We start from the raw sequence: 72089 nt of genomic DNA on the forward strand, positions 1-72089 counted from the left end.
TATTACTTTTCGCGACCAAAGTGTTTTGGCGACAAAATAAATTAGTCGCGGTAATTAAATATTTCGCGACCAAATATTTAGTCGGCAAAATCCAACTTTTGCCGACCAACCATAATTTTGGTCGCGAATTACTTTTGCCGACCCTCAATTGGCGACCAAAGTAGCGACCAAAAAATTTGGTCGCGGATAACTTTTGCCGACCAAAAATAGACTTTTAGCGACCAATTTTTTTGTTGCCAAAAGTGTTAATTCTTGTAGTGAGTGTGCTAACGAAATATCAATTGCCAAAAGTTGGAGAGGTTTTTTGGTAATTTCTTTTATCTCTCATCGGCCAACACAAAAGTCTTAAATGTTACTATTTCAATCAATCAAAAATAAAAAATGTTAGAAATTTTAAATAAATTATCAGCCACCCTTTCAGTATGAGTGAATGTAGTGATTTTTCTAAATTAGTTTAAGAAACTTATACATCTCAATATTAAGTTTTTTCAAAAATAATTCTACTAGAAACATAGTATTAATGAATTATCAAGAGGTCAAAATTGAATTATTTAATATTTTTAAAATTTTGAGTGAAAAAATTTATTTAACATCTGATATGTGGAAGTCAAAGCAATGATTAGAATATCAATGCATTATTAAATAATTCAATTTTTTCACTCAAAATTTTAAAAATATTAAATAATTCAATTTTGACCTCTTGATAATTAGAATATCAATGCATTATTACACATTATATAGATAATGGTTAGAAATAGATCGAACGAATAATTTCATTTAAATTAATTAAACTTCCATATAATGGTCATTCACTTGGGATAACAACAAAAAATGAATTATCTAAGTGAGTTTTACAAAATAAAATTTACAATTAGTTTAGATAATGCAATGCATTATAATCAAACCATATCTCTTCTTAAATTAACTTTACCATTACCTCTTAGTGGTACTTTATTTCATATTTGTTGTTGTGCTTATGTTTTAAATTTGATCGTTAAAGAAGTTATGAGTCAGTATGATGATTCTATAACAACAATAAAAAATACGATTATTACAATTAATAGTTCTATTAAACGGCTTGATGTGTAGAAAATTATGTCAACAAGAACAAATGAATGCAGAAAATTACCTTCATACGTAGAAATCAAGTGAAAGTTAACATACAATATGTTATATGTAACTTTAAAACAAAGAAGAGCTGTAGATTTATGTTTTCAATTGATGACAATTAGAGGAATTACCTGAACAAGATGATTGGGCCCACGTAGCCTTATATAAATATTTTTTAAAAAATTTTGATCAATCAACAAATTTTTTTTCATATATATATACACCTACATTTATATATGTTTTACATCAATTAACAAAAATAATGATGGTTTTCACAAATTAGTTTTCATGAAATATATTATGATATTATTGTTTCAATGAAAGAAAAATTTATTACATATTTTGATCCATTACCACACATTTTTGGTTTAGCTATATCGTAATGGATCCTAAGTGTAAAGATATTGGTTTACAAATTTTTTTACAACTTATTTTCGATTACGAAGATCAATTTGCCTCCATTATTAAAACACTCAAACAATTATTGTTTGAGGAATATAAGAATGTTGTAGTTGTAATTAGACCACCTGCGCACACTACAACAAGCTCATCTTGTGGTGGAGGATTTGACATTTGATTACAGATAAAAAATAGAAGAATATCTCAAAATGCAAGCACTTATAGTTCTAAGTGACAATGTTATTTAGATCAACCTTGTGTGGATGAAAGTGAAGAAGATTTTGATATCTTAGATTGATGGAAAAGCTTGAACATGTATGGCCTGTACTTGCACAGATGACCTGTCATATACTAACTGTTTCTTTTTCTATAGTGGCTTCTAAAATAGTTTTTAAAATAAGTGAACGACTGTTGAGCGAATGCTGTTGTAGACTTACACCCAAAATGGTTGATACACTGATGATAACAAGAAATTATTTGTATGCAAGCGGAAGAAAATAAAATGTCAACGAGAAAATAAGGATTCAAGCTGATTTGGATGCTATCACAATGGGCTATCTGGATAGATTGTCCAACTTCAATGATTGATGAATAATTTTTCTTTTTAGTATGTAATTTCATAATATTTTTATTCTTTGAGGTAGAGTATAATGCAAATGATTGGAAAACTTGTAAGTGCCAACCTAATTGTAATGTACTTGACCTATAATGATATAATTTCTCCACCGTCTATCATAAATTTGTAATATTTAATTTCATTTTTCAAAACTATTATTTACAATTTATTATTTTTTTGTTTCCATTGTGTACTTAAGTTGGTAAAAAATAAAAAAATAAATCAAGCTTGGGCCTGGGCCCGGCCTAAAGCCCGAGGACCCCTAGGCTAGCCCAGCTTGAATTTGGTTGGAGCTTGATCGGATCTGCGCTGGGCCAATTTTATACCCCTGATGCTAAATAATAACTATTGTCAAAAGTTAGAGAGATTATTTTGATGATTTTGAAATAATTTTTCATACCATTTTTATTGTGTCATTTGGCCCTTTATTTCTAAAAAACCCGCACAAATATAATTTTCACAAAAGTTGGGGTAATTCTGTTTCCGCACACTAAATCATCTTAGTACACACATTTAATGAACACAATCTCAATGCACACGCTATAAAAATATAAATTCTTATTACACATCTTTATATTCCAAAATTACCCTCATTTTCAATTTTAAAACCCAAAGGTTATGTTTGGTTTCAATGTTTGAATCAACTTTTTGATTTTTTTTTTGAGAAAATTATAAATTAATTTGACAAAAATAAATACCAAAAAAATATTTTTTAATTTTTAAATTTTTTTGCCTATAGAAAGATAAAACCATATTGAAATGAGAAGTTTTTATTTATTTGTTTTCGAAAAACAAATGCTAAAACTATATTAAACATAGTCTTTTTTTTTTTTTTTCCTTTTCATTCACCTACTACTCGTTTATTGTTGTTGTCGTCACTTTTAACCCTCCATAACCACCATCACCTCCACTTTTGGCTTATCGTCCTCCATCCTAGACTTCCACAGTCAACCTTGAGTGATTTGCGGTGGAAGACTTGTGGGAGTGTATGATTTTTGGCGGAAAGTGATCGCTGGCAAAGAGAGAAAGAGGCAATGGGAAGGGATGACGGATGAGAGAGGTGGTGCTGATAATAGAAAATGAATTTGATATTTCAGAATTAGGGTTTGGGTAGAAGAAGATGATGATATTATAGTTTTTTATTTTAAGACAAAATTATATTGATAAAATTTTTCATTAAATATGTAAACTGAAAAAAATTAATGTGAAAAAATAGGATTACCCCAAAAGTTGGCCACTTCACTTGGTTAACCAATAACAATAACAACACGCAAAGGACCATACTGACTTGCTAACAATTGCCGTCCACTCATTTCCTTGAAGGCTAGAATCCACAAAGACAAAAGTATTACTGACTACTTTTGTGGACAAAGAAAAATAATAAGATAAAAAAGAAAGAAATTGGGTGTTTGGCCCTACTATTATATTATTAATTATTTTTAAATTATGCATAATTGTCTCAAGTTTTGTTTTAAAAAAATAAAATTAAGTAATTGTCCTTCTATATCTATGATGACATATAATAAAAGAAATTTATTTCTCATAACTAATGTGAATTATAATCACTAGCCTGCAAAGAAGAAAAAAAGACAATAATATCAATTATTTGATCACATTATTTGAAATTTTAATATCGATTATTCAATTATAAATATTTTAAACATATTTTAGATTGTCTTACATTTAAACATAAATCAATCAATGTGGATAAAAAAAAAAAACACTTATATATATATATATATATTTTTCATATTATTTTTCAATTTCTATGCCCAAAAAAATTGATATTTCAGGTCATACATTTTTTCCTTATAAATTTTTGTTAGTATTAATGTTCACCCCCTCAACATTGAAATCCTAACTCCATTAAATCTGATTCGCATATTGTTTTTATTTTTGTAATTTTATACATAAATATTTTTATTTTTTTCACTATGTAGAAGTATTGATGTGGATAGGCCAATTACTCCTCCAATAGCTGAAAGGTAAGGTAGCCTCCGTTTGGGAAGTGGGTTGACTTTTTAACTTTTTTGACTATATGAGCCTGGGCTTAAATGCTTAGTTTGGGAAGGGCTTTTGGCTTTTTGGCTTTTTTGATTTTTTTGTGAGAGAAGAGTGTGATGATTATGGGGTTCGATGGGATGTTTTGTCTGTTGTGGCTCATGAGCCTATTCTGCCTTTTATGGCTCATTGAGCCAAAAAAAGCCCAATGAGCCCTTGCCAAACCAACCCGTAGTTGGTCTTCCTTCAACTTGTCAAATACATTATTATATCAGCAATTCTTGAACTAAAAACCTACAATATTGTAACCAAACTCTGAATGCATATATCATCATATAATTTCTCCACCGTCTATCATAAATTTGTAATATTACATTTCATTTTTTAAAATTATTATTTATATTTTATAATTTTTTGTTTCCATCGTGTACTTAAGTTGGTAAAAAATAAAAAAATAAATCAAGCTTGCGCCTGAACGGCCTAAAACCCGAGAAGCCCTAGGCTAGCCCGGCCTGAATTTGGCTGGAGCCTGATCGGATTTGCATTGGGCCAATTTTACACCCCTCGTGCTAATAAATGACTATTGTCAAAAGTAAGAGAGATTATTTTGATGATTTTGAAATAATTTTTCATACCATTTGTATTGTGTCATTTGTCCCTTTATTTCTTAAAAACCCACACAAATATAATTTTCACAAAAGTTGGGATAATTCTATTTCCACACAATAATTCATTTCAGTACACACACTTAATGAACAACTTCTCATGCACACATTATAAAAATATAAATTATTAGTACATATCTCTATATTCTAATATTACCCTCATTTTCAATTTTAAAACCCAAAGGTTATGTTTGGTTTTAATGTTTGAATCAATTTTTTGAATTTTTTTTGAGAAAATAATAAATTAATTTGACAAAAATAAATAACAATTTTTTTTTTAATTTTTTAATTTTTTTGCCCCTAGAAAGATAAAACCATATTGAAATGAGAAGTTTTTATTTATTTGTTTTTGAAAACAAATCTAAAACTAGATTAAACATAGCCTTTTTTTTTCTTTTTTTTTTTTCATTCACTCATTCCTCCTTTATTGCTGTTGTGGTCACTTTTAACCCTCCATCGCCACCACCACCTCCACTTCTAGCTCATCTGCCTCCATCTTAGACCTCCGCAGTCAATCTTAAGTGATTCGTGGTAGAAGACTTGTGGGAATATATGGTTTATGACGAAAAGTGATCGTTGGCGAAAAGGAAAGAGACGATGGAAGGGAATGACAGATGAAAGAGGTGGCGTTAACGATAGAAAATGATTTTCATGTTTTAAAATTAGGGTTTGGATAGAAGAAGGTGAGGATATTATATATTTTTATTTTGGAATAAAATTATATTGATAAAATTTTTCATTAAATATGTAAACTAAAAAGAATTAGTGTGTAAAAATAGAATTGTCCAAAAGTTGGCCACTTCACTTCGTTAACCAATAACAATAACAGCACGCGCAGGACTATGCTGACCTGCTGGCAATTGCCGTCCACTCATTTCCTTGAAGTCTAGAATCCACAAAGACAAAAGTATTATTGACTACTTTTGTGGACAAAAAAAAATAATATTATTAATTATTTTTAAATTATACATAATTGTCTCAAGTTTTGTTTAAAATAAAATAAAATAAAGTGGAGTGTCATCTACGTTTAAAAAATAAAATTAAGTAATTGTCCTTCTATATCTATGTAGACAAGAGGGTCAAATTATAAAATATATATATAATAAAAGAAATTTATTTCTCATGACTAGTGTGAATTATAATCACTTGTTTGCAAAGAAAAAAAAAAAGACGAATAATATCAATTATTTGATCATATTATTTGAAAATTTAATATCAATTCTATTATAAATATTTTAAACATATTTTAGATTGCCTTACATTTCTTGTCCTTTATAAATCAATCAATGTGGATTAAAAAAAAAAAGCACTTATATATATATATATATATATATATATTTTTTTTTTTCATATTATTTTTCAATTTCTTTGCCCAGAAAAATTGATATTTCAGTTCTTACATTTTTTCCTTATAAATTTTTGATAGTGTTAGAAATTGGACGCCCATGTGACATGACCCATGACCTTTTTGAACATTATTCATGTAAGTTTTAAATTTGAATTCAAAACCTATTTGGATAACCCACTCTTGATATTTATATCTATCATATCAATTGATATGAATAAATTGATATATATATATATATATATATATATATATATATATATATATATATATATTTATGGTTATATATCTGATTATATATTTGAATAATATATTGATATCAGATACGTTATCTGTTTTTACCCATAACCTTTTTCCCAGACTCTCTCTCTAACTCTCTCTCATATGAGAACAATCTAGCCTCTGCACTGTGATTTGTGTGGGTGATACTTTGTAGTATCACTCCACTGCTGGGAATTTGTTGTTCGCATTTATTGAAGCACATGATTTACCCACAAGATTCTTTGCTTTTATCACCTAAGGTATGATCTGAAATTTTTATCCGTTGTGTTATACTTGTTTTATATTGGTATCAGAGCTTTAATGGGTATTTTCGTGCTTATTTTTATGCATTAAAATAGGTGTATAATTTATATAAATATATACACGATATATGCATAAAAATTAATAATTTTTCGAACTATCTCCGATCGACCTGGAATTTATATATATTGTAGTATATTTAATGTAGAGCATATCTGCAAAGTTTCATGAAAATCTAATGGTTAGATTTCAAGAAAAATGGAGACCCATTTTATATTTTCGAAACTTTACATGCATGATGGTTTTACATGCTTTAATTTCAGTCTAAAAATCTTACATATTTGGAATCCTTGTTTCAAGACCTTCGAAACCATATATTATTTGTTAGATTTGAATTTACAGTTAAGGAGATACATCAAACCCTAATTTGGGTTCGTTTTATTTTTTGGTGGCTTGAGGAGGAAGATGAAGTGCAGAATTTATTCACTTCCACTCTCATTAGAGAGAGTGTAATACACCTCATCTTTTATATTCATTAAATATCTTTTTTGAGACCACAAATGTTTTTATTTTGAAAAATGGAGTCTGAAAATACCAAAATTGGACCAGAAAACACCCTGAAAAGCGGCGCGTGAGCCTCACGCGCCATATGATGCCTTCAGCAATTGCCACGCGCTTCCACGCGCTGCCATGTGCGCGACTTGCGCCCTTTCACGCGCGCGTTAAACCGTGCCGCTTTGAGCGATGCCATGTGCGAGCCGTGTGCCGAGCCGCGCGCCGAGCCGAGCCGTTTTCTGCGCCGGCTTGGTTGGTTTGAGGGCTGGGTGTAAGGCTCTGTTTGTTTTTTTTTTTAATCCAGAATTGCGTTAAATGGTCATAAGTAATTCGTTATAGTTTTGTTTGAAGCGTGGTTGGTACTGTTAGACTTATAATTATATTTTTTATCTTCTGTAAAATTTACAAAATTTTTTAAAAATAAAAAATATTTTTTTTGAAATAATAATTTATTATTTCTGCTTTAAAATGCTTTTGGTGTTGCGTGATTAAGTTTCTAGAGTTGAAATTTTTACTGTAGACCACTGTAATGGTTTGCTATTTATTGGTATGATTGTTGCATTTTCTCAGATTTTGAAATATTTATTTATGATTTCATGTGTGTTCATTAATTATTTAAAATTCCAAAAAATACTAGAAAATTTTAGAAAATTTCAGAAGTAATATACTTTATGTTATGGCATAATCTGAATATTAAATACAGCATATTGTTGTTTTTTGCTTAGAGTTTCTAATATGTTGTGATTCGAATAGCATGATTAATTTTTTATTTATTTAAATTCCATTAGTAATTGTAACATAGCATGTGTTGATTGTGAATCTACATTATGATGCTATTGTATGGAATTAGAATATTTTATCATACTTTTAGACATGCCATAGTCAGTGGAAGGTTGTTCGGTTGAGAGAAATCTTTTTAGATTTACTCCTGGAAACTAATATTCTGCGCATGAATTAAATTAAATTTTGGATAATTGTCACCTGTGGCGCAAGAGATGATTACGAGCATAGCGGATTTTCGATCTTGCGACTCATGTAATATTGTCACTATTTAATTTAGATTTTTGCGACAAAATTATATTATGCTAATCAAATTAATCTCAATGCGAATTTCTCTCTAAATTGACTTAGCTTATGGAAGTTAATTTAGTTGACCTAGACTTAGTAGAGATGTTCAAATGTGAACAATGCAATCCTATTCTTTAGATGAGCAAAAGTCTTGGAGACTTTAGGTCAGACCTTAATCGAGCCAAAGTAAGGAAACGTGACTCACAGTGGCCGTAGTTTTGTTGCCTTGTTTGGCACAATAAAAACTATTGTGCGCGCTATGGTTAGCGGCACGCTACGTAGTTTTAGTTGGCGAGTTTTGGAATTGTGAAATTAGTAAGCCCTCAATAGATCTGTATATGATCTTGACTATTGAGCTGAGCGGATTGACTTTGTAATTTGACCTGTAATGATGTTGTATAATTGGATGAAGTAACATTCAAGAGTCACGTCATCCAAGAAATGCGAATTTAAATGAATTAGTCATTAAGTGTAAGATGAGTAGCCAGTATGAGCAGTGTTTTGCTCTTTATCCAACTGTTGGGAGTGGATGGAGTAAAATTTCATGCATTATAATAGTGTGCATTGAAGTATCATTTGAAGTTAAAAGATTAGCGCTTAGTAGCAGTAAAATCTATTAGCATTGCCAACTTCTCTAAAGCCTGAACACTTACTGTTTCCCTAGTTAAGTGTGATACATGATGAGGTGCTTCTTTGTACGGTTCCTTAGCTAGGCTAATGTTTTTGAATAACGTTTACCACTAAGCGCAAACATTGCAGCATAGTAATGAAAAGGTCAAGGCTGACAAGGTTGTTATGACTAAGAATTTGACGCATGGCTCGTGAGAGCATTGTGTTGAATTAGACTCTTTATCCTAATTCGCGCTTAAGTTACGTCGGGAGCAGTCATAGATTGATAGCTTATTCTCTCCTTCTTGTGGATAGTAAAATTAATTGCAAGTAATTATGAAGCAAGAAATAGAAATAGCAAGAGGAGTATTGTCATCTTTCAACTAGATGCATTAAAGTGTATGGAAAATAAAATTGACTTGAAGGTGCAGGGGGTTATCACTTACTAGTTAAATTTGCGACTTAGGCGCACTTGATATCTCCATGACATCCTTTTATGATCTAGTGAATATGAATTAGTTGTGAGTCATTACCTAGTTGGGCCTAAACCCTTAAAACTTGTCTTCGAAAACGCACATTAGAATGATTGGAATTAATTTATGACATTGGACATAAACCGGTGGTTTGTTATACATAATCACATTAATGAGAAGATGACATGGATGGTTTGAGTAGGCTCACTCGCTTGTGACATCCTGCTCTAATATGAATGTATAACTTTGTTCGCAATAGTTGCACACAAGTAAGTAGGAAAGCCGCAGAAAGGCATTTGTAATGGCACATTTAGTCTACTATGATAGTTGTGACTAGATATGTGTAAGGATATGATAGCTAAGCCTCAATCTCGACACATTTATAGATTACGATACGCATCTGAGTCAAGATTATTTGATCTCCCACAAGTCAAAAGTTTTGAGATGATTTTTGACATTGCACATATGAGGTTGAGATCAATTAGATAACTGCTTTCGTGCTTTTAGTTTTGACCAAGGTGGCGAGTATCTATTTGAGTTATTTTAGAAAACTCTATAAAGAGAAATAGATGCTTAGAAAATTGATTATTCCTAGTACTCAACAACACAATGGTGTAGTAGAGATAAAGAATTAAGTATTGTTAATGTTAGGTGGATGATGGCGCAAAATGTTTCCCAATTGGGAATTGCACTTTAGTTTGTTGCCTACATCCTTAACTAAATGCCCTCCATATTAGATTTTACACTTCATTTAAGTAATGGGTTAGTGAAGAGCCATCTATGGGCGATCTGTAATCGTTAAGCAACTTATCTTTATTTTTACTTCTCATAAGGTTGCGAAGTTAAGACCTAGGGTTCTATGACACATTATTATATGCTGTCTTATAAACACATAGGGTGACGTGGCGCATTATTGTATGTTGTCATGTAAACCCTCTGGGTCATGTGCATATAGGTAAGCAGCTTTGTGGGAGTGTAACTAAGTCACATAAAGTTTTCTTAGTAAATGTGACGTGAATAGAGTTTTGGAACTCTATAAGATAGAGAATTCTAAGCATAGCGCTCTACGTAGCCTAGTTGAGAATGGAAATAAATTTTCAATATCCTAAGGACAGTGGGAGCGATGTGCCTACTAATGGATTACTCCATTAGAGAAGAATACTCTACATTCTTAGTTGCGTGGTAGCGAATGTGAAAATTTTCCACGTCATCACTGGGTGATTGAGAAGGAAACATTCATGATTGCTCCGCAAGATGATAAAGAGCCTAGGATAATGCCAAAGGCTCTAGTCCCTTATTTTCAGAAAGTGGATCAATATTGCACAGTTTAAGACAAAGTCTTTGAGAATTAACCATTTCTATAATTTGGTTGACTTTCCATTATGACGTGAAACTGTTCTAAAGTTATGCGTAATTTGGATAGTCATTGTTGAGGTATAAGGCTCGCTAGATACTGAAAAGTCACACCATTGAGAAAAGTATATACCATGAGAAGACTTCCTCCTGGGGAGTGAGGTTATTTCGACTTAGGCTATGATTGACATAAGTTCAGAACATTGATTTGTGGACATTGTGACCCAACTTCTCGTTGGAGAAATTGGATAAGTAGATTCGTAGGGAATTACCTTCTGCTTTTATGATGAAAAGGTAGGAGCGCAAAAAGGTTTCTAGTTCCAATAAATCTTTTACAGCCTAAAACAATTATCCAAATAGTGGTTTTAGATTTCGTCAAGCCATGATAGGCCAACGATGATCGATGAAGACCACTGAGGCATGATCAATGGTCCAAAAGAAGTTTTTCCTTACTTAGTCATTATAAGCCAAGAATTTATAAGGTTGTCGCCACCTAGGGTGGGCAATCCTCTGTTTTAGATATGATGGACATAGGTGATATAATTTATATGCTCGGATGTATGATCCTTAGGGATTGTTTTGAGAGAATTCCTGGTTTGTCTTTGAAGACTTACATAAGGAATATCCTAGAATGATTCTAGATGTAAAATTGCAAACCCATTGACTTACTTATCGGTAAAAGTCAAGAGCCTTAGCTATTGAGTGAATCCTTGGATTGTCTTTGGGAGAAACAGATGACCTATATTCCTTGATCTTTTTTTTGTTATGGGAGCCTAAAGTACGCTATGTGGGCGTATTCGGCATGATAAGTGTTATCTTTGGTAAATGGTCAATTGAGTTGTGTAGACATTGACCTTTGCTAATTAGACTATGGATAGAATGCTTTACTAGTAGTATATAAATTTTCCCCTTGTAAGATTCAATGTGCTAGTTGGGCGCATCCAGAATGAACGCAAATTGGTCACCAAAATATTTTTAGAGAGGTTATTGCACAAGAGGTAGTGATCTTGAATCACTTCATGTGAGGCACACATGGTGGATTCCGTTGTATATACTTATCGCAAGAGGTGCTGATAAGGCTTATGTTTGGAATCTAGAATTGCACAAGCTATGGTCATATTTTTTAAAATCGATCACTTATTTGTTGTGAGATGGTGGGATGTTGACACTATTATGGTTTGTGTCATAATGATTAGCAGATGATGATGTCAGCAGGCAAGATTGGCTCACTCACACGAGCAATCGCCCTTGGCGCTTGAGAGCGAGCAAGGATGAGACTAGTGGTTTATTTTTATTTGGAGCCAAGAGAGGCTTAAATTATCCACTATGTATGTCGCCGTGGTTACAACTAAGATGAGGTCGTGTTAAGGACAAAACATGAATGTTAGTACCCACTTTCCATGTTGTGCCTGTTATGATTAGCCAGATGCGAGATCTCATTTGGCGCCTAGGAGGCGAGCAAATAGAGAATTCGGGTTAGGCGCTAGAAAGCGACTAGACTAAGATCTGTACGGTGTATCGAGTATGATGCCACTCTTTTGGAAGAGTTACTCCACCGTAACATATATTCATACTATATGTGCTTGGCGACCGAGTAATGAGGTGAGAGAATGGATCCCTATTTCCTTACTGTGTGAGTCTTACGTGTCATTATTGATATGACTTTCATTTATGTACCCTTTTGTGACCTTTGACTATGTTATAAGGTAATGGGTTGATGTTCTGCTACTTTGGTATGTTGCTTGCGGTCATGTATGATTCGGCTTTAAGGGACATCACTGGGAAAGCGGTCAATTCTAAACTAAATGGCATGAGGGCAAAGGGAAGATCATCTAGTATTACACCACTGTTGTATATTCATTGCCGGCAACTCACACCGCTCTGTATGAGAGGCGGATTGTGTGTGAATATATTGCAAGAATTGAGAGGGTCAAACATGCCCTTTTGAGGGATTAAAGATGATTTTTAGATCAGTGTAATTAGATCGGTCTGAGGTATATGAGACATTTTTTTTATTTTTTATTTTTGGGTTGATGTCTCTATACTGGCTCATTTTTAAGTTTCTAGTATAGAGCTCCCACATGCAGGTGTTCTCTGCGGTCGCATAGTGCATTAGCTAGTATGAGATTGTTCATTTTTTGGGGAGATTGAGATAGAGATGTGGCAGTGTCATGCCAACTCATGTGCGAGTGGGAGATGTTAGAAATTGGGCACCCATGTGGTATGAGCCATGACCCTTTGAACCTTATCCATGTAAGTTTTGAATTTGAATTCAAAACCTATTTGGATAACCCATTCTTGATATCTATATCTATCATATCAACTGATATGGATAGATTGATATATATGGTTATATATCTGATTATATATTTGAATAATATATTGATATCAGATACGTTATGTGTTTTTATCCATAACTTTTTTCCCAGACTCTCTCTAACTCTCTCCCATATGAGAACAATCCAGCCTATGTACTATGACTTGTGTGGGTGACACTCATATTATGGTATCACTCCACTGCTGGGAGTTCGTTGTTCGCATTTATTGAAGCACATGATTTACCCACAAGATTCTTCGCTTCTATCACCTAAGGTATGATCTGAAATTTTTACCCACTGCATTATACTTGTTTTACAGATAGTATTAATGTTCACCTCTCATCATTGAAATCCTAACTCTATTAAATCTGATTCACGTATTATTTTTATTTTTGTACTTTTATTCGTAAATATTTTTATTTTTTTCACTATCTATAAGTATTGATGTGAATAGGCCAACTACTCTTCCAATAGCTGAAAGGTAAGGTAGTTGGTCTTCCTTCAACTTGTCAAATACATTATTATATCAGCAATTCCTGAACTAAAAACCTACAATATGGTAACCAAATTCTGAATGCATATATGATCATATAATTTCTCCACCGTCTATCATAAATTTGTAATATTTCATTTCATTTTTTAAAATTATTATTTACATTTTATAATTTTTTATTTGCATTGTGTACTTAAGTTGGTAAAAAATAAAAAAAATTAAATCAAGCTTGGGCTTGGGCCCGGCCCCAAGGCCGAGGACCCCTAGGCCAGCCCAACCTAAATTTGGCTGGAGCCTGATCGGATTTGCGCTGGGCCAATTCTACACCCTTGATGCTAATAAATAACTATTGTCAGAAGTTAGAGAGATTACTTTGATGATTTTGAAATAATTTTTCATACCATTTATCTTGTGTCATTTGTCCCTTTATTTCTTAAAAACCCACACAAACATAATTTTCACAAAAGTTGGGGTAATTCTATTTTCACACATTAATTCATCTCAGTATACACACTTAATGAACACCTTCTCATGCACACATTATAAAAATATAAATTGTTATTACACATCTTTATATTCCAATATTACCCTCATTTTCAATTTTAAAACCCAAAGGTTATGTTTAGTTTTAGTGTTTGAATCAATTTTTTGAAATTTTTTTGAGAAAATAATAAATTAATTTGACAAAAATAAATACTAAAAAAATATTTTTTAATTTTTAATTTTTTTTTTCCTGTAGAAAGATAAAACCGTATTGAAATGAGAAGTTTTTATTTATTTATTTTTGAAAACAAATGCTAAAACTAGATTAAACATTGCGCTTTTTTTTTTTTTTTTTCACCCACTCCTTTATTGCTGTTATCGTCACTTTTAACCCTTTATCACCACTACCACCACCACCTCCACCTCCACTTCTAGCTCATCTGCCTCCATTCTAGACCTCCACAGTCAATCTTGAGTGGTTCGCGATAGAAGATTTGTGGGAGTATATGGTTTATGACGGAAAGTGATCGCTGGCGAAGAGGGAAAGATGCGATGGGAGGGGATGGCGTATGAAAGAGGAAGCGCTAGCAATAGAAAATGATTTTGATGTTTAGAAATAGGGTTTTGATGAGAGTATTATATATCTTTATTTTGGAACAAAGTTATATTGATAAAAATTTTCATTAAGTATATAATCTGAAAAGAATTAATGTGTAGAAATAGAATTACCAAAAAGTTGGCCACTTCACATGGTCAACTAATAGCAATAACAACACACATAGGATTAGGCTGAGCTGCTGGCAATTGCCGTCCAGTCATTTCCTTGAAGTCTAGAATAAAGACAAAAGTATTGTTGACTACTTTTGTGGACAAGAAAAATAATAAGATAAAAAAGAAAGAAATTGGGTGTTTGGCCCTACTATTATATTATTAATTATTTTTAAATTATTCATAATTGTCTCAAGTTTTGTTTTAAAAAAAAAATTAAGTGGAGTGTCATCTACGTTTAAAAAATAAAATTAAATAATTGTCCTTCTATATCTATGAAGACATGAGGGTCAAATTATAAAATATATATAATAATAGAAATTTATTTTTCATAATTGGTGTAAATAATAATCACTAGCTTGCAAAGAAAAAAAAAGACGAATAATATCAATTATTTGATCACATTATTTAAAATTTTAATATCAATTCTATTATAAATATTTTAATCATATTTTAGATTGTCTTACATTTATTGTCTTTTATAAATCAATCATTGTGGATTAAAAAAAAAAAAAACACTTATATATATATATATATATTTATCTATTTTTCATATCAATTTTTCTGTTTTTTCAATTTCTATGACCAGAAAAATTGATATTTCAGTTCATACATTTTTTCCTTGTAAATTTTTGTTGGTATTAATGTTCACCCCTCAACATTGAAATCTAATTCCATTAAATCTGATTCACGTATTATTTTTATTTTTGTAATTTTATTCATAAATATTTTTATTTTTTCACTATCTAGAAGTATTGATGTGAATAGGCCATCTACTCCTCCAATAGCTGAAAGGTATGGTAGTTGGTCTTCCTTCAACTTGTCAAATATATAATTATATCAGCAATTCTAGAACTATAAACCTACAATATTGTAACCAAACTCTGAATGCATATACGATCATAGCAAGCTACAAAAATGCTTTAGAGCTCTAATATAGGAGCTCTAATAGCTCTAATGGGAATGTGAGACCCACTCTGATGTGATGTTTGTGCCTTACCTTGTTTTTTTTTTTTTTTTTTTTTTGCTTGGACACATCACTAGAGCTCAAATTAGAGCTCTAGATTTAGAGCTCTCTAGCATTTCCCTAGCAAGCTAATCAAATGTGTTACATGTATTGAGTGAAGCCAAAACCAGAAAAAGAAAAGAAAAAAAAAAGTAGTAAAACATATGGCAGAAGTTGCAGTATGCTCAACTATCAACAATTTGGAGGGACTGTTAGTGCATGATGAACCAAAATTGTTGAGGAAGGTCCACAGAGAAGTTTCCATTATCAAAGCTGAATTGGAGAGCATAAAATCAGTACTAAAAGATGCAGATTGGAGGGCTGAAAGAGGAAACGAAAACGCAGAAACTTGGGTGAAACAAGTTCGAGAGTTGGCTCAACAGATTGAGGATGTCTTCGATCAATACACGATTCACTTGTCAGAACGTCGTCAGCGTAGCGGCTTCATCAATTTTCTCAACAAAGTCACTCGCTCGATCGTTAAACTAAAGCCACAACATGACATAGCCTCTAAGATTCACGAAATTAAACAAACCATTGTTGAGATCAAGAAAAAGGCTGGTGGGTATGAATCATCAAACAGTGAAACTGATCAAGAGGATCCTCGTGTCGCTTCGCTTTTCGTGGAGGAAGATGAAGTTGTGGGTATTGCATACACCAGAGAAGAATTGGTTGACATGTTGGTAAGTGGAGAGACAAATCGGATGGTGATCTCGCTAGTAGGTATGGACGGGGTTGGAAAGACCACTCTTGCTAAGAAAGTTCACGACAATCAAAAAGTGCTTGCGCATTTTGATTGTCGTGCTTGGATCACTGTTTCTCAATCATACAAGATAGAGGAGATCCTCAGAATGATGATAAAGCAACTATACCAATCAAGAAATGAGTCTCCACCTCTGGGAATCGATGCTATGGACCAAAACTTGCTCACTGACAACATCAGAGGATATTTACTTCAAAAGAGGTATGAAATTGTTTTTGATGATGTTTGGAGAACAGACTTTTGGAGATTCATAAAACATGCTTTACCTAAAAATAGCAAAGGAAGTAGGGTAATTATAACCACGCGCAACAAAGAAGTTGCTAGTTTTTGCAAAGAATCTTCACTTGATTATGTCTATGAGATTCAACCCCTCCCTGAAAACGAGGCTTGGAGACTCTTTTGTATGAAAGCCTTCCAATGGGACTTTGGGGGTGTTTGTCCCTCCGAATTGGAGAAAGTATCTCGCGAGATTGTTAGAAAATGTGAAGGATTACCGCTTGCAATTGTGGCAATAGGCGGTCGGCTGTCCACTAAAATTAGGGTTGTTTCCGAATGGCAAAAATTCTATGATAGCCTTGGCTCTGAGTTAGAAAGGAATCCTAATCTTACAAGCATCAAAAAAATTGTGTTGCTTAGTTACCACAATTTGCCTTACTTCCTCAAACCATGTTTCTTGTACTTCAGTATAATACCCGAGGATTATTCTATCAATTGTGGAAGACTAGTTCGACTTTGGATGGCAGAGGGTTTCATTGAAGAACAAAAAGGAAAAACATTGGAAGAAGTTGCAGAAGAATACTTGATTGAGCTCATCCTTAGAAACTTGGTTCAAGTGTCAAGTACAAAAATTGATGGAAGAGTTAAGAATTGTCGGATTCACGATGTAGTGCGTGAGATCATCTTCTCAAAGTCCGAGGAGTTGAGTTTCTGCCATGTTTTAGCAGACGAGGATTCAAGTCTCAATAATCAAAGTTGACGACTATCAATGCATATGAAGAACATAATGGATAAGGTTCAGGAAAGCACACATATTTCCCGAATTCGTTCTTTTTTTTCTTTTTACAGTGGGAGAGCTGCCAAACAAGTCCTGGTTGGGTGAACTAGCTGCAAATTTCAAGCTTTTAAAAGTACTAGATCTTCAAGATGCTCCTCTAGATCAACTACATGAAGAAGTGGGGAATCTACTTCATTTGCGATACCTAAGTGTGAAGAATACAAGTGTGAAGACAATTCCAAAGTCTATTGGTAAGCTACAAAACCTGCAAACTTTGAATTTGAGACGCTCTCTCGTGTTTGAGCTACCAATCGAGATCAATAGGCTCCATAAGTTGCGACATCTTCTAAGCGTTTTTTTTAACTATGATATTGATATAAGTGTGGATACTATAAGAGGAGTGAAGATAAAAGGAGGGATAGGGCGTTTAGAACAGTTGCAAAAGTTGTTTGGTGTGGAGGCACATGAAGAAGAAGAAGAATGGGGCAACCTTGTTCTTAAAGAGCTGGAAAATTTGAGGCAGTTGAGGAAGTTTGGCGTATCCAAAGTGAGAAGAGAAAATGGGAGGGTTCTTTGTGCTGCCATTGAGAAGATGAAACACCTTAGGGTTTTGGCGATACGGGCTAAAAGTGAAGATGAGATTATGGATTTACATTCTCTTTCTTCACCACCTGAATATCTTGAACGTCTCTACGTGGGGGGATATTTAGTGACGTTGCCAGATTGGATCCCAAAACTACAACATCTATTCGTAATACGTCTACACTGGACAGGTTTGAACGCTAATGCAATAAAATCCCTTCAAGTGTTGCCTAATTTACTAAAGCTTGATATCTATCAGGGTTATGATGGACAGAGATTGCATTTTGAGGTTGGAGGGTTTCAAAAACTTAAGGCGTTATATCTACAAGGCTTGAAGCGATTGAATTCCATGGTAATAGAGGATGGAGCGTTGCATCTTCTTGAAGAACTATGGATTGGGCCTAGCCCGCAACTGAAGGAGGTACCCTATGGCTTCCACCACCTCAAAAGACTCGCAGCTCTTTCCTTTTATGATATGCCAATAAAGTTCTTAGGTAGAATGCAACCGGACGAAGGAGAAGACTATTGGATTATTCAGCATATACCCAATATCAAGTTTTCGTTCAAGTCTAGAGGACTATACTACAAAACCTATAGTCTTCAAGATTTCCAAGTCGCACGTGAAAGACAAAGGTCTGAGTAAAGCTCAAAAAGCCAAAAATGTCAATTCAAGGTTTGCTCCATAAATTTTCATGCTATACAATTAATTTCTCGGTTCATGAATAATTTCTCTCGATATGTTTTGATATTATAGATGAACTTGATTTAACCACTATAAATCCAATTTAGGGAACATAATTCATTCTTGGATTTGAAACTTGGATGAACTCCAATTCAGGTTCCACGATGCTAAAGACAACGAATTTCTTTTGTCAAGGTTTTTCTCTAAAACATTTAAAAGTATTTTCTCTAAAAACTCTAAAATCTGAAACATTTTTTTTAGTATTTTTAATATGATATGTTTTTTATTTTTATTTTAGTTCTTTCCATTGTTAATGTTTGTTGCGTTTTTTGTCATAGGAAATATAGATGTGCATCAAAGTTGATAGATTCTGGTCTTACCACCAACACATACGGTTGAAGGAAATTCAGTTGGTATTCATCAAAATTGTCTGATGAATACCTCTCTGCCCACTGCTGGTTTTTATTTTCATTTGGTTGGTTTTTTACAGCGTGAAAATAGAAAAAAATGGCATCTCCTTCCCTCCCTCCAAAATCAACATGGTTGTTTCTTATGTTTTATTATTATTGTTGTTGTTGACCAAGAAAACATGTGTGGATTTCTCTTAGCATGCCTTGTTATTTTTAATAACTATGTAATGTTTGATTTAGACAAAGATAATAAGATCATCCAATCCTTTGTTGTAACATAATTGCACTATGTTCTATTTCTTTTTCTGATCTTTTATTCTGCAATCATTCTATGTATTTTTTTTGTTTGACATTATGTAGTTCACACAAATAATTCATCTAGTTTCAATCGACTTTAGGAGATGCATTGATCAATTGTGAATTTTTATTATAACCAAACTGGTTCTACCTTACTTTTCTTTTTCTAATTATTCACACAACAGGATTCTAGCTAGGTGTCATGACATAAGAGTATACTGTTATCATTCTAGCTAGGTGTCATGGCTTAAGAGCGCAATCTTAGAATTTATTAGGAGACAAAAAGACTTTTAGCAATATTAAAAGGGCAAGATAGGTTTTGGAAAGTTAAAATCTGAAGCTTGAAAATGCAGATTGCAGAAGACAAATAAAAAGTGCTGTAGTTTGAAGAAGTGAAAAATATGCATCTTGGAAATTTATTTGTAGAAGAGAAATTTGTCTACCATAGGTCATTGTAAAACTTTTTTTAATAACATCTAAAGGGGATGGAGTGAAGTTTTGGAAACACAAGTGGTGTTGAGAAGGGGCTCTTGATAGAGCCTTTCTTGCTATTTTCTTCTTCTTGTTGACAACTAAGAGTCATAGATACGGGCACGCAACACGATAGCTTTTAAAATATGCAAGACATGACATGCAGGGAGACACAAAATGCATAGTTTAGATAGTTATTATATGTCATTTATATGAATATCTTATTCACTAATAAACACAGAACAACAAAACTCTAACTCTTGAGGTCAAAAGGAGGGATTAATCTGCATAAATCTGCTATGTTTTTCATTTGTCATTGTGTGACTAAGTACTTATCTAACAAAAATAAATCATTATTTGTAAGTGATTAATATGATAATGTCTCTCCAACAGCAGCTACAGATCAGCCTATAGCTGCAGAAGAAGAGAAGTTGAGCTGTAGTTGAAGCCACAGAGCTGAGCTCCTTTCTGCAGCAGATTGATACAGCAGAAGCTATACAAATCTGTTACAAATCAGTTAGAGATAGTGGTGCATGTGTTACATATAGTGATGTGTTAGTTAGTTAGAAAGTTGTTATAACTGTACCTTAGGTTAGTTAACTAGTAACTATTAGGTTAGTTAATTAGTAACTAGAGTTACATTTGTTGTATATAAAACTAACTGTATAGAAGCTATTTTGTGTAATGAAAATATTAGTTTCAGATTCTCTTTATGGTATCAGAGCCTTCTAGCTCTTGCGAGCATTAAAACCTTCATCTTCAATCTCTCAATGGTGAATCTTCATCAAGAATCAGCAATGGCAGCAATGGCAGCTTCTTCATCAGGTATATCTACCAGTGCTTCTTTACCTTCCAATCTCACTCTGCTCATCTCCAATCTCAATTCGTTTGTTCCAATCAAACTTGAGACTACAAATTATCTGATATGGAGAAGTCAATTCCAAAACATATTACGAGCCACAAATCTACTTGGATTTGTTGATGGATCAAAGAAATGTCCTTCTTCCACAATTCTGGATGAGAATCATAATGCTGTAGTCAATCCAGACTACACAGAATGGATTACTGTTGATGCACATTTACTTAGTTGTATTACTGCTACACTGTCTTCATCCATATACACATCTGTTCTGCATTGTCTCACTAGTTATGAAGTATGGACTACATTGGCTACAAGATTCACCTCCTTGTCTAGATCACATGTACATCAATTGAAAACTAAGCTCAATCATCTTACCAAGAAGAATTCAACAATGGAGGACTATCTCTGTCAAATCAAAACTATTGCTGATCACTTAAGTCTTGCTGGCTCACCAATTCATGATGAAGATCTGGTTTTACTTACTCTAAATGGACTACCTGATGAGTACAATGCTTTTAAAACATCCATTCGTACCAGATCTGAACCTATCTCCATTACTGCCTTATCTTCCTTATTATGTTCTGAATCCATTCATATTGAAGGCTTTCTTAAACAAGCTCACACATCAGATCTTCCATTTGCTTACACTGCTACCAGACCTTATTCTAGAGGAAGTGCTCGAGGTTACAACAGAGGTGGATACAAAGGTAATAATTCAGGAACTTCAGGCAGCAGATTTTTTAAACATATGAACAGAGATGGAGGACAAGGTAACATCTATAGAGGTGGAGGACATACTAGCAATGGAGTACAAGGCAGATCATCTTCATTTTTGCAGCATTCACAACTGATTTGTCAAATATGTGGCAAAGCAAACCACTCAGCCATGGATTGCTGGCACAGAATGGATCAATCTTTTCACTCCTCTTCTTCACAAGGCAGAGGATCACAGTCTAAAGCATATGTTGCCTCTTCTTCCACCACTTCTGCTGCTCCAGAATTTCAGTTTCAGTCTGCCTCTGCTGCAACTATCCCAGAATATCAGGCTACCTCTGCTGCATCTGTTCCTAGTTCAAATTGGTTCTTAGATTCTGGAGCCACCACTCATTTCACCAATGATCTTAATAATTTCACTCAATTTCAGCCTTATCAAGGCTCTGATCATGTCACTATAGGAGATGGTTCAACTCTGTCAATTCATCACACTGGAAATGGTTTGCTTCCTACACCAAGTACTTCTTTCTATCTTCATAATTTGCTTCATGTTCTTTCCCTTTCTACCAATCTTTTGTCAGTTCATCAATTCATAAAAGATAACAACTGCACCATTACTTTTGATGCTGATTGTTTCATTATACAGGACAAGTTTTCCAAGCAAATTCTGCATAAAGGTCATCACACAGCTGGTCTTTATTCTCTCCCAGCTTCATCTGTTGTTCCTGGAACTTCTTCCACAACTTGCTTCAAAACTTCCACTAGACCTTCTTCTTGCAGCAAGAGCACTTGGCATAGTAGATTAGGTCATCCTTCTAGTAATAAGCTGCAAGTGCTTGTATCCCAAAATTTGTTACCCACTAATGTACCTAGTTCTAATGATAATAAGCTGTGCTCTCATTGCTGTGTTTCTAAGAGTCATAGGTTGCCATTTCATCTGTCCAATTCCACTGTAAATCAACCATTGGCTCTTATTCATTCTGATGTATGGGGACCCTTTAATGCATCTATTTCACATTTTAAGTACTATGTTCTTTTCATTGATGATTACAGTAAATTTACTTGGCTATTTCCTCTGACTTACAAAAGTGAGGTATTTTCTAAATTTGTTGAATTCAAGGCCTTTGTTGAGACTCAATTTACCACTAAGCTTCAAGTCCTTAGAAGTGATAATGGAGGGGAATATTTAGCAAATAAGTTTCAGCAATTTTTAAAAGATAAGGGCATTGAACATCAACTTAGTTGTCCTCATACTCCTGCTCAGAATGGAGTAGCTGAGAGGAAGCATAGGCACTTAATTGAAACTACTATTGCCCTAATGCATCAATCTGCTCTTCCATTGACCTATTGGTTTGATGCTCTTGCCACCTCAGTATTTCTTATTAACAGACTTCCTACTTCCAAGCTTAGTAATCTCACTCCTTTTCAAACTTTGTTTCATCACTCACCTGATTACTCCTTTCTCAAAGTGTTTGGTTGTAGATGTTTTCCTTGGCTTGATGTTGCTACTGGCCATATTTTTGTTTCCAGACATGTCATTTTTGATGAAAATACCTTTCCATTTCAGTCTTCATCTATGTCTTCTCCTCAGTCTGTTCCTCCTTCACTCTCTCAGTTGCAAACTTTCTTTTGGCCTGTCACTGATTCAGTCAATTCCTGTTCTGGTTCTCATCCTACAGGTTCTTCTCTACCTGCTGTAAATTCTATTTCCTCTACTCCAGTTCTGTCTGGTTCTCATTTGGCTCCCTCTTCTAGTTCTGAACACCTTGAAGTTGCAGGTTCTGGTTCAGTTTCTGTCCCTGATGCAGTTGTTGTTTCTGGTTCTAGACCTGCTGATTCTAGACCTGCACCTGTTGCAGTTTCTGGTTTTGTTCCATCAATTCCCATTTCTTCCATCTCCATTGATTTACCTTTTCCTGCTTCTACTTCAAATACTCATCCCATGCTCACCAGGTCTAAGTCTCACTCTCTCCATGCTAACTGCCTTCTCACTTCTTTTTCTCCCACTGAACCTGATACTTTTCAAGCTGCTTCTGCCTCTCCTAAATGGCAGGCAGCTATGTTAGATGAGTTTCAAGCCTTGAAAAGACAAGGCACTTGGTCTCTTGTGCCTTTACCTCCAGACAAAATTGCTATTGGCTGCAAATGGGTTTATAGACTTAAAAGAAATTCAGATGGCTCCATTGCTCGGTATAAGGCTCGACTTGTAGCCAAAGGGTTTCTCCAAACTGAGGGCATTGATTATCATGAGACTTTTAGTCCTGTTGCCAAGCAACCTACAGTCAGAGTTCTTCTATCCTTAGCTCTACATTTTCAATGGTCTATTCGGCAGCTGGATATATCTAATGCCTTTTTGCATGGTGTTTTAGAGGAGGAAGTCTATATGCAACAACCTCAAGGATTCATTGATGCTTCTCATCCTAATTTGGTTTGCAAATTGCATAAAGCTCTTTATGGTCTTAAACAGGCTCCCCGGGCATGGTTTTCTACCTTCTCTTCCTTTTTACTATCTTGTGGTTTTATCTCTAGTCATTGTGATTCATCCTTGTTTGTCAAGAAGACAGCAGACTCCATTACCATTCTCCTCATTTATGTTGATGATATCTTGTTAACTGGTAGTGATGGTGCTTATATCACTACTTTGATTACTCAAATGCATGGTGCTTTTGCTATGAAGGAGCTTGGGTTGCTTAATTACTTCCTTGGCATCTCTGTGTCCTCATCTCCTATGGGCTATTTCTTATCTCAGCAAAAGTATGCTTCTGAGTTGCTTGTAAAAGCTAATATGGCTGACTGCAAGCCATACTCTTCTCCCATGGCTCTTAAACCTTCTTCTTCTCCTAATGATCATTTACCTTGTTCCAACCCATCTCTCTACAGAAGTATTGTTGGAGGCCTCCAATACCTAACCATCACCAGACCAGATATTGCTTTTGCAGTGAACTTTGCTTGTCAATTTATGCACCAACCTCTTGTTCACCACTTTGTTATGGTTAAACGACTGCTCCGCTATCTCAAAGGCACTATTGGCTATGGTCTGCAATTTAGTCCTGGACCTCTTACACTACATGCCTTTTCAGACTCTGATTGGGCTGGCAATTCCCTGGATAGACGTTCCACTACTGGCTTCTGTGTTTTTCTTGGTCCTAATTTGGTCTCATGGTCTGCGAAAAAGCAGCCTACTGTGGCTAGATCCTCCACTGAAGCTGAATATAGAGCACTGGCTCACACTGCTGCTGAGCTAAGTTGGCTTGGCATACTTCTCTCTGAATTGCATGTTCCTTCTCCTTCTCCTACTTTATGGTGTGATAATATATCTGCCATATCTCTGTCTTCCAATCCTGTTTTTCATGCCCGAACTAAACATATCGAGGTGGACTATCACTATGTTAGAGAAAGAGTAGCTGCTAAACAACTGTCCATTTGTCATATTCCAACATCTGATCAGGTGGCAGATATTTTCACCAAACCTCTGTCTCTTTCCCGCTTTACTTATCTTCAGTCCAAGCTTATGGTTCTTCCCTCTCCCATCAGCTTGAAGGGGCCTGATAATGTCTCTGCAACAGCAGCTACAGATCAGCCTATAGCTGCAGAAGAAGAGAAGTTGAGCTGTAGTTGAAGCCACAGAGCTGAGCTCCTTTCTGCAGCAGATTGATACAGCAGAAGCTATACAAATCTGTTACAAATCAGTTAGAGATAGTGGTGCATGTGTTACATATAGTGATGTGTTAGTTAGTTAGAAAGTTGTTATAACTGTACCTTAGGTTAGTTAACTAGTAACTATTAGGTTAGTTAATTAGTAACTAGAGTTACATTTGTTGTATATAAAACTAACTGTATAGAAGCTATTTTGTGTAATGAAAATATTAGTTTCAGATTCTCTTTATAATACACTTGTTCAACCGTTCAAAGTGTGTCCAAATCTTAAAAAATAAACAAATAATACAATACTTGTTGGGTAGCAATTGATTGAGTGTCGACACTCCACCTGAGGAGTGTTTGTGCATCTTAGGTTTGACAAAGAAGCCTTGATGGTAGATTATGTTAGGGGTGTGGGTAGAGATGGCTTTTGAGATGTTGGGTTGAGGAGGAATTTGCAAAAAAGGGTTTGGGTATTTCATAGAGATGTGAAGGTATTTTGTGTAGTTGGTGGGGATTGTGGAGGTAGGGTGGGTAAGCAAAGCAGAATTCGTGGTGTTTAGCTCCATCGTGCTTGATGCTATTTAGGAGCATTTTACAAGAGGACCTTCACAAGAGTAGAATGACCTAAGAAGTATAGATATGAAGTTATGGACATGTGAATATTTAAAATTTTAAAAAATATAAGATACGAAATGCATTGTTCTATGATTAGATGAGGAGTTTTCAGTAGTTATTGATGAATCCTTTGTTTTAATAAGCAAAACTTCCGCCAAGAAATGATTTGTATTAATCTACGCTCTCCACCTAATAGCATGGATTTGGGTATTAATTTGCCCTTATTCACAAAGAGAAGATGTAGGTTCCTATCCATTTTTTGGGCTTGAATTTGTTCTTCTTTTTTATTCATTTAATTGTTGATTTATTGCAAAATATATGTTATATATATTTGTTTATATCATTATTGAAGGTTAGGGCCCATTTGTCTCTTCCCTAAGCGATCCATGTGAGCAGAGAAGGAAATAGGGGTGAACAACCCTTAGAAAGTGTCGTGTGACTTATGTTCTAGAAATCCTACAATGACCGAAATCTCAGCCGGAAGAGGAATTCAGCCGGCCTTTCCCTATTCGGCCAGCCCCATTTTGTGTTTAATCAGATGATTACCTCAAGAACAGAGCAGACAGTTTCTAGGAAGTGTTTCCTAGGGTGGTTCTGGAGCTGCTGATCAATTTCCTTTGCGTATTTTAAATGTGCCAAATATATAATTTTACAAATTTATTATATGTTATATATTTGAATATTATATATTTATTCTCATTAAATTTATTAACTTTGGGTATGTTGCTCTAATGATTTAAATAATTATAGTAAATAAATAGGACATTGTGTGTCCCCATGGCTCTTCCTCTCATGTCCGATACCCGTATGTGACCTCAGGGAGGTGTTCGTACTTTATAGATGCCTCTATATAGGCTTAAGGTAGTAGTATTATTATTGTTTTGGTTATTAGTCTTTTTTGTATAGTTGGTTGACAAGGAAGGTTATGCCTAACATAGATAATATTTTGTGAATTCTTTTTACTTATAAAAGTTTTAGGCCTTTTTTTTTTTATTTTGTGAGAAATTATCTAATGTTCTTGCAGTAATACTCCATGCTAGGGGTGTGTGCGGTGTGGTTTAATATGATTTGACGATAAAAATATAATCAAATCGTAATCAAACTGCTTTCAACCTATTAATCGATTAGTGTAATATATATAAAAAATATTATGTAAAATAATCTGTTAAATTTAATAAATTCAGTAATATATGAATATGCATAAATATGTATGTATCTATTTAAAAAAAAAAAGAAGAGATAGAGAGAGAGTGACAAGAGTTTAATATTGAGATAGAGCAAAATCTCACCATTACAAAGCAGTCATTGAAATGGGTGCTCAACGACTCTGCTTTGCATATTCATCTTTATTTGTAGAACGACTATGCGGTAGTCATATTCATCTTTATTTGTCATTCATATATGGCAAATCACAAATCAATAGCAAGATCCAATGAAAAGATGACAAATCAATTGAATTTGGAACTTACATGCCTTGAAATCAATAGAGGCGCGTGTGAGAGAGGTGAACGCAACTGTCAGTGAACACATACTTGGTTTGGACTGATGAGTAATTTGGTGAACAATAATGAAAAAAGAGAACTTCATTTTATATTTAAGTTTATGAATTTGGTAATAAATGGTGAAAAAAATATTTTCTTATTTGTCTATTTTATTTTGGGTAAACTATTAATAGGTGATAATAGTTGAATTTAATTCCCATCAAGTACTATTTAAAATAAGTCTTAATAAAATTGTCGTTGAAAATAATTTTTTTAAATCTTTTGTATGTCAGTGTCACTAAAAATTGACAATTAGTGATTTTTTTGTCACAATTTTTATAAATTGTGGCTAAAAACTTACAATTAGTGACTTTTTTTGTGACAATTTTTAAATTGTCGTTGAAAGTTAAAAATTAGTGACTTTTTTTTTTGTGACAGTTTTTTTAAACCGTCGCTAAAACTTATAATTAATGACATTTTTTGTGACAATTTTTAAATTGTTGCTGAAAATTAACAATTAGTGATATTTTTTAATAAGGTATGATGAAAAATGTCATTAATTATCATAGGACTTATTGAACTAGTATAGCTATTAGTACCTACATGTAAGTCTCCTTTTTATTTATTTTTTTACCAAAAGTGGTAAGATTTAGGCCCTGTTTGGTAGAGCTGTGGGAAAGTGCTTATAGCTTATGCCTTAACAGCATATAGCTTATAACTATGAACATAAGCTGATTTCTGACTTATAAATTAAGCATCTCCTGCCCCACTCAAAGAATAAGCTGATTTATGACTTACAAAAAGCTATAAGCTGCATTGTTAAGCTAAACCAAACACATCAAAATAGCTTAAATTAAGCTGAAAGCTGAAATAAGTAGCTTTTAAGCTGCACCAAACAGGTACAAGATTTAGTAAGGAACATGTCCATTAATTATGAAATATTTATAATACTAAGATTATCCCTTAAAGAAAAAAAATAAATCTTGTTTATATCTCTCTAATATGTTTTACTTTCCTATTTATCTAAATGTGATAATGAGAAAATGTAGCTACATTTTTTTTTTTTTTTTTGTCCTAACGAAATTTCATTTCCCCCCCTAAACTATATCCCTCAAATCAATTTCATACTCGAACTTTTGATATTGTCAATTTACCACCTCATATTTAAATCATGATCAATTTGCCCATTGTCGTCACATTTAAATGGAAAAAGTTAAAAAAAAAATTACAATTTGGCCCTTAATTTCAAATTGTAGATCCAAACTCACCATTTCTAGTTTCCTCTCTCACCCAAACTACTCACTCTCATCTCTCAACCAAACAACCATCACCACAACACCATAACCATCATTAGTCGCGCCACCGCCACCACACACTCTAGATTTGTCATCCTCTTAACCACAAACCATCACCAAATTTTATCACCAACAATATGGAGTGTTCAAGATCCAAAACCTTCAAACCTTGATTCAAAAAATAGTTTTGTTAAAGAATAAAATGTAGCTTTTCACTAATCCACCTCCATCAAATCCACACATGTTATGTGGCTTAAGCAATTACTCAAATTTTATGAAGCAATTTCAATATTAGAAGGTGTCATTTTTAGAAAATGGCTCTATTAAGTCAAATATTTTAGTTGAATTGGGTTTTTGTTCTTTGTTAGGAATCAAAATGAAAATTTTCTATATATCTATATCTATATCTAGAAAAAAAAAAGAAAAGAATTTGTTCACGTATGTATATCTATATGTATCAATTAAATAGGTTTGAAAATTAATTGAATTGAATTAGTTTATTTAGATTTGCTGAATATGAATTAGTGAGTTTCGTTATTATGTATGATTGATTGTGAATCGAAAGAGAGAAAGAGACTCACAACTAGAATGCAGAGGTTGTGGAGGGACTAGTGAGCGGCTAGAGGACCTAAAAACGGGCCAAGAGTGGCGGCCAACGTTGGGGAGTGACTGGGGTAGTTGTTAGAGGCGGTGGCAACAATTGGAATAGGAGTTGATGGTGCCAAATACTGGTGTGGAATTTTAAGGTTGTCTTTTTCTTAATTTGGTATATGATTGTGTTTGTACTATAAAATATTTGCTGTTGATTGTAGCAAGTCGCCTTATAAATTATTCAATTGGATTTCATGTATCTTCAATCCATTTAAATGAGGGATATTATTGAGACCATAATTTAATTTCTCTATCGATTATGGCCTGTCGATTGTAGCCAAATTTAATTTAATTGATTGTGGCATATCAATTATGATTGTTGAATCAAACCATAAACCATTTTTAAATAATGAACTTGGCCACATTTATTACTATTATTATTAGTATAACTTTTATCATTATTATTTGGGTAAACTTCACTTTACCCCTTATGGTTTGGGCCATGTGCGGTTTACCCCTTAATGTTTGGAAATGATCACATAACTCCATATGTGTCATGACCCGAACCCGCCCCTATGTGTTAAGGACATAACCGGCTAGTAATCACGAGATTACCTATGGCCTCAAACTGAACAAGACATAACTCATCAGAGTAAAGAGGCCAAACGGAAGCAAAATCAGAACTTTTGTCCATAGAGCTGTGCTTACATGGCACATCATAACAATCCATGCATATACATGTTAATAACTCACATCAAAATATGTAATAACACAAAGTTTTGTACATACAGGATCATTCAAGTCTAAGTCAGCCAATCAAAACTATATACAATTGTAATCCAAAGTTCTCGCCAACATGACAAAATATAGCAAAATAGCAAAAGGGCGAAAACAAGTCTCGTGCGTGAGACGTATGGGCTGACTCTTCAAATCCTTGACTGTTTCTCACAAACTTCACTGAGGCTGGGTTTGGACCTCCCTTGGCTCACCTACAGACACATGAATGAGCGTGAGCGAAAGCCCAGTGAATAATATCAAATAAAGAAGATACACAAACAGTATTTATAACGACATGCACCAAACGGCCTTGGGCCCAATTCATATTTCTATCTAGTGTATATATATATAGGTCAAGTAACTGCGGTTCCAAACACATCAGACGGCCTCGGGCCCAATCCATTCATGTCAAACGGCCTTTGGCCCATTTATCTTTCATTCATGTCAGACTGGTCTTTGGCCCATTCATTCTTTCATTTATGTCAGACTGGCCTTTGGCCCAACCATTCTTTCATTCATGTCAGACTGGCCTTTGGCCCAACTATTCTTTCATTCATGTCAAACTGGCCTTTGGCCCAACCATTCCTTCATTCATGTCAGATTAGCCTTTGGCCCAACCATTTGGCATAGCAAACATTTGTCCACCATTCAAATTAAAAAACTTATAAGACTTACATAGAAGTAAGCAATTGGACAAATAACATACTTCAGATGTCTTTATTAAGATATTACTCACAGTGTTCTGTCGGTGGATTCACCCTTGAGCTCGACCCTATACATTACATAACACATATGGGTCACAAACGATTCAATCCGTTCTTAATTCATACATCCCTCTTAGGCTTCTTCCTTATTCTTGTAATTCATTCATAATGCTCAATGCATGCCTAAGAGTACTTAGAAGTGAAAGAGAACGGAAAATGAAACACAGAACACATTTACAAAATTTCAAAAATAGGGGTCCTCGCTCGAGCGTGGACTTTTCCGCTCATGAAGACCCATTAGGTCTGCAAAAGTGCTGGTTGCCTCGTTTTTACGCTCGAGCGTGAAGTCGGGCGCTCGAGCTGAAAGTATCACTATATGGCTCCCTGCTCGAGCGTGAATATCCCCGCTCGAACGGACACCCATGTCTGCAAAACTTTTGGGAGCTCGTATTTCCCGCTCGAGCGGCGGTTCCTACGCTTGAGCGGACTTCATGAATTCTGGGTTTTTCAGAACTGTTCTTGAGCTTCAAACACCAATTCAAGTTGGTATTTCTTGCATTTTACAGCCCATATTTCTCATATACATATACCAACATGATCCAACACCAAATTCATTACATTATGAAGCTCAATTTCATGAATTAATCACATGCATGTCCCAAATTACACCAAACTCATTCCCAACATAACAATTTCATGTATTCAAAACTCATACTCTTATGAATTGTACATGCATGTGAGATATAGCTCTCATTCTCAATTTAAATGATGAAGAGATGATCAAAAGCATGAACTTCAATCAAAGATTCAACATGGATCATGTCTTTCAAGCTCAAACATACAAATTCATGGCAATTCCTACATGCATGTACACATAAGCTTTAAATTCTTCAATTGCATCTCAATTGATGTTCTTGATCACCCAACTAGCTTGAATACACAAATTTACAAACTTATTCTCATGAATTTATGCTCAAATGCTCACCTAGAGGTTCAATCTTCCAAATAGTAGCAAGTTCTTGAGCCTAGCCCTTCAAAGCTTGAGCTCCTTAGCAAAATCTTCAAAATTGGCCCTTTTCCCTCTCTAAATTCTGTTCTCCCTCTCTCTAGAGAGCAATTTCAGATTCTTTGAGCTCAAAAAGTGAGCTTAAATGTAGTTGGGTCCTTTATATAAACTCCTCTAATCACATTGCTTTAATACTGATTAATTGAGCACTTAATTAATCGTTCTGAATCTAATTATTTTGATCCGAATCAATTTTCAATTAAAATTCACCGTAGGCTCTAAAAATTACGCTAATCACATTGGCGTGATCAATTTCGGGTTTTGTGGCCGATAAGGCCTTCAATTTTCAACTTATAATAGTAAGTTGAACAGATATTCCTACGGCGAACAGATAGAAATTCAAAACCACATATATTCACATAAATGGCACACAAAATCATATCAAATACATAATCACAATCATAATTAAGGTTAATTAGCATAATACGGACCAAGGTTATCACAATGTGGTTTGTGGACTAAATTGCACAATTAACTTATCCATTCAAGATAACACATTGTGAGAGCCACACGCGTATAGGGAGAGTAACACTATTTTTAACACAAAAATGGCCTTGGCACATCTTCAAATTTACAAACAATGCCATTCAATTATTTCTCTCTATTCCTTTCATCCCGTCCATTAGCACCTCCCCTTATTTTCCTTTTTTTCTTCTCATTTTCTCTTTTTGTTTTCTTTTTTCCAGCTTTCTCCATAATCAAACCACTCCCATAATCACTTCACCAACCCATATACATTGAACCCTTGTTGAGAAATTGGTAGAATGCCGAAGGGGTTAGTCATGAAAGAAGAAAAAAAAAATTATATGAAAGCCACTAAATGCTGATAAAGCCATGGATTGTGAGACCCCTAATCTTTGTAAATTCTATTAAGGCCTTCACTTTTTGAATTATTACAATAAAAGCTCTTAATCCCTCGTTTAATCGCAAACTTAACCCTAGAATCGAAAACGCTTCGCGGATGAACCCGTACAAACCCTAATCAACCTCAGTAGTTTAGTAATCATTTCTAACACCTAATACTAATTAATTAACCATCTAATTATAGATTGATCACTCAAAACCCTAATTTTTAATTTTCATCATTTCTTTCATTTATTCGTCTTTCTATTCAAAGTGTAGTGACTTAGATTGAATTGTTTTCCCTAACCCTAATTTAAATAAATTCTACACTTAAATTAGATATTCTAATTCATAAATTTGAGCCCTAGTCCTCACACTTTAATTGAATTACACTTTAGCCCCAATTCAAGTACATATGTAAATATATGTGAAGTTGTACCTTTTTCTCATCAAATCTTTTTGTACACAAAATCGACACTTATATATATGAATTTGTACATAAATCAAAAAGAAAAATCCCCTCAAAACCTCATGCACATGGCCGGCTACCCTAGGGAGAATTCCTTGTTGTGTACTTTTTGGAACATGGATGATTGATTTCATGAAGGAATTTTGACTAAATCCCTAAATCATGGAGAAGTGTTTGTACTAGTTTTCAATCTAGTTCTATTTTGACCAAACTAGGACTAAATCATATTTTAAACCACAATTAACCTTCTTAATTAACCTCTGTTTCATTCCATTCCATTCCATTCAAATCAAATACAAATTCTTTTAATCCAATTCCAACCAAGGGCATTTAGACTTTTCACCATAATTTTTCTATAAATAAAACCTCTCCCCTAGCATTTTTGCACATCACACACACACAAACACACACACACACACTCATAAAATTTGGCTAGAGAACGGGAGAATAGAGCAAGAGTGAGCTTTTGGAAGGAGAAGGAAGGAAAAGAGAGAGAGCTTGCGCAACACCAATCCTAGGCAAACAAGTAAGCCACAACACAACTTATTCTTTTATTTTCTCTTCCAAATACATGGTATTAAAAGTTTAGAATATTATTTTTAGATGTGCATGCATGGTGTTCTTCTGTTTGAATAAAAGAAGTTGGGCCTCCCTCAAAACTTGTCCAGTTTTGGATTTCTAAATTTTAATGTTGTGTTTTGTTTAAAGGAATGAAAAAAAAAAATTATTATTTTATTAGAATATCCACTCCTACACAATGAAAAATATTATACATAAAATCATCATGAACTATCATGAGAGAATATTATTTTATAAGAAGATTAAAGAATAACCATTGTTGCTAAGTGTATCAACCACCACCATCTTCGGTTGTCGTTGGAAGCCTCCAATGCCATATTGGGTCACTGGCAATGATTTTCCCGTAGCCCCCACTAGTTGTTAGTATTTTTTCAGTGAATCTTCGACAAGGTTTCTAGCAAAGTAAAAATTTGTTTAAAAACATAAAAAATTTCACACAGTGGAATTTCAAAATTGTATTTATTGTCAGTGAAATTTCACTATGATGGTGAATATTAATTGTGCGAAATCACACTAGTTTGACCAAAAAAAAAAAAAATTAGAGAAAGAGAAAAAAAAGGAAGAACACAATGAGAACGATAAATGAGAGATGATAGACAGAGAACTTATTGGAATATAAGAATATTTTATAGACTAATTATGATACAAGTACTTGAAAAGGGATTATCTAATAAATTCCCCTTTACTAATTACAAATTTATCAAAAATTTTATAATTTTTATTATTAATGTTAATAAAATTTATCATTAATCTATAATTAGTTTTTAAAAATATAATAATATGTAATTTTTTTATTTTATAAAAAGGACGTTTACAGTTGGGACCAGAAGAGAGCAATCCCATCCTTTTTGTAATTTTGCTAGTATTAATTAGAAAACTTTGATGCAACTTTGGATATTATATATAAAGGTTTGTTGCATTCCTACGTATCTAGGGCTGCAAATGAACAAAGTCGTTCGTAAATAGATTTGAGCTTGACTCAGTAAGGGCTCATCGGACTCGATTCGTTGAATTTTTATGGAGTTCGAGCTCGTTAAATTCTTAATAAACAAGTCCAAATGTACTACAACTTGGCTTATTTGATATTTATTTAAATAATAGAATAAATATATTATTTATCTATACTAAATCATATAAAAATATTTATAAAAAATAAGATAAATATGTTATTAATATATTTAAATAATGTAAATAATAGCTAAATTTATTTATATGTAAATAATAGCTAATTATAGATAATACATTTATGTAATAGTGGTGATATATATTAGTACTTTGAGAAGATATTGACTTTTCTTTTAATATATATATATATATATATATATATATATATATATATATTGTATATATAATTGTATAATCAAAGTTTAATTGTAACTTTAGTCTCATAGGCAAGTATGAATTTATAATTTCTTTGGCTCATTAAGGTTCGTGAACAGGGTCGAGCTCGAGTCAAGCGTAGGCCAATTTGACTCAAACTTGATTCATTAAATTTTTATTGAGTTTGAGTTTGAACTCATTAAAATCTTAATAAACAAGTCCAAACATACTAATGCTCGAATCAGCTCGGCCCATTTACAACTCTTTATGCAACCATGTTGGTGTGCTTTTCGTGCGCCTCCTCATTTGTCAATTTGTCAATTTTTTGTTATTTTTATTTTAATGTTTGTTTTTTTAATTCTTAATTTTTTATTTTTTTAAGTAGGGGTTTAACAAGTCTCATGATATTGTTTAATATTGGGATTATGCAAAGATGTTTTGGAAATGGTGAACTTTGTTAAAACTAATTTAAAATAAGTAAAAATATTATATGAATTTAATGAAGTGTATTGGGTTTGAATTTGTTTGTCTTTTTTATTATGCCCCGGGATATTTGTTTGCAAAATCCAAATCTTAAATAGAGGAAATATCATTTTGCCTCAAAATTTTTAATTATTTTTAATTTGACCTTCAGACTTTGATTAATATCAATTTTATATACTTAAATTTTAAAATTTTGATCAATTTGGCCCTTACTGGATGCATTGTGTTGATGTGACACAAAAGTTCATTTAGAATTTCATTTTATCCCCTAAACTATACCTTAAAAATCAATTTGCCCCTCAAATATAAAAAATTCAATTTTTTATTATTGAGATAAAAATTGAGAGATTGACCAATAAATCCTATATTTTGGACTTCTAATCCATATAATCCCTTTCTTGTAATCCATTTAGTCTTGGATGTGTAATGACTCATTTGCATGCCACATTGGAGTTTCACATTTGGAAAAATATATTAAGGAGTTTTTTAGTGTCACAACATACTCGCCACGTTGGAGTCTCACATTTAGAAAAGTATATTAAAGAGTTTTTAATTTTTTTTAGAATGTTATATCATACCCGCTATGTTGTCATATTTAAGAAAAATACATTAAGTAGTTTTTAGTTTTTTTGGATTAAAAGTTTTAAAATGTCACATCATACTCACTACGTTGTCACATTTGAGAAAAATACACTAAAGAGTTTAATTTTTTTGGAGTGTCACATTATACTCGCCACGTTGGAATGTCACATTAATACTTGCCACATTGGAGTGTCGTATCATACTTGCCAAATTAATAAAAAGGTATAACTATCCACCAAAATATTATCAAAATAAAAAATAGGACCATACAAAAAGAAACTCTCAACTAATAAGACTTAACAAATCAATAAAAAAAAACTTAGAACTAATTGGAATACTTGTTTGTGAGATGAGATTTATTGGTAAATATCCCTACCAAAGTATTTAAATTTATTTTTTTTATATTTGGGGGGCAAATTGATTTTTAATATATGATTTGGGGGATAAAATGAAATTTTAAATGAACTTTGGTGCCACGTCAGGACAATCTGTCCAATTATAGACGGAATATGATGGCAGGGGCCAAATTGATCAAACTTTTGAAAGTTTGGGTGTAAAATTGATATTAATCAAACTCTAGGGGTCAAATTAAAAAATGCGTAAAAGTTTAAGGGGCAAAATGATATTTCCTCTCAAATTTTTATTAGATCTAAGTATTTATTTAATTCTGTTACCTTTCTTGTTACCTTTCTTTTCAACGCAATGCAACCATGACAACCATTCTTTCATTAAGATAGCAAAAAAAATAAAAATAAATAATAATAATTCTAAAGGGTTAAGGGTAAATTATACAAATGATCCTTGCAGTTGGTCTCTATTATTTTAATTTGCTTGATTTTGCTCCTTAATTTAATCGATTGTGTCATATTAATTCAATAAATAATGATGGTTAGGTTTAGTAGACGGAAAGTCAAACGGCGTGTCAATTTGATTCATGTAATTTACACAATATATCAATTAGATCTTTGTTGTTTTAATTTGCTTGATTTTGACGGGGACCAAATTGACACAGTGTATAACTTATAGGGACCAAATTGGCACATTGTTTGACTTTTCGTCTACCAAACCTAACAACCGTTATTTATTGAACTAATATGACACAATTCGTTAAATTAAGAGGTAAAATCGAGCAAATTGAAACAACATAGATCAAATTGACACATCGTATAAACTACAGGGACCATTTGCATAATTTACCCAAGGGTTAATTACACCAGCATCCCCTCAACTATTAAAAATATCTTTATCCCTCTCATCTATGAACCCGTACATTTTAACACTCAACTTTGAAAACCATACAAATATACATTTTTTAGAGTTGGCTTGAAATAGGTGAAAGTGATACATTTTTATAATTGAAAAGGTCAAAATGTACAGGTTCATCGATGAAGGGAGTAAAATGATATTCACTAATAGTTGAGAGGTGTTGATGTAATTAACCTATTTTTAAATTAAACTAATATGTTGTCAATCTAAACGAGTATTTAGAATGAGTAATAAATATTTTGACCACAATTTCTAAGATATGTAAAAACATGTGTATATTTTTTAGTGAAAATACAGTAATAATAATGTTATGTTAAAGCTTAAGTCATTTAGATAGTCACATTTTTATATTGTCCAACATCACAATTTCACAAAATAATATTATTAGTTTCATTGAAGCATATAAATATTTTGTTTTGGTGAGATTTTATCTCTCGCCTTGGTGCTTTCTTGGTTGAAACTTGGAGTTTTATGGGACTTGTTCTTTGGTGTCTCCCAGTGAGACTTACTTATTTGCTTGGGTTAGAGAGAAGATTTTGGTTTTGGTGAGAGAACTTGTATTTAGGTTTGGTCGGCTTAGTTATTTGTAAGAGTTTGCTTTGTCATCATTGTAGATCTTCGAAGTATTGTTCTCTTTGCTAGTTAAATCCCATTCTCATGTGATTATCATGAATGTAGGCTTAGGTTGAACGACGTAAATATTGGTCATTTATGAGTTTAAGATTGCGTCACTCTTGGATTTGCATATTTTTGTTTGATTCTTCTGTTTCATATTCAAATGCCATCAATCATATTGGTGTGATTGATTTTTCTAAAAACTCTGCACAACAGAATATACCTCAGACTTTGGGCATATCATAACAATGGACAACAAAAATCATAGCTTCCATACAAAAGATCTTTGATGGTGTAAAACATTTTGCAAATTTGATTGGAGTACATGAGTCAACATACCATACTACATTTGTCCAAAAAATTAGGCAACCTATTCTAGTAAATTTGCACTTAATTCCATTGCAGACTTCAAAGTTGACCCAATGATGGAGAAGTTAGGAACGAAAATGGTTGAACAATGTGGCAGCATACCACTAGCCATTGTAGTGCTTGGAGGACTTCTAGGAACAAAGCTTACCTTGAGCCATTGGCAAACAGTGCATCAAAATATTGGCTCATACCGAAAGGAGAGTGTCAGATGTGTTAGCTCTAAGTTACCAGGACTTGTCATATCTGAAGGCATGTTTTCTTTATTGTGGCAATTATCCAGAGGATTTTGATATAGAAGTAGAGACGCTATATCAACTGTGGGTGGCTGAAGGCTTCATATCCCAAGAGGAAAGAGAAGAAGAAGAAACAATGATGGACGTGGCAGAATGTTACATGGGTGAATTAGCACAGAGGTGCATGGTTCAAGTGGAATTGCAACCAGATGAGGAATACTCAATAATTAAAGAAAGCAAAAGATTTAATCATTGTTGACTTCATGACCTCACACTACAACAAAAAACACTATTGGCGACTAAAATGGGAATTTTCGTCGCTGAAAGTCATGGAATTGGCGACTAAAATGGAATTAGTCGCCAAAATTGGTCACTTTTGCCGACTAAAAGACTTTAGTCGCCGAATGTAATGGTTTTAGCGACTAAAAGGCAGTTTAGTCGCCAAATATAGGGGTTTTAGCGACAAAAATATTTTTAGTAGCCAAAGGTTAGGGTTTTTGGCGACTAAAACCATTTGGTAGCCAAACGTTAAGGTTTTGGCGACTAAAAACCACTTTGGTCGCTGAAGGTCAAGCTTTTTGGCTACTAAAAAAAAATTAGTAGCTAAAAACAGGTTTATGGCGACTAAAATTCACTTTAGTAGCCAAAGGGGGAGGTTTTTGGCGACCAAAAACAAGTTTAGTCGCCAAAAGGGTAGATTTTTAGGCGGAATGGTTTTCTTTAGCGACGGAAAATTAATTAGTAGCCCAAAAATAATACAATTGGCGACTAAATAATTTTTTTAGTCGCCAAAAGTGATCTAAAATTTTTTTAATAAATAATTTATTTTTTACATAAATTATATTTTGAATATATATAATTACATTTATATATATAGTTGTGTATTAATACTGATGAAAGTAATATATAAATAATATAAGTTGCAATTATAGTCATGAGATGGCTCAGTGGCATAGTGGGGTGGAGTGTATGGTTAAGGTTTGGAACTTGGAGGTCCTAGGTTCGAACCGTGGGAGCTTCTGAGGCACAAAGGAAATTTTTTTTTTTTTTCAAAAATGTTTTTGGCGACTAAAAAAAAATAGTCGCCAAATGTATAAATAATAAAAATAATAATTCACTATTAGCGACTAATAGTTTAGTCGCCAAAGGTATAATTTCCAAAAATGGAATTGACTATTGGCGACTAAAACCTTAGTCGCTGAAAACCTGTGTATTGCCGACTAAAAGTTTTTTTTGTCGCCAAAGGTATTGCCGACCGTCTATTTGCGACAAACCCGGCGACTAAAAGATTTTGTCGGGGAAAGTGGAAATTTGACATTTGGCGACTAAAAAGGGACTTTTGGCGACTAAAAATTTAGTCGCCAAAGGTGTATTTTCTTGTAGTGCGAGATTTATGTTTGTCAGAGGTAAAAGAGGAAAATTTTCTTATTGTGATTGATTATCAACATAGAAATGAACAAGGGCGTCCCTCTTCTTTAACATGGAAACATGAACCAGTGCTAGCAAAAGTAGTAAACTACGCAGACTTGTCATCAATCTAGATAAAAATAGTAACCTTCGCCTCTCTGAACAAGAAGGAAGAGCTCAACACATTCGGACAGTTTTATTCTTCATGGGTGATGAGTTTAACAATCTGTTTGGAGAAGAATTGACTCATTTCTCCAAAAATTGTAAATTTTTTAGGGTTATACATTTTGTTGGAATAGGCTATGACAAAAGAGAACCAAAACAGTTACCAAAAGAAATAGGAAACCTAATTCTTTTGAGATACTTGGGTATAAGAAGGACAGGATTCACAAAGTTTCCATCATCAAGAGGCAACCTGAGATACTTGCAAACACTTGATTTGCACACAACAGATGAGATCAGTGTGCCAAATGTTTTATGGAAGATGAAAGGATTGATACATCTTTATCTTCCTTATTATAATCGTTTTTTCCACACAAGGCAAACTGACACTAGATGGCTTGAGCAACTGGGAGACATTAAAAAACTTGGCTTCAGATAAGATTGAAGTTAGAGGTCTCTTCAAATTAACCAATCTTCGGAGAATAAAGAACACAAGAATGCAAGGAAATCTTGAGGATTTGACGGTGGTCAATAACTACCTCCTTAACAACAACCAACTGCAACACACATCAATTTCTATTGAAAATTGTGATTTTTGTTCAGAAGATGGATTAAGCCATTTGAGACAACTACTTGGTTGTGATTGCCTTGTTCTATTGAATATATATGGAGCAATAGGTAAGTTTCCAGAATACGAACACCATTTCTGCCCAATCTCACCTCTTTAGTCTTGTTGAACTCTCAACTTAAGGAAGACCCTATGATAACGTTGGAAAAGCTACCTCACTTAAGGACTCTCCACTTATATAATGCCTTTGTTAGAAAGGAAATTGTTTGCTCAGCTCATGGCTTTCCTCATTTCAATCTTCTAGAGCTCTGTAATTTAGAAATTGAGGAATGGAGGGTGGATGATGGAATCATGCCTAATCTTTCTTGTCTATGGATTGTTAAATGCAAGAATTTGAAGATGCTTCAGGATGGATTGATATTCATCTCTACCCTCCAGGAATTGCAGATTTGATATATGCCTAAAACATTTAGTGACAAGCTTCAAGTGGTTGATGGCCAAGAAGGAGAGGATTTTCACAAATTTCGCCACATCCCTTCCATTCATTTTGCAGGTAAATAATTACTTTTCTAGACCAATTCAAAAGGCTGAAGTAAGTATTTTAATTTGCCACAATCTTTGGATTTTAATGTTTGGTACTAAAAATAAATTGAAAAGGACAAAAAAAAAAAAAAAACCGATAATTTTTCAAGAGTCAGAGGAGAGTGAACAACAGTATTCTCAAAAATACCTTTTCCCTTGTCTAAATTTCCCTATAACGTTTCTCGTTCTTTCTTGCATTTTCTTCAAAACAGCAGGTAACCTCTTATCTTTATATTATTTCAATACCCTTTCTTTGCTTATTTTCATTAGTCAATCCTTGCGAGGGTCTTCATTCATCATCTCATTATATAGTCTCTTTGTTTTATCAATTTTATTACCTCTTCTCACATGTTTTCTTTATTTATATTAGAACAACATGTTTAGGTTCATTTAATCATGTAGAAACCGTGTATTTAAGCCCAGTTTGATCATCATGTAGTTTAGTATATTTTCTTTGCTTTTTACTTGTTATTTGCCTTGTTTGCATAAGCATCATTTAATAGCCTCAAACCGGGCTTAGGACTATATTTTGTGTGTTTAGTTGTATGCTTGGATCATGTTTATTTATGTATGTTCATGTAAGACGTTGAAAGTGGGCATCTAGATAAGTCCTTTTAACCTTCATAGCATGTGCTTGTGTCTTGTTGCATTGTCTTTTAAATAATCCAAATTAAATGCTCTTTCTATGCAAAATTATATGTTTTGAATGTTTTTATGTGAATATTGCTTATTCTAGTTCGAGTCCATTGCCATGAATGATTAAAAATATCCTTTTGATTAAAAATCTTAATTTTTGAAAAATATAGCATTATTTTTTCAATCTAAAATAACTGATATTCATTATTTATTCAAATTATCTAGTTGTTAGGGTTAGTAAATGTTTTTAGGTCTAATAATAAAGTTTGTGAATAATTAACCACTAAAATTATAAAATAGAAAGTTAGTAGAAGCCAATCTTCAGATTGGGTAAAAATGAGTGCTTTCATTTAATGACCTTCCCTTTTTCTACCGACGCTCTTGAATTTGGAATTTTTTGGTTATGACGGATTGGTCCTTAATTCCTTAAAAAATTAAGTGACGACTCTTTGTTGGTCAAAGGGAGTTGGTACAACATTTGTGTAGGAATCAGGCCTTAGACTCGAAAAAACCATGACGCCCACAACTACGTTACCTTCATCGAATTTTGAGAACCATTGGGATTTCTTTTTCTTCTACTTGAGTCCTCCGTGTGCAGTAACTGCACCCTCTGCCAATCGCACTTAGGATCGGTAACCTTTAGCTTTGATACCACTTATTAGGATTTATACCACATCCCACCAACGGATGTCCATCCATGCACAACACTACAAAAAATTAAGGTTTTAGAGACCAAAATTTAGAGACAAAATTATTTTTTAGGGACCAAATATTTTTGTTGCGAAAAGTTTCGTTATTATATTTTTAGTAACGAAAATTAGACATTAGTAATGAATTATTATCCTTTTAGGACCAAATGTTTTGTCTAAAAAAGTAAACCATTTTGAGACCAAATTATTGTTCCTAAAAGTCTATTTATTAGTAACATTTTCAAAATTTTATCGCTAGAAGCCTTGTTTTTGACTTTTCGGGACGACTTTTTAGTGACTATTCTTATGACGATAGAAATTGGTCCCTAAATGTCTTTTGCAACAAAATTTTTACTTTTAAAAACCAAAGCATTTGGTCTCTAGTTGTAGTGACATACCAAGGAGAAAAATAATCACATACAAATTTACGTAGTTTGGTCCAAATTACCTACATCCATCATAGAGAGCTTCCGTTATGAATAAAATAAATAATACATGTGAGATGACCAAAATATTCAAAACCTATACCACTACCCAAACTCATGCTCAAGGATAGTTGAGCCCTAGCTCACTTCGGTGCTTACGGTATTTTTTTCTCTCACTCCCTACATCTTTATTTTTTTTCCTCACCTAGATCTCTCAATCTCGCTCAAGAAAGATAAAAATGAAAATCCTAATTCCACAATAGATTTTGAACTCCACAATTCTAACCCAAATAGATGTATAGAATTGTAGTCACCCCATTTTTGACCGTTCTCAAGACTTGGACGTCACCGCTTGAACACTCGGTGATCATCCGTGTTTGTGTTCGTCCTGAGTTCCCGAAGGTCTCAGCCACGTGCGCCTTCCCTCAAGATCTCTCGACTCGACTGTTTTGTGTCTGGTTTTGCACCAAACACTTGTGCTTTGCCTGTGAGGGACAGGGGATGGCTTGTTGGCCATCCCCACACATCACCGGCCATGGCTTGAGGCCACCGGCCATTGGTTTGTTTCCACCGGCCAAATGTTTGGCTGGCTGGCACTTTTTTTGGCCGGCCGACCATCTATTTTGGTCAAATTGCATTTTTTGCTGGCTGACCACTGTTCATCTGCTTTTGCAGATATTTTTGTGCCATCTGTGATAGCTGGCACCCACCTTTGCTCCCCTCCATACACGTGTATGGAGGGATTTCAACCTTGTTAGCTTGCCTTGGAAGCTTTACAAGGTTGAATCTTCTATAAGAGGAAGCCTTTTCTCCCTCTTTGAGAGGGACAACATTTTTCCAGAGCTTTGAGTTCTAGGGTTAGGGTTTGCATATCCTCCATCTCTATATCTCTCTCTCTCTCTCTCTCTTGTGTATTAGTGTGTGTTTTGTCTTACTTTTGCACATAAACACCTAGTCTTACACCTTTTCTTGGTTGCTGAGGGGCCAGAGGTCTGTTCTTGGTGTTCTTGAGTGGTTTTGAGCTCAAAGAAGTAGCTGGTCCACCATTTGTGAAGAGGGTCTTCAAGGGTAACATTCTTGCTTTTTTTACCCCATTTTTGCATAGCTTTTTCGACTACCTTGCAACTGTTTTTAGACCTGGTGTATAACATATAAAAGTCTTGGTTTTGTCTACTCTAAATAGTTGTTTAAGAGTGTTTTGAGCTTTGAGGTTGTTTGACCCCTCTTAAGCCTTGTTAGGCTCCATTTTTGTGCATTTTTGGTGAGCTCCGGGACCATTGTATTTGGGCCTCCTCACCACTGAAATCTTGAGGGATTTCAGTGGTGACGATGGTGCCTTGAGGTCCTAAGAAGGAGAGGGCCACCCCCTCTCCTTGTTGTCCTTGAAAAGGACCATTTTTGCCTAATGTGTGAGCACCTAATTTAGGTTCATGTTGGCCATGTCCTAACTGATTTTTGTGCTTATTATGTCATAATATAGCTCTGTTTTTTCCTTGGTTTAGACACATCTTGCATGCCTTGCATACATGTCTTGTTATGCCATGTTTAGGCCTTAACATGCTTTAGGTGTTGACCCTTGTTCTAGCATGATTTTGGCCAAGCTTTGTGGAGCTTTTGTGTATGTTTCAGTGTGCTTTAGCTCTGTTTTCAGTTGCTTTGGTCACGCTTAACATATTTTGCATAGTTTCTTTGCATTTTGGCTTGTTAGCCTTACGTATATGAGTATGTGGCATGCTTTACTTGCCTTGTTCCAATGGTTTGGCACCACTTAGAGCATCATTTCAATCCTCATAGCATGCTTGTATGCTCGCATTTGATGCCCCTTTAATGCTTTATAAGGTTGTTGTCTTATGCCCCTTGCTTAGGCCCTTGTGTACACATGCATGTTTAGGCCACTTAGATGCCATCTAGGTACACCCTTAGCATTGTTTAGGTCTGCCTTGGACCTATTTTAAGCCCTCTTAGCCTTGTGAAGCTTGGTTGACTTAGCCATGGTTTAAGCCTCCTTGGCTTGCCTTAAGTGCTTGGACCATTATTGCATGCTTTGCTTGTTTTGATTATTTGGTTTGGCACCTCTCTTTCATGATTTTCAGAGCTTACATTGCATGCTAATTGTCCATGATCATCTCTTTTAAGTGTACTTAAAAGTTGCCTTTTGATGCTTAGGAAGTGGATCATGTATGCATGCATGCTTGAATGTGCATTTGGTCCCATCTCCATAGTTTATGGCCACTGTTTTAGGCTTGTTTGAGGGCTGCCTAAATTAGTTTAAGTCCATCCTTCATGTGTTATAGCATGCTTGCCTCGTGCATTGTTGCATACTTGGCCTATTACATGTTGTTGCTTGCTTGAAATCATGATGCATTTGGCATGTATTTCATTGGTTAAGTTGCTTTGCATTGTTCCTATGCTTAGTCCACTTTACATGTTGTTGCATTTTTGCCACTAGCATAGTTGTCACATGCCTTGCGTGCTCATTTTGCATACTTAGCCTCCATGTCTAGGTTGCATTCCATTTGCATGCATGCTTCACCTCTTGAGTTGAGTATGATAGAGGTCGAGCCCCTTTGTTTGATTATGTGCATTGCATTCCATATCAAAATGCATACTTGGTTTCTTGGGCCATCACGCATTGAAATGCGCGATTGGTGGTCCGAGAATCGAGACCCATCCTCCTTTGAGTCATGAATATGATAAGGAGTGTGGTTGGTGCATACATTGCTTGAAATGCATTGCCATGCTATGCTTTGCCCTCTGCTGCTGTCAAAAACAGATTCCGCAGGAAGCTTTGGCCGGCCGGCCATCTCCAGTGCCGACCAGCCATCCATCAATGGCCGATATCTTGAACAAGTGGCCGGTGATCATTCCCTTTGGCCGGTGACCAATTCCATTAGCCGGTGGTGTTCCACAGCACTCAGAGAAGCAACCCTGGGACTTGTACAGTTTTCAGAGGAGGATAACAGTCAAAGCAGAGGCAACTTGTGCATGGCAGTGGCTTTCCGAGCAGAGCCGAACACGCATTGCATTGGGCCCTCTTCCCGAGGCTGTTTACTGTTTTATTAGATTAATTAATTTGATAACTAGTTTAATTGGTCTGTAATATTTAATTAGTTTGTAGGTTAGTTAATTGTATTATTCTTTCGGTCCCTCCGAGTGAGGGCAAATTTGTAATAAGTGTGGGTGCGTGTGTGCATGTCTTCCAACCCCCACTTCTTTCTCTCTTTTACTTACCTGCTTTTGATGGTTAGTATTAGGGCATGTTTAATTTAGCATACCTTATGCTATGCATGCGTGCATCATTCATCAGTATTGCATGCACCGGGCTTGGCGCATCATACTAACAGCATAATATTCCAAATCTAACTTGAATACGTACTACTTGTTGCATCCCACATGCCATCCTAGGATTAGCCGAGCCTATTCTAGTGACACTCTGCATGCGTTGCATTAGCCACTTAACATGAATTAGGATCACGCATATGATTACTAACTAGTTCATTGTGTTGGCTCGGAGTACGCTGTAAGTATTTATGCTTTAGCATCTCGCATGAGTGTGAATGTTAACATGACAGCATGCTTACCATGTTGCTAAATGCTTATGTGATATAAACTGCCTGAATGCTTGTGGGTGAAGGTTGGATTGTTTGAGTTAGAATAACTCGTTGAAATCCGTGTTTTAGCCTACTCGCGAGTAGCAAACCTCAAACCATTTCCAAAACGAACGGATATGCAATGCTTTGTTCCAAATTAGGCGATCTAGTCTATACTTGTTTTGCTGTGCGCATCACATAGTAATTCTAGGCCAATAAACTGGAATAAGAACGCATGTGTTTTCAAAAACGAGATATCATGGTTAGTAGAGGCCGATCTTCGGATCGGGCGAGAGGGGGTGCTCATAGCTGACCTTCCCTAATCCTACCCAAGTTCCCGAGCCGAGGTAACTTTGGTAATGACGGACACATGGCCTTTGGCACTGAGTTAGGATTTCCTAAATTTCCCAAAATAAAATATTTAGGTGGCGACTCTGTATTTGGCAAAGCAGTCCATGTTTGACACTTCTTTTCTAAAAAGCTGTTTTTCAAAATGATTTGCCGGATTTGGACTCTTTGGTTCAGATCAAGAACCGTGACAATTTAAGGGTCCTGAACTGTAGTGAGCCCAATACGAACAGAACGGGACTCATCCTCCCGGGGCGTTCGGGGACGTCTACAAGAATCCACATTTATCACATGTGTAAGCTAATCCTAACAAGATGGGCTTTACAAAATAGGTGATAAACGTGTGTGACACTAACAGGACACTAACAAACTTTGTCCTGAGGAATGACACCTGATAAGCACAATGACCAACTATAAGAAGTAAAAATGAATGTGAAACAAATGGCCTGAAAATGAAATATTTTATACATCATTGAGAGCTAATGAAGTCCTAATACAATCTTAAGCTTTGTTTGTTTGGACGAAAAAAATTTCAAATGTAAATTTTTTTTAAGAATTTTTTTTTTCTAGAAAATGTTTTCTTGAGAAAACATTTTTCTATATTTGATAGTGGTAGTGTTGAAACGAAGGTGGAGGTAGAGGTGGGGTGGCGGCAACGGTAATAGCGACGATGATGGTGGCAGTGGCCGTGGTTGATAATAGTGTGATGGTGGAGGTGAGCGTGGCGGTGGTAGTGTGATGATATTGGTAAGATTTTAGTCTACAAAATGTTTTTCGTCTCTTAAAAGTGAAAACATTTCCTGCCCACATAGATTTGTTTTCTATTGACCATGAAAAATATTTTTGATTAACATTCATTTTTTATTATACCAAACATCAAAACATATAAAAATATTTTTCACCTAGATAAACGACACTTTAATTTATGTACTTTACAGGTGCATATATGGTTTTTTAAGATTTACCTACCCGCTTAAGGAAACATCATTTATAACTAACAAATGATGAAAGTTTCTTCAAGCACATAGAAAAGGCGAAAAGGTAGAATCTTCTAAGACAATAAACTAGGAAAAATTATAAATAAGTGAGAGAATCTTAAAAATTTATTTATTACTGGTAGAATTTTATTTTGTGCAAGTTTTGTTTTTTGACACTGAAAAAATCTAGAAATCCTCTAGATGTTGATTTGTGATTATGTATAAATTTTAAGCAGAATATAACAATCTCAATCAAATAATCAAGACAAAAAGACACAACTATTTAACGTGGAAAAAACCACAATTGGACACCTCCAACTGTGATAAAAAAACCACGGGCAACAGCCACAAGAACAATCCACTAAGAAGATTTAAAGGAATTACACAGGTATACTCTCAATTACCTAGCGAATCCACAACGCCTAATTGAACCAACCTCTATGTGCCTTTTCCAACCCCATCTTCACCTCGGAATTGTCTTTCCAAAGAGCCACTCCAGGATCCACCGAAGCTTCAGGCTCGAATTCTTCAGACTCCACCGAAGAACAACTCTCTCTTTTGTGTATAACAAACCAAACCTTTGATGTACTCTCTTTAAATCATGAGTTGAATACTCAATAAAAACATCAAAGAAAACTAACAAAATATCCCCAGATATAATCCTTAAGAACCAAAACGAAGATCTGGAGGAGTTCAATCAAAATCACTTAGTTTTGGGAGAAAACCAAGTATTTATAGAGAACCAAAAGTAATCCTAGATTGGGAAGAAAACAAACTCCTTGAGAAATCCGGATTCTGAGGCTCGCTCGAGCGAAGCTTTTCTGGCTCGAGCGAGTAGTGTATTTTTCATGATTTCTACTAGTGCCTTGGCTCGAGCGACGAATCCTTGGCTCGAGCGAGTAATACACTCTTTCAGGTTTTTGTATGGACGCAATCCTTGGCTCGAGCGCGCATTCCTTGGCTCGAGCGAGCAAGCCCTAGCTCGAGCGAGAACTCCTTGGCTCGAGCGAGCAACGACGGACATGCAATTTTGAATGCAATTTTGCATTTTGCTTCGGCCGCGAGCTGACCCCCGTAATAATCAGCGAAGTGGCAATCTTGAAAGCATTAACATCACAAACTTCTCTGCATGGTTCGATTCGGGTTTGGATTCGCATCTAATAAACTCATAGCCTCACTGAAATAAAAGTGCTAAAATAAATACATCTGAAAGGAGTTTTGTCAAACGGGGTTGCCAAGAATAAAAACCTAACAGACACATTAAAAAGACTAAGACACCAATTGTCTTCATTGAATTTTATTCTTTCCAATTTGATGGCTTTGAATTCCGGATTTGAAGTTCGCGTGGAGGGTATTGCTCATAGACTACCAATTGCCTTCGCTTTCAAGAATTTTAGAATTGTCAAAGCAAAACAACCAATGTAGACATTGAAATCACCTGTGGTATAGAAAATTTTCACAATTTTTTTTTTTAAAAAAAAAAGAAAGAAGAAAAAAATGAGATTCACATCTCTGGGTCCATATGTAAATCCCTTTTCATAGTTTGACATTTATGTTTGGTTCTTAAGGAAATTGTGTTGTTAAGATTTTTTCATATAAATATAATAGAAGCTGAATATTTTTTTTTTGGTTTTCCTCAAATAGTACAAGAATAATGAAGAATCAAATACAATCAAGTTGCTTATCCCATTTCAAATCCAAAAAGACAAAGAAGCTAAAGTACACATAATCAGGAATATACAAAAAAACCCATTTCAAAACAATAACCAAATACAATCTCTCTCCTAACCAAAAAATCCTGTAAGAAACAATTCATATTTGTTTGGGTCCGATTCTGTATTTGATTTTTTATGTGCCGATCAAATAATGCCTCGAACCATTCTCAGCAGCAAATTCAAAATTCAGTACTCTTCCCTCCCTCCATCTCTTTCCTAATTTTCTCTACTCTCTCAAGAACTCCCTCAATTGCTATATCAAATGCATCTTCAAGTGTCTCCAATCTTGACATTGGATTTGCATATATGATTCTAGGAATCAGCTTCACAATCTCCTCCCTCATCTCCGCCACTTCTTCTTCCGATATCCGACTCAAAGTCTCCCCAATATTCACTTTCCCATTTTTAATCTCATCCTCTGGTATGAACACAGAATATTTTGAATAATTCTTGGGTAAATGCCATATATATTGCTGGTATGCGGATCTAGAATCAAAGAAAACTGGAATGCACCCTGCCAAGATCGAATCAAACGTTGATCGCCTTGTAGACGAATCACCGGAAGGCTGCAAACAAAACTTGGATCTTTGAAAGATTTCTATCACATAAGTTGGGTTATCACACTCGTTTTCGCCCGAAGCACAATTCAAAAACTTGCATTTTTTTCCAGAATCAAGGCACTGCTTAATAATCTGACTCCGGATAGAATGTTCATTGTTGGGTCTTGGAGCACCCGCGAAAGAGAACAAGTATTGCCTTTTCAATTTCCTTAATTTGTTCTGCCATTGAAACACCTCGTCATCGCTAGATGGATGGAAATAAGTTGGATATGGAATCGCAAAATCTCTATTGGTTTCGGCTTGGGAAAATGATTCAATTATCAAAATCGTCATGTTTTTGGATTCGGGTAGTGACATGAGTTTGTTTCCCCAATCGGAATCGTTGTCGGTTTGTCTCCTAAAATCCCAAGTAACCCTTCCTACAACAAAGAAATGATCTCTTCCACCCATGGATTTCCACTCAGGCTTCTCAGAAACCCATTTGGCTAATTCAATGGGTGCTGAATCTCTTATTGAAGTATTGAAACCCCAAAGGTATCGACCGATGTCAAGGCCAGCGTAGAATGGTACATAAATGATTGAAGCCAAAGATGAATTGTTGGTTAAGCATTTGTAGTTGTTCATTCTGTTGTGGAAAATCACTTCCAATAAAAACTGGTTTGTTTCAAACCAACTGATATTGTTTTGGAAAATCCCATGAAAATCCGCAGCACGAGGACCGAGACCCATGTTTGATATGTACTTGCAAATATCAAACCATTTGATTAGTGATGAACAATTCTTTAGAATGTCTGTGTTGAATCTGCTAGGAAGATCATGAACATAGATATATCGACCTGAGCATGAATCCAAAACATGTTTGGAGACCAGTTGAGTTGTGTTCTCAACCTGTTTAACTCCATCCTTGCTATCAGCAACTCTGTTTTCCTCATTCTCGGAGATAGAATGAGATGTGGAGTCTTGAAAGATGAATGAATTTGCATAGTTGGCAATGAAGGTGAGCCTATTGTTGTTTTTGTTGCCTGAAAATGAAGCTGAACAGACGAAACAAAGCAACAGAAACCATAAAATGAAGCAGAAAACGAAACCAAACCAGGATTTTTTGTTGCAGTTGAGGTTGATCGAATTCTTCATGTGACTTGTATTGATTTCCCAAGCAAAACAAATCTCTGTTATTTGTTTAGTTGATGAATTGTTACTACAAAATAATAGGGAATGAGGAGATAAGCTATGAGACAAAATGTCTGAATCAAAATGCGACCAAGAGACAGAGATGGCAAAGTTTTAAATAGTAGTATTAGGATAATTAGTTAAGGTTTCGCTTTTGAGGAAGCGTTTAGGCGTAGTAGGCCTATTTTGAAATTAATTTTAATGATTTAAATTGTTTATTTTTTAAAAAATTTATAGAATATATTATTCATGTCAAAAATCAAAATGATTGAGCATTGGCAACTATATATATTTGAATGATATTTGTTTTAAAAAAATAGACGACAAATATAATTTTAAGAGTAACTATTCATTTTTTGAAATATAAATTTGATTAAAAAATATAGATACTAATATTCGATCATCTTATTTTTTACATGAATATTTAACTTAATGAGTACTAGAAAACGAATGATTCGGATTATCAAAATGAGACCTATGATGGGATTCACACATCCCTCAAGTTCTATCATGTTGAGATCCTAACATGAGAGAAGCCCTATCCAATTAGTAATTGGTGTAATCAAAAATGTTTAAGAGTACTAAAAGTAGAGCTCTTCTTATGTGGCAGTGGGTTCCATTTTATGAATGATTTGATGTATGTGTCTTTTTTTTTTTTTTTTTTTTTTTTTTTCCGCTTCATGCCACATTATTAGTGCCATTGTTAGAGCTTCAAATTTAGAGCTATGAATCATTGCTCAATAGTATTAGGAGACTAATCAGTAAAATTCGGATTGTGATCTTCTCCATTCCATATTTATAATGGAGATGTTCCATTTCAACATCTAACGGTGAGTGTAATGATTTTTTTAAAATTTAAATTAATTATAAATTTGCATTCCTATTTCGTAGCCATTAGATATGTAATAGAAACCCTCCATTAAATATATAGAATGAAGAGGATTAAAGTAAAATTCTAACCCAAAAATTATCAATCAATCATTTCACTCACACATTATTAAATTTAAAAAATTGATATAAAAAGTGAGTTTGCATATATTGAGAATATGTACGAGTAACAATGATTCATCCCACTAAAAACATCACCACTAATAACATTAATGCATTAAAAAAGTAAAAAAAAAAAAAATACAACTCCAAGACCAAAACATCACATCATTAATGGCGGGACCCACTGTCACCTAATTAGTGAGAGCACCCAAGCATTTTTCTATGTACGAGTAATCATGTGATGCAATCATTAATTTTTTTAAATAAAATATTTATTGTGAATGATGACAATGCTTTTAAAAATTAGGGTTTGGTTATGGTGTGCAACTTACACCTTACACCTTATACCTTACACTTACACCTTACACTTACACCTTTTGTAAAAAATTAAACCTTACACTTACACCTTTTTTGAGGTTGCACACCATGTGCAACCCACTTACACCTTACACCTTACACTTACACCTTATACTTATACTTACACCTTACACTTACACTTTTTGTGTAAGTGGCACATGGTGTGCACGTGCACACTTAAGAAAACTCCTAAAAATTATTGTTCTAAACAGTATCAAACTGTATTTTAGTGGTTTGGCTTGATTCAATTCCAAATTTTCATGGTTCAATTTGATTTCAAATTTCATGATACTATGAGTTATGATTTAGGTCAAGTTTGGCAACTTATAAAAAAATTAAAAAGTTAAAAAATTACTTAAAAAGTTAAAAAGTTATCACTATTTACTAAAAGTCAAAAATTACGGCCGCACAACTCTCAATCCTAATTTTCCCCTACACACTAATTTATTCAATTTTTTAATACACATTTTTTCATAAAAAGTCAAAAAATTAACCCAAACATCCATATTTTTTTTCTCAATTTTTTAGTCTAAAAAGACAAAAAATATACTTATTTAGAATACCCCAAACAACCCTTTAGTCTTAATTTACTTCTAAATCGAACTAATTCGATCCATATTCATCCCTAAGTGAAATTTTCTTAATTACAATTTGTTATTGTTCTTTAATTTATTTGAAATCTGTAAATGCATAAAGAGAACAGTGCCTCATTTATTTAATTTATTTATTTTTGTCTTACTTCTAGTATAAAAAGACTTTTGAGTTTACTTTGAATATTTTACATAATAAAATAATTGTTTGATAGTTTATTTAACTATACAAATTTAATTTTCATAAATTATCAAAAAAAATGTACTAATAAGATTTACAATTATTTTTAATTTTCGAATTAATAATTATAAGAACTAATTTATAAATAATACTAATTGAATTCAAGTATTACTATTGAGATATATTGATTGATATATAAAAATAAAGGTTGAGTTTATGTTCACATCTTAACATAAGAAATTTGAGAGGCCTGCGAATAGGGGCAGAGGCATGTGAGGCCTGGGGTCACATGCCCCCCTCAACTTTTGAAAAATTATACTTATACTTTTAATAAAAAATATATATTTCAATATAATCTTTTAAAGGCTTGGTTTGGGAAGTGGGTTGGCTTTTTGGCTTTTTTGGCTATTTTAGCCTGGGCTTAAAAGCTTGGTTTGGGAAGGGCTTTTTGACTTTTTGACTTTTTTGAGTTTTTTTGTGAGAGAAGAATGTAATGATTATGGGTTGGATGTGATGTTTTGTTTGTTATGGCTAAAATAGCCTATTTTGTTTTTTGTGGCTAAAATAGCCAAAAAAGCCTCCAACCTCACTTGCCAAACAGAGGCAAAGTAATTTCTTAAAATTTTATATCACTATTTTCTTTTAAAAAAAATCTGTTTAGTTTGTCACTCTAAATATTTAATTATGCTAAAAAATATTCTTATAAATTTTAAATTAGAGAAATGTTATATGTCACCAATGTTTTGTTATATCACATCTTATAAAAATACTTGTAATTGGTTCATTTATTTACGTATACACAATTAATAACAACTAATAATATATTGTCATTTAATTTAGTCATTCAAAATGGAGAAAAAAACAAGTGATATATAATAGGCCTTGTGTATTATTTATTCACCTTCCTCTCTTTTCTTTCTCTATCCCCCTCTATATTTCTTTGGACAAATTACACTAATAGTCCCTATAGTTTGGGGCTTGTATCACTTTAGTTTCTAACTTTTTAATTGTGATACATTTGACCCTGAATTTTGAATCTTGTTCCAAATAAGGACAATTGAAGATACCATTATTTAATTTCAAGGGCAAAATCGTCAATTTAATAAAAGATAAACTAATTTGACAAAAATAAATGTCAAAAGAATATTTTTAATTTTTTAAAAATTATTTCTATCCACTAAAGATAAAATTATGTAAAACTGATCAAAATCAATAAAAATTACACGATTAATTTTTAAAAATTAATTTTACATGATCATCATCCAAACACATATTAAGGGGTTGTTTGAGGTGTCCTAAATAAGTGTACTTTTTGTCTTTTTAGACTAAAAAATTGAGAAAAAAAATATGGATGTTTGGGTTAACTTTTTGACTTTTTATGGAAAAGTGTGTATTAAAAAATTGAATAAATTAGTGTGTAGGGAAAAATTAGGATTGGGAGTTGTACAGCCGTAATTTTTGACTTTTGGAAAATAGTGATAACTCTTTAACTTTTTGAGTAACTTTTTGACTTTTTAGCTTTTTTGCAAGTTGCCAAACTTGGCCTAAAAATTATTTGGTAAAAAAATAAATAAATATTTAAAAGATTTATCAATTTTACATAATTTTATCTTTAGTGGGTAGAAATAATTTTTAAAAATTCAAAAATATTTTTTTGACATTTATTTTTGTCAAATTAGTTTATATTTTATCAAATTGACAATTTTACCCTTGGAAATTCTGATGATATCTTCAATTGTCCTTAATTGAAACAATATTCAAAATTCAGAGTCAAATGTGTCACAATTGAAAAGTCAGGGACTAAAATGACATAAGTCCTAAACTATAGGGACTATTAGTGTAATTCACCCTATTTCTTTTTGTGTGCGTATCTTAATATAATTTTGCTCTCATATGTTGTGAAGGTATATGATTATTTTTTAAACCGTGATAATCACCATACATAAAATCAAATCAATAATAATACAGATAATGATCAGTTAACTTGAACTTATATTTAAATATACCTTTGCAATCGTATTAATTTTAAGTCTTACTAACAAATAAATATTAAGTTGGATTGTGATTTTTGTTAAGATTTTAATTCAATGGTACTCCTTCTAAGTCAAAATCCTGACTCCACCACTGCTTGTCGAGCCCATCACGCGTCTTGTTTTGATAATCCGAACCGTTCATTTTGTAAGGCACTAAATGTGTTTCATTCATAAAAAAAATAAATGCGATCCAATAATTATTACTCTTTTATCTTATCGCATTTATCTATAAGAAAATGGATGGTAAATATATTTATGAAAATAGATCATTTATTTTTTTTGGAGACAAATACGACTAAATAAAAATGTTATGATTGTCGGATTGAAGTAATTTTTTTTTCCTCTCAAAAATTTATACATTGAATATCTTACAAAATGAACAATTTAAATTATTAAAATAAGACTTATCTTACTAATCTTTTCTATTTTCTCATGTTGAGATATAAACATGAGAAGCTAATCCTAATATGAAAGTATTTGGAAACAACATCATTTTTGGTGGGTGAATTGGGGATGGGAAGACTTTTGCCTCTTTTTTATTATTATTAATTTTTTTTTAAAAGTTGAGTAATGTATTAAATTCATATTCTCCACAATTTTGAATCCTATGGGTGAGCCTTGGTCAACTGGTTTTGATAGTGAAGCACCACTTGGCACTTGTTAATAATACACGTGCTCATATTAAATGCCGTTAGATTGGTATATTCCTTAAGATTTTAGGCTCATTTTGAAAATATTAAAATCAGTAGTTTTTTTAAGGGGAATTTTTTTTAAGGTCTCTAGTATTAAGATTTTATAATATAAAAGATACTCAATATTTTCATAATGTCTAAAGTCCCTCAACATTGATCCAGAGAAAATTCAATCCAGAGAATTTCTCTGGACAAAGTAGAGAGAAAATTCTAAATTTCTCTGGACACATAATAGAGAAAATCTCATTGGAGAATTTCTCTGGATTCAACTCAGAGAAATTTTCCTCTCCATTCCAGAAAAATTTACTCAACCCTAAAGAAAATCTCCTTCAACCAGAGAAATTAACTTGTGTTGTCTGCATTTGATGGCTTCAATGATTTGATCCAACATTATTCTTATACTACAAAAAGGGACTTGATCCAATAACCATATTTATGTCTATATTCATAATGAATTCAACATACAAAGCAATCCTTGGAATTTCTCTAGGTTCAAGACCTTGAACATTCAAATTTCTCTGGATGAATTTCTCTGGACTAACATTCAAATTTCTCTGGACTAACATGAAATTTCTATGGATCTCTGGACTAACATAAAAAACCCTTGAACCTTTTTTCAAATTTCTCTAGACTAATATTCAAATTTCTTTGGATCTCTAGACGAATGTAAAAAATCCTTGAGCCTTTCACAAATTTCTCTGGACTAATATCAAATTTCTATGGATCAACATTCAAATCCCTCTATCTATCTAGAGAAAATTGAAGACCACAGAAAAACTTAAACAAGGCAGAGAAAATTAACCAAACCAGAGAAATTTTAGCACAAATTTCTCACACAGAGTATTGAAAAAGGTTTAACAGCAAGGTGATTTTGTTTTCACTGCCCTGAGATTATAAAGAAGGGTTCCTAATAACAAAAAGTTAAACCAGGAAGAATTTCTGTAAACTTGCACTATTAATAGCTTATGATCATAACAAACAAATTGAAAAACTAGCAAGACTACCTTGTTTTTTCTTGTATCTTCAATGATATCCTCAAGCAGATCAATTCTTCAAACTTGCCTAGATCATACTTGAACATGGATCTGAAAATACAACATTCCACTTGGATTTGGATCCAAACTACTTTTAGAAGTTTTCTTCTTTTGACTATTAAGGAAATAGAAACAGATAAATAACAATACACTAATTTAGAAGAAGTCTCTCTAAATGTATTTCTCTTTTCAAAGCCAAAGGCATTTTTCATAGAAGCCACTGCCTTAGCCCATTCTTGAATTTTTGCTCTCTTCACCATCTCACCATTGATGATGATCAACTTATCATTAGTAGTGCCTTTTTTTTACATTCTGATGACTGCTTGAATGCTTTTCTGCTAGAAGATATGAAGGTCGTTGTTATTGTCTGCATCGCTCCCAAGCCTCGAGATCTATATCACATTCCAGGTAATCTACACCTGCCATTGCCAGAGCTTCAATAGACATTGTTTCTAGTTACAGAGTTACACTGTATTTGCAAGAATTAATGTATGAAAATATCAAAGACACCATAAAGGGGGGAGATTTATATCTGACTGATTAACATCTAATTGTGATTGTTATTAATGGCTTTCTTCATGGACCATAGCGAGGAGGAAGAGAGGTGATGGGTTCGGGGGATCAACGCTCTGAAGAAGCTTCGTGAGTGGTCGGAGATTGTTATCGAGCCACGGTGGAAAACCTTCATACGACGATTCAATCAGAGCAAGAGTGGCAGAGGAGTTTTTGGCATAGGGCTTCTTGGATTGATTGAGCTGGATAGCTGAGAAAGAGAGAGAAGAGCAACGGGGAGAGAGAAGAGATGAGGCGTGAGTCTGAGAGGGAGAAGAGAGAGAGAGAGAGGTGAAGGTTTGAAGCCGTGAGGTATACCAAATTTCTCTATAATATATGGGTGTGTGGTTGAGGGATCTTAGACATCATAAAATAATATTGTGGATCTCTTCCATTACTAAAAATGGGAGAGGGACCTTAGACTAATTTTCTTTTTTTTTTTAATATATTACAAAAAATGTATAAAAAAAATAAAGTGGTGATATCATTTAAATAAACTAATAAGTTGGCTTATAAGTTTGCTCCCAATAGAGGTCTTAATCTAACGGTTGAGAATAAGAGCTCAGTATGTTAGCTTGAGGGAGTCGTTAGAAATTTTGAAAAAAAAAAATCATGAATTTTCTAGGATAGCATTAAGGATCTCATCGAAAACATATGGTAGCTTGCCAAACAAAGGCTAAAAGGAAGAAAACAAAAAGCACATGTATAATTGGCGTAACATTTACAATTGGAATATGTCTCGGGCAATTTAGCAAAGAAAAAAACTACTCGAATAAAGATCAAAATTAGTATAGATACAACCCAAGGCATGTAGCGCACTTTGTAAAGACTCGGGGGTTAAGATTCCAGGTCTCAAGTTCGAAACTCCTTGGGTCAAGGCGTAGCGTAGTTGGTTAGGAAGTTAGCCTCAAGTTGTTGTTATTGCAACACTTGGTGTGGGATCAATGCTCCCCGTTGCTCGAGTCTTGACTTAACCGGAACTTGTTTTGGGAGGTCGGGACAAGTTCTCAAGTTATAGTACTCAGAACGAACAATAGGGTACCTCGGTGATCTCTACAAGGGCTACTGCCTTGGACTTGCAGGAGAAGAGGAGGATTTTCCTATAAAAAAACCTGTGGAAGAGGAGGAGGATTTTCCTATAAAAAAATAAAATGTATAGATACAAATCAAACTAAAGATATTAAGCATAATAAATATTTTTTTTATTTATTAAAACTATAGGGAAAATGCTATAGTGTGCAGCCCTTTAGGGTACATATCATACGTACTCTATCACAAAATGTGTAAATATATCATAAAATTTTATAACATTAACCACAAAATATATAATCTCATCATAAATTAGTATGACAAAAAATGCCGTAATCAAGTTACAAAATTTTAAATATTTTGTTACGTTAATTTATAATGAAATTATATATTTTTTGATTAATGTTATAAAATTTTGTAATAAAAATACATATTTTTATATTAGAGTGCATAAGATTCCACATAATTTCTCAAAAGTATTAAGTTTCCAAGTTTGGCGGCTTATTCTTTGGGTCCAGAAAGGAATGTACCACCGCCCATGTTTGCGTACAACCATGGAGAAAATAAAAGTAAGCGAGATAATTTATTTAACGCTGCAGCTGCAGCAGCATCTCAAGAAAATTTCTGATCTCTCTATTTCCAATTTTAAATGACATTGGCCCTGTTTGAGAAATGAACTAAAAAGATAAAATAGATTAAAATCTATATAATAAGGGAGGAAGGTTTTTGAAAATGTATAAAATGTATGTGAGATACATTTTAATTTAATGACTGAAATTAATCCCAAACTTATATCAATGGTTCAGATCAATAGTCATCTCCCGCCCAAAGACGTCTCTCCTAAGCATCGTTGTTGCCTCTCCACCTACCCACGTTTGCCTCCCCCCCTTCCCCCTCTCTCTCTCTCCTCAAAACTTTTCTCTTTTCCTCCTATTTCTTTCATACGTTACTCTCTCTTCTCTTGCGATGACCACCGCCATCGCGACACCGACGACTACCGACCACCTCTCCTCTTCCTCATTGGAGACCCAAACCTGAACCCTTTATTCCTATCCTCCTCCCTCTCTCCCAGCCATAACCTTAATCCTTTCATCTCCCGCCCCCTCATCCCCCTTCATCACTTTAGGGCTTTGTTTTGCAACAGACCCATACCTTCTTCTATTCATGTACTCTGTTTTTTACTTGCATTTTGTTCATTTTACCCTTTCTCTCTCTCTTTTCATTTGTTGTGGGTTTCTTATAACTCATTAAAAGTGATGAAGTTGCTGAAAATGAAGTTGAAAATTTGAGCATTGATATATGATCTTCTTCTTCTAGCAATGTACGCTGTTTTTTTCTTTTTTTTATTATTATTTTTTATTTCAAGTATAAAAATGTGGGTTTCTTATAACTCATTAAAAGTGATGAAGTTGCTGAAAATGAAGTTGAATTTCAGCAAGATGCTATCATGGCACACACTACAAGTTGAATTCCAGCAAGATGCTATCAGCCTATATGCAGATCGTGGATGTCCTCGAGGACCAATGAGGGTCATTCCTGTGGATGTCCTAGCCAACGCCTACCATATTTCGTTGTGTTATGGTGATTAGGGCCATTCCTGTGTATTTTAAAGTTTTAATCTATATATATTTGATGGGTTTTTGAGAATAGATTTTAGAGATTCAAGCTTCTTTTTTTTTTTTTTTTTTTTTTAATGTTTGATTTTGTTTTGCTTTTTTGTTTTTAGGGGTTTTCCTATTTGGTTGAAGTATGTTCCAGTCATCAGAAATCTTTCAAGGTCTCTCTCTCTCTCTCTCAAGATTAATCCATTACCTTAACAAATAATTATTGGTGTTTGCTGTTTTCTTTTCTTAAAATTTTTTTTTTCTTTTAAACTTTTTTTGTCTAATTATTTATTCAATTCTTCTTTCTTTTTCTCTTTTTTCAACAAGGTAGTGGTAGTAGTGAATTCTATTGATGTCTCCGACAATGATCCTAGATCAGCAAGGCGATGATGGAAACTATATTTATTTGCCTATGTTAATTTTTTTTGGGGTATATTTATCTGTTTGCTGATTTTTTTTTAATATATATATTTATTTGTTTGTTGTCCAAAGAATCATATGCTTCATTGTTTCAAAGTAAAGTATTCATATTTTTTTTCATTCTTTTGATTGTTTTATTAGCAAGATGACTTCAGTTAATTGGTTTTGTTGGCGGTTGATTTTGATATTTTGGGATTGTTATGTCGTTGGTGAGAGATATAAGGGAAAACGGGAGAAGGTGTGTGTGGTATGGGAGGCAAGGGGAAGATAGAGAGACTTGTGGTTGTGCAATGGGGGAAGGGGAAAGTCTGGAGGTAAAAAAAATTCAGAGAAAAAAATAGAACTGTGAGAGAGGTGGACGTGAAGGTGGAGCTAAAAGGAAATACAAAAAAGGAAAAAAAAAAAAAATTCAGAGCATTGAGTTGGAAAAAAAAATGAGTTCAGAAAACTCATTGTTTTGGAATGGATTCTTTTCAGCTGTTATCTTGAGTTGTTTTGGAATGAATTCTTTATTGTGTTGTTTTAAAATCTGTTTTGTTGTGTGGTCTTAAATATATATAAACCCCCCACCATTGGAATATATTTGTATGAATGTACCACCTTACAATATGACCATAGTACCCAATTTTAGCACAGCAAGTTCACATCAAGCCAACTGCTTGGTCTTTTAATTAATCTTTTGGTATTTAAACTTTGCTGAAGTTAAACTATAATAAGACCTTGGCAAGTAGATGGATAAAGTAACATTGCTGAATTAATTGAGCCGGCCTATTGGGATCATCAGCCCATTAGTTGCTTCCTTTGCCAAGCTTGAGTTGTATTTTTTAGTTCTCACATAGCTGAAATGCTTGCCATGGTAATTGAGGCTTTGGCTGAACTTAGTATGTTTGCTTTCCTACCTGAAGGAGCTTTTTCCATAGTTTGTTTTTAGGGAACTCAGGTTTGGATACCGATTTAAGTATAAGGTTTTTACTTCATGCTTTTGACTATGTTACAACCAATCTGGAATACTCTTCATGTTTTTGACTAGGTTTTTAGTGAAAAACACTGAAGCATACTCTTCTGGCAAATGTGCTTTGAATACTTTGTTGAGAAAAAAAAAAAATTGATAGGAAAGTGTTGGCATGAATCCAGCTGTCATACTTATCCATTGCTTAATTCCAATGTACATGTAGCTGAATTGTTTGAAATTTCTTCTCTTATTTCGAAGTGTTAGATGGTGTGTCTTTTGTAACATTGTACATATGATATTTTTGCTTTACCCTTCTCGAAATAACCATGTGATAAAGAAATGCATTTCAATTTTTTATAGAGAAATGTTAAATATGTATATTCCATTGTGAAACATACTGATCGGTAACGAGAGGCATGTTTATTTGGCTTGGTTAATTTACACATTTCAGTAACCACCACTAGCATCAATGAGGCCTAGATCCAAGGAAATGATAATTTACTTTAGTATTGTCTGCAAATATTTGAAAGAGGCTTTTGAGAGACATTTTTCTGCTGAGGAAGATGAGATCTTACAAAACCCTGTACAGATTCTTAGATAAGATGAGACATTTTTCTATACGATTTCAAATTTCATTCCTTCTATTTCCAAGTGATTTATCTCTTTTAAACTTTGATATTTTTGTTTGTTTTGATAGTAGAGAATAGGAAACTCTATTTCTAACTCATAATCATTTTGGTTTAGATTAACTTTCCATGGACGCTTGAGGAATGGCTTCAAATTAACCAATCTAAAATTCTGGAGACTCAAGTGCTGCCAGGTCCAAATATCCAATGCACTCAGTGGCGTTTGACTCAAGAAGTTAGAACAATTATTGGGTTTGTGTCATGTGTATCCTCTTCCTCTTCTTCTTCTCTTCATTTGCTCTTAACATCATTCTAATTCATGAAGTTACTTTTTAATATTTCCTGCTGCAGGGGTATTTTAAAGAGTTTCAAAAGCATACATGAGCAGTTTTATGTTTGTGGCCAATTAAATACTCAGAATATTATGCTAAGTGAAGGCTTGGACGTGAACTCACTGATGTTAAATTAGTTCGTGGTAATAAGGCATCATTCAAAGATGATTTTTCTAAATTGAAGGAAATTATCGAGAAAATCATCCACAATGTGGCAGGCAACGGAAATGTACCAAAAGATGTATTGCATTTTATGAGTTTCCTTGGTAAACCAATGGATAGGTATGGTTTGCTTTCTTGTGTATATACTTTTTATTTTCAAAGTTTCTCATTAAGATAAAAGGTTGGCATGTACAAACTATATGCATATAGTGTATTCTTAGAATATGCTAGCTAAAGCTAATCGTGACATAGGGCAGACAGGAGAAATGTTTTTCATTAGGATGGTTACTTTCAGGTATGGTTTGGTTTTGTGAGTTTAAATCCTTAAAGCCATTGAAGCCTCAATGGAACTTATGTCTATCAAACCCTTTCAGATCCAATATCCTTTCAGATCGAAGGAAAAGCTCCATTCAGCCTCCATGTAGAAGAGGAAAAGAATAGCATACTGCTTTTAATCCTCATAGAAGAACCATCCTAAAATTCCTAAATTGTCAAAACGACCCAAATCGTTGTAGGATCAGTGTTATAGTAGGATCGTAAGTAGGATCATTGGATTTATGATTTTCACCTTATTTTTATTATGCATCATTCTAATTTGTATTTCTACCTAGAAAGTAGAACCTTACGATCCTCGATCCGATCCTACAATCCGATCTATGAGACCCTCTCACCGATCCTATGTAGGATTCCAATTTTAACAACCTTGGCATTATATGGCCGCAATGATTTTTCTTGACAGCTGATTTTGGTAAGGATTAAAAATGGATTTACTTAACCTAGGTTTGAATGTATGCTATTAAATTGATGAGGTAATGTAACATTAAATTGACATATATATATGACTTCCAAGTCTAAAGCTCCACAAATCGTATGAGTGATAGTTTTTTGTTTTTTGTTTTTTTTTGGTATAAGGAACAAAATCCACTATTTAAGTGGTTATATGGGTTCAATCCCAACAAAAAAAAGAAAAAAAAAAGTTTATATGGGAGTGCCTTTAGGCACGGGTTATGCACTAGTAATTAATAAGATAGAATGTCATATTAAATTTATAATTATTATTATTATTATTATTTTTACAAATATCACATTCAATTATAAAAAAATCCAATCACCTTTTCAAATACAAAAATTTTAACCTACTAAAATAACCAAAATCTAAAATAGGCTACTAAAATAACTACTTTCCAAACACCCACATTGACTGATTATGTATAAGGACAAAATTAAAATTTCATCACCGTAACAGTTAAAAGATAAATAATATTTTTTATCACATAGACAAACACACATGTTAGTGTTCTAGAGCCAAACCGAACACAACAATGAGAACAGAACGATGGTTGGAGTAATATTTGTGTGAGGCCTGTTGTCTTGATTTATATAAACGGCAGAACAGTTCAAGATTTCGTATTCACTAGGCAACCAATAAATCCGATAGACTTCACTAGGAGGGGTTCAAAGCCAAAAGTTATTTTTTCCAATGTGGGGGTTATTCCATTGCACTCTCTCTCCGAGTCTTTATTGTTAAGCGTTGTCTGTTTGCTGTTATTCGGTCAATTTTTATTCATGTGAGGGATTGTTGGAAAATAATAGTTTTTGGTGACTTTAATGCAATATTAAAGTGGATGTTAATCAACTATCGAGATAGAGTAAAGTGAGTTTAGATTCTTTGTAATGAGATGTTTACACCACTAAAAGAATGACCAAAAACTATTAAGATTTGAATGAGAAATTGACTCATTCAGTTGGCCCCATGAAAGATGTATCGGGTAAGGTGTGTAACCTTCTATCTCACATTATGTTGGAAAAATATGTTTTTATAGGCTTATTTTGGGCTAACTTTGAGCCCAAATTTGAGTGGGGCCCACACGTCTTTTGGGGTGGGTCTAAAGAGGTGATGTGTTCCTTGTCGTATGGCAAGTTACATAGTGAAGACGGTTCATCAAAACCATTTATGAGTGAATGGGAAGTTGGCGTTGTTTTCGGGTTCGTGGAATGCACAATTAGAAAATAAAATGTGGGTTTCCTTGTAAGGCTTGTCTCACATTGAAAACTTAAGAGAACTTATGTGCGTATATAAGTTCTAGGTGGCAACACTTGGGTTGGGCATCAAGTTTGTAGAAGGAAGAAGTTATGGACAAAGTGACCCTTGGCTCAAACCACCACATTCGCACGCACGCCGTTGTCTGGCGTGTCGAGCCCGGTTGTGGTTGGGTCGATTCTAATATTAATTTTTTGGACAAAATTTATTTAAATTTTTTCAAATTCTTGCGGGAATTGAATTTCTAAACGAAATTAATTTAATTTTTTGCGCCAAGTTTTTTCTATCTAAACAGTCTAAACAGTGCCCTTGTTTAGCTCAATTTCCAGCAAGGTCAAACAGGTTAAACCGGGTAGATTAACTATCCAGTAGGTTCAAATAGGTCTGAACTTGTTCAAATTGAAACGTATCTGTTCAAATTGAAATCAAACCTGTTCAGGTTTGAATACCTATTCAGGTCTGTTCCAACAGTCACCATTTGCCTATAAATAGAGATCATTTCTAGCAAATTTTCACATCCAGAAATCATATTCTCTTCTCGTTTTTGCTCTCTCTTTACATTGTTCTTCATTTTAGTTGTTTAGAGAAATATTTGATAGCATAGAACACAGGTTCTAGTTCGCCGAAACTGATTGTTTTTAGTGCTAATACAATCCATGTAGATCATTGTATCTTGGGAGATAGACACCATATATCTGAAAGCACCGAAGGGGGCGAATTTGTCTTAAGGACAGAGTGTCACACATTCGATTTGATCTTTTAAATATTTATTCGGTGCAGTAAATAAATTCTGTAAGTAATTTATTTTATTTGTTTGATTTGGTTTTAACTTATTTATGTTACACAGAAGATTGTTCCAACAATCTTAAGACAGATTCGAATTATTCTGTTTAAACAGAATTTTTCGTTTGTTTCCTTTTCTTCTTCTTATAGAAATTAATTTTTTGTGCGTTTACAAAATAATATTTTTTTTGGAAAATACAAATAGTAATAATATATTGTTTGACAAATAGTAGTAATATATACTATTTATTTTCTTCGGCAACTAGTAGTAATGGTAGTCATTAACAATTCATAATATTTATTTGTGAAGTTGGTCAAAAATAATTTTTGATTTTCAGAAATAATTAGTTTCATTAATTAAAATTCTGTTTTTAGTATTTTAATCTTTGTAGTGTTACAGAAATATTTTTCTGTGTGGGATTAATTTGTTTAAATAAAATTTTTATTTTCAAATTAAATAGAAATAAAAGTTACAATTCTTGTTTATTTTATTTTTATAGAATTAAATTCTGTGTTTAAGGTTTAAATTTTCTGTGTAATATAAAATTCTAATTATAATTTTGTTTTATAATTTAGAATTTATGGCTACTGAAACTAATGCTTAAACAAGTACTAGTATGGTGGCTACAATTGCTCAAACCCCCTTTCCTGTTGTGACTGTGCCAGTCAATCACGGTGAGAAGCTAGAGAAGTTCTTAGGAACTGATTTTAAAAGATGGTAGTAGAAAATGTTGTTTTATCTTACTACTCTGAACTTGACGCGTTTCCTCCATGAAAATGCTCCTATTCTGAAAGAGGATGAAACTGACCGACAAGTGATTGCTGCGGTCGCTGCCTGGAAACATGCTGATTTCTTTTGCCGAAACTACATTTTGAACGGGCTTGATAACACATTATACAACGTCTACAGTCTTATCAGGACGACAAAGGAACTTTGGGAGTCCTTGGAGAAAAAATACAAAACAAAAGATGCTGGCTCAAAGAAATTTGTGATTGGCAAATTCTTGGACTTTATGATGGTTGATTTTAAGACTGTGATCAGCCAAGTTCAAGATCTCCAACTCATTCTACATGACATTCATGTAAAAGGCATGCCTCTTAGTGAATCCTTCCAAGTTGCTGCACTAATTGAAAAATTACCACAAGGCTGGAAGGAATTCAAGAACTACCTCAAACACAAGCGCAAAGAAATGACTTTGGAGGAATTGATTGTGCGTTTGAGGATTGAGGAGGACAACTGCAATTCTGAGAAGCGGGCTCGTAAGCATCCAATGGAGTCTAAGGCAAATGTGGTGGAACATGCTCTAAAAGCAAAGAAACGAAAGTTTTCTAGAGAAAGTTCCGCATAAGGCTCTAAAGGAGGGGAAACTAAAAAGTACAAGTTCAATGGAAATTGTTACATCTGTGACAAAGAGGGACATCAGGTCAAAGACTACTGCAGCAAGTACAAAGGCAAAGGAAGATCAAGTAAGAAGCTTGCTTAAGCCAATATGACCGAAGTGGACAAAATTTCCAATGGTGTTGAGGACATAATCATTCTGCAGTTGTTTCCGAGGCAAACTTTGCCGGAAATCCTAAAGAATGGTGGGTGGACACTGGTGCTACTCGCCACATATGTGCTAACAAAGAGATGTTCACATCTTATTCTATGGTGGACAACGGCGACCAACTTTTCATGGGCAACTCTTTGACTTCTAAAGTTGAAGGACAAGGAAAGATTATTCTGAAGATGACATCTGGAAAAGAACTCACTCTTAACAATGTGCTGCATGTACCGGATATTCACAAGAATCTAGTCTCCGGATCTCTGTTGAGTAAAAATGGGTTTAAGCTAGTGTTTGAGAGTGATAAATTTGTACTTACTAAGAATGGGATGTATGTAGGAAAATGTTACATGTCTAATGGCCTTTTCAAACTAAATGTAATGACTGTTGTCCCCTCTGTTATTAATAAAAATACATCTTCTTCTTACTTGCTTGAGTCTTCAAATTTGTGACATGGTAGACTAGAACATGTTAATTATGGATCTTTGCATAGATTAATCAATATGGAATGTTTACCTAAATTTGACATTGATTTAAATCATAAATGTGAAATTTGTGTTGAGGCAAAATTAACTAAAACTCCTTTTCATTCAATTGAACGAAGTACAGAGCCACTTGAATTAATTCATAGTGACATTTGTGATTTTAAATCAATTCAAACTAGAGGTGGGAAAAAATATTTTATTACTTTCATAGATAACTATACTAGATATAGTTATGTTTATTTAATTCGAACCAAGGATGAAGCTTTGGAAACTTTCATTCAATTTAAGAATGAAGTTGAAAATCAACTTGGTAAGAAAATTAAAAAACTAAGAAGTGATAGAGGTGGTGAATATGAATCACTTTTTGGCGAGTTTTGTAAAAAATATGGGATAATTCATCAAACCACTACTCCTTACTGACCTCAGCAAAATGGAATTGCTGAAAGAAAAAATAGGACTTTAAAAGAAATAATGAATGCCATGTTAATCAGTTCTGGATTATCTCAGAACTTGTAGGGGGAAGCAAGACTTTCTGCTAATTATATTCTTAATAAAGTACCCCAAATGAATGTGAATCAAGCACCTATGAAATGTGGCATGGGAGAGTACCATCCTACAATTACTTAAAAGTGTGGGGGTGTTTGGCTAAAGTGGCCATTCCTAGTCCTAGAAAGACTAAAATGGGTCCTAAACCAGTTGACTGCATATTCATTGGTCATGTTAAGAATAGTAGTGCGTATCGGTTTTTGATTCATAAGTCAGAACATTCCGAAATGCTTGTAAATACTATTATTGAATCTCGGAATGCATTGTTTTTTGAACATGTACTTCTAAATAAAATTGGACAAGAGACTAGTACTAATAAAAGATCTTATGATGCTATTACTAGTCGTGATAAAGAACAAGAGCAAGAGATAGATCAAAATGAGGAAGAGGAACCTAGGCGTAGTAAACGTGCTAGAACCACAAAATCTTTTGGTCCAGATTTTCTAACTTTTTTGTTAGAAAATGAGCCTTTAACTTTTAAAGAAGCTATGTCCAGTACTAAGGCTCCTTTATGGAAAGAGGCTGTAAATAGTGAAGTTGAATCCATCTTGCAAAATCACACTTGGGAATTAGTGGACTTACCACCAGGTTGTAAAATTCTTGGGTACAAGTGGATTTTCAAAAGAAAAATGAAAGCGGATGGATCAATTGACAAATACAAGGCAAGACTTGTGGTCAAAGGATATAGACAAAAAGAAGGTCTAGATTACTTTGACAGATACTCAACAGCTACTAGAATAACATTCATTAGAATGCTAATTGCCATTACATCTTTGAACAATCTAGAAATTCATCAAATGGATATGAAAACCGCTTTCCTAAATGGTGAGTTAGATGAAGAAATCTACATGGAACAACCAGAAGGATTTTCTGTTCCAAGAAAAGAAAAGAAAAGAAAGTGTGTAAATTGATTAAATCATTATATCGTTTAAAACAAGCGCCAAAACAATGGCATGAGAAATTTGACAAGGCAATGATGTCAAATGGATTCAAAATTATTAAATGTGCCAAATGTGTTTCTATTAAAAACACAGACAAAGGTTATGTAATAGTATATCTTTATGTGGATGATATGCTCATCATAGGTAGTAATAATGAAATGATTAAAACTACCAAGAAAATATTGAATAAACATTTTGACATGAAAGACATGGGGATTGCTGATGTAATATTTGGTATGAAAATTATCAAAATATCAGAAGGTTATACTTTGTTACAATCTCATTACATTGAGAAAATACTTGACAAATTTAGCAAAGATGATGATCATCTTGCTAGAACACCTGTGGATGTTAATTTGTTTCTTTCTAAAAATGTACAGGAGAGTATTTCTCAATTAGAGTATGCCCAAATTATTGGAAGCTTAATGTACTTGATGAACTGCACTTGCCCGGATATAGCTTATGCAATAAGTAAACTAAGTAGATATATGAGTAATCCAGGAATAGAACTTGGAAAACAATTATAAGAGTTCTAAGATATCTCCGATTTACTCGTAACATTGGGCTAAATTATACTAGATAGCCAGCAGTACTTGAAGGATACTGTGATGCAAATTGGATATTGGATACTAGCGACTCAAAATCCACCAGTGGGTATGTCTTTACTTTCAGTGGGGCAGCTGTATCTTGAAAATTTTCTAAACAGATTTGCATTGCCAGATCTACTACGGAATCAGAATTTATAGCTTTAGATGAAGCTGGGGAAGAGGCAGAATGGCTTCGCCACTTCTTTGAAAATATTCCAATGTTACAAAAATCGGTGCCTGCTATTTGCATACATTATGATTGTCAATCAACAATAGACAGAGCACAGAGTCATATAAATAATGTTAAGTCATGACACATTTGTTGTCGACATAACACCATGAGACAACTGCACTCTAATGGAATTATTTCCATTGAATATATGAAGTCTAAAGACAACATAGCGGATCCACTAACCAAAGGGTCAGTAAGAGAGTTAGTTGAGAATTCATCGAGGGGAATGAGACTTAAGCCTATTAAATAAGATTTACCACAACGGCAACCCAACCTAGTTGACTGGAGATCCCAAGATCTAGGTTTAAAGGGACAACCGAGTTATGTATGACTCATAAGGATCACTGGGGAGTCAAACTCCTATCCATTTCTAGGTTGAAATTGTAACAACCCTCACTCCATCTTGGTCATGCTCACATGCAATTATATGTTTTCGTCTTGTTAAACTTGCATTACGGATCTTGTCTTGTTTTGCTTAAGTGTTGGTTGCTTTGCTTTGTTTGTTGCTTGGTGTGTGTAGCCGAGGTCATCCTAAGCCTAGGTCACCTTTGAGCCTCTAATACCTAGGACCACCTTGGGATCACCTTGACTGACCTTCACCTCCACCCTGGCATATTGGTCGAGAAGTCATTATCTAGGCCGAGGTGTTCATCACCAAGGCCGAGATGTGTATTATCTAGGCTGAGAGGTTACCTTGCGCCTAAGTGATCTTGTTTCTGGATTGGTGCGACCTAGACCGAGGTGTGGCACATCTAGGCCGAGGTGTGGCACAGCTAGGCCAGGTGTTGTCCTTTCTAGCCGAGATCATTGTTCCTTACTTGCCGATGCCTTGTTTTTAGCCGAGATCATTACCTACCGAAGTGCCTATGCCATCTTGCTTGTTGAACACACTTTGTCATGGTCTTGTCTTTTCACTCAGTCACCTTTTCGAGTAGAGCCAACTAGCTGTTGCCACGTGTCCGAGCTGAGTGTTAAATCAGCTGGCAGAGAGAGAAATGTATCATTTGTTGTATGTATTTTTTCTTGAGGAGAGAGAAGCTCTAGAAGAGGGAGAAGGAGTTCTTAGAGAAGAAATAGATTTCCGAGCTTGCTCCTTAGAGTTCAAACCGTTTGATTTGTGTTTCGAGGTTAGAATCTTAATCTACTCTTGTTGTTCTTATTGTTCCTCTAGCTGCATTGCATGATCGAGCACGATTTGTAAGCCATGCATTGATTTGAAGTTTGGTTTTAGAAAGAGAAAGTGTCATTCATGTGTTCTTGAATAAAAGCCCTGTTTGATCCGAAAGCTTGCATCAAGATTCATGTTTTTGTGTTTATTTTCATAAGATCTTCGAGTATGGGTACCCAGGTCCATGTTTTTGAATTCATAGCATGAAATCTCAGATTTTGTAATGATGAGTTATGATCTTTGCATCCATGTCCTTCATGTTCACGTTCTTCAAAAAAAGGGAAACCCAGATTTTCCCGGCTGCATTTCCTTGAATATGGCCATTGGGGGCCACACCTCGGAAAGGAGGTGTGGGACCTCAACCAAGACCTGGTTGGTGCCCAGCAAGTTTTCCCGAGATGAGAAACGGTGTTTTGTTTTGGTTCGACATAGTTTTGAAGGAATACCGAGATCATTTGTATCCATGTAAAGCTTGTTTGAAAATGCATTCAATAGATTTTGCCATGTGTTTGTCAGGACTTGGACTCTCGCTTGACCCCGATGTTGAAGAGCTATGTGAGTGGTATTTTTAATAAAGCTATGTTATAACGTTTTGATAAAGCTTTGTTTTGCCTTGTTTTGGAAAAGTAATTGTTAAGCATGAATGACTATCCCTATTTTGTGTGTCAAGTATTAGCCTGGGTTTTGATAAAACCTTTGAAAGTTCGTACGTGCTAGGGGACTATAAGCATTTGTAGCACAACCTTTGAAAGTTCATACGTGCTAGGGGACTATAAGAACTTGTAGCACAACCTTTGAAAGTCCGTACGTGCTAGGGGACTATAAGCACTTGTAGCACAACCTTTGAAAGTCCGTACGTGATAGGGGACTATAAGCATTTGTAGCACAAC

General features: G+C 34.0%; 3 protein-coding genes across 4 annotated transcripts; 2 read left to right on the plus strand and 1 right to left on the minus strand.

Annotated features, from left to right (window-relative positions):
• Window positions 1-15667: 15667 nt before the first annotated feature.
• On the plus strand, window positions 15668-19496 carry LOC145795122 (disease resistance protein RPM1-like). Of its 2 annotated transcripts, XM_082878020.1 has the most exons (3): window positions 15668-18314; window positions 18383-18796; window positions 19144-19496. In XM_082878020.1, exon 1 carries the CDS (start codon window positions 15949-15951, stop codon window positions 17521-17523), a length of 1575 nt encoding a protein of 524 aa, XP_082734146.1. In that variant the 5' UTR covers window positions 15668-15948; the 3' UTR covers window positions 17524-18314; window positions 18383-18796; window positions 19144-19496. The 2 variants fall into 2 exon arrangements, with proteins under 2 accessions (XP_082734146.1, XP_082734145.1); XM_082878019.1 differs by having other exon boundaries at window positions 15668-18796.
• Window positions 17551-19204, plus strand: LOC114321606 (disease resistance protein RPM1). Its single transcript, XM_082880772.1, has 4 exons — window positions 17551-17569; window positions 17613-18756; window positions 18962-19000; window positions 19144-19204. The coding sequence occupies exons 1-4, from the start codon at window positions 17551-17553 to the stop codon at window positions 19202-19204; spliced, it is 1263 nt and encodes a 420-aa protein (XP_082736898.1).
• A 30044-nt stretch (window positions 19497-49540) lies between the features above and the next one.
• On the minus strand, window positions 49541-51401 carry LOC114321639 (putative xyloglucan galactosyltransferase GT12). Its single transcript, XM_028268827.2, has one exon. The coding sequence runs from the start codon at window positions 51280-51282 to the stop codon at window positions 49768-49770; it is 1515 nt and encodes a 504-aa protein (XP_028124628.2). The 5' UTR covers window positions 51283-51401; the 3' UTR covers window positions 49541-49767.
• Window positions 51402-72089: the final 20688 nt, after the last annotated feature.

Source organism: Camellia sinensis, chromosome 7 (assembly GCF_055761805.1).
Source record: "Camellia sinensis isolate YWXY chromosome 7, ASM5576180v1, whole genome shotgun sequence".
NCBI classification, from domain to species: Eukaryota; Viridiplantae; Streptophyta; class Magnoliopsida; order Ericales; family Theaceae; genus Camellia; species Camellia sinensis.

Excerpts from the sequence above, each read along its gene's own strand:
- LOC114321606 (XM_082880772.1), top strand. Across the intron at positions 18,757-18,961 it reads GTCGCACGTGAAAGACAAAG|GTTCCACGATGCTAAAGACA; the intron begins GTCTGAGTAAAG and ends ACTCCAATTCAG. Across the intron at positions 19,001-19,143 it reads AACGAATTTCTTTTGTCAAG|GAAATATAGATGTGCATCAA; the intron begins GTTTTTCTCTAA and ends TTTTTGTCATAG.
- LOC114321639 (XM_028268827.2), bottom strand. The coding sequence starts at position 51,282 with ATGAAGAATTCGATCAACCTCAACTGCAACAAAAAATCCTGGTTTGGT.
- LOC145795122 (XM_082878019.1), top strand. The coding sequence starts at position 15,949 with ATGGCAGAAGTTGCAGTATGCTCAACTATCAACAATTTGGAGGGACTG.